Here is a 72089-nt window from a genome sequence, read left to right as displayed (position 1 = left end):
AGTTCGTGAAGGAGGCCGGTGGCCTTCAGAAAGGAAAGAAAAGCGCCAAGTGCACGGCACTGATGTCCAGGGTTACTCCATGGGCCGAGAACTTTGCAGATGTTGAATGGCCTCTGATACAGCATTTCAAGTTGACATTTAAAGGCCCGTCGCTCGCGTACGTACTGGCTGCAGTCTTCTAGAATGTGTCGAATTGTTGCCGGGAAACCACAAGTTGTACACAGCACCGTGTTGCTGCGGCCCAGACTATACCGGAGTGCAGGGGTGAATGCAACGCTAAGTCGTAAACGACGCACGAGAGACGTAAAGAGGCGAGGGAAACCGCCTGGCATTTCAAATAAAAGCGTTGGGTCAACAGCATACAGAAGCGACCACCAGGTGATGTCATGACACCATTCCTGATGGGCCCAAGGCGACGTCAACGCGGTCAAGAGGGAGCGCCTATCCCAATTCGAAAGTATGATGGGGACTGCTGAGCGGCAATGGTGAGCCGCAGCCGCCGCCCGTTCCGCTACTTCATTGCCTCTTATTCCAATGTGGCTAGGGACACATTGGAGGGTGAGCCGGTGGCCCCTGTCTTCTAAAACCTTGAGCGTCGTCAGGATGTTCACTACCACCGGAGCCAAGGAGTTACGGATGCCCATGTTGTCTATGCACTGCAGCGCTGCCCGCGAATCTGTGTAAACCACCCAGAGGCGGGGGGTGGTGATCCAAAAAAGACTTTAGGAATAGCAGGATGGCATACAACTCCGCAGAGGTGGCTGAGGTGCGGTGCGATAGGCGGAACCCACGTGAAATTGACTCCTCTGGAATTACAAATGCCGCAGATGAGCCGCCAGTAGTGGAGGAACCGTCCGTATATACGGCGGTTTGATTTCCCTATGCAGCGTCCATCCACTCCAGAGTAGCCTGCTTGAGGACTGGAGCAGGGGTTTGGCTCTTCGGCCCCTTGATCCCCGGGATGTGAGACGAGATGGATGGCTTCGGCAGTGTCCATGGCGCTACTGAAGAAGTGGTTGGGGCAACAGTGAAGGCAGGTATATGGTCCGTTAGTTCTTGCGCAAACTGCGCGATTTTGCTGCGGTTCCGCTTACGAAGCTTCTGGACCAGTGGGTGACGGCGATGGTGAGCGTGCAATCGCAAATAGTGGCGGAAAGTTTCTCTCTGGCGGAGGACGCCAATTGGGAGTTCCCTGGCTTTGGCTACCACCATCCTCGTCTCAGCACAACGCCGAACGCCAAGACAGGTCCGTAATCTGCGCGCCAAGACGCAACGGAGCTTGTGTTCGGACGTCCGTGATAGACCGCGCAACACAGGAAGGCCGTAGACTACTGATCCACGAACAAGCGCTTTGTGGAGTGCAAGAAGGTCCCGCTCAGCACATCCCCAGCGCAAGCAGGGAAAGTGACGTATCACATTTCCCCAACGTTGCGCCTTTGAAGTGAGATAGTCAATGTGTCTTGCCCACGACAAGTTGCGGTCCAACACAATACCGAGGAACCTGTGGTGCCTGACCTGCCTTAAGGGGGATCCTCCGATGTGTACTTGGAACCGGCGCATCTCTTTCCGGGTAAACGGAAGTGTAGCGCTTTTCTCAGTGGAGATGTCCATCCCTGCGTTCAGGAAGTAGGCATGTATGGCATCAAGTGAGCTCTGGAGCCGACGCTGGATTGCAGGGCGGGACTTGCCAACCGTCCAGACGCAAATATCATCAGCATAGATGGACAGTGCACCCTCCGAGGAAGGCACCCCTTGAAGCCCATCAAGACAATGTTGAATAACAGGGGGCTAAGGACACTTTCCTGAAGAACTCCCTGTGGCACAGTGATCATTTCCGTGTCCCCCTCGCCTGTAGTGACGAAAATCTTCCGTTGACGGAGGAAGTCGGAGAGCCACGTCAGCGCCTTATGAGGCACCTGGGCCTGCAACAACCCATGAATAACACAAGGATGGCTTACGGAATCGTACGCCCGTTTGATGTCTAGGAAGACAGCCATCGCTATTTGTCTTCGCGCCTTCGCTTCTTCGACCGAAGAGACTAAATCGATCACCGAATCCAAGGAGTTACAGTGCCTGCGGAAACCCGCCATTTCCTGAGGAAAAACAGACCTTCGCTCCAGCCACCACTCGAGCCTGTGCAGTATCATACGTTCAAGGACCTTGCCTAAGCAGCTGGTGAGCCTCACGCTCAGTTGAAAAGGCCTGCGCAAAAGTATAGCAAAGCAATTTTGCGCACTGGTCAGGCGGGACAGGGCCCCTGCCTTCGTGAAGTAATATCTCATTATTGTTAGCTCTGGCTGGATTTATAGTGGACCAACATTTTTGGGGGTTCTGAACAAGGAGCTTCGGAATGTTGCAGGAAAAGAACTTGCGTTTCGCATCTCTGACTGCGTGCTTGTAGGACTCGGCACATGAAATATGCCTTTCCCACAACACGGCGGAATTACTAGTTTTCGCTCTTCTGAACAAGTCTTTTTTCTTATTCAGTAATGTTTTGATGGACTTGTTGTCATGGGGCGCGGGATGAAGTTGTAACGGACATAGACGTGCACGTACCTTTCAACAAGGCTGGACAACAGTGACTTATACAAGAGTCAATTCTCTTCGACAGAGCGAGATGGCTGGCTTAAAAGAAATGGTTGACGAGATGAAGAACGAGCATCGTTTATGGCAGTGAAGTTGGCACGGTCGTATAGTCGAATCACCTTCTTGGTGGTACGACACTTTGGTGTTTCAGAACGTATATTAAAGTGAATGACATTGTGGTCGCTGACGCCGGTCATGCATGTAACGTTACATGCATGACCGGCGTCAGCGACCACAATGTCATTCACTTTAATATACGTTCTGAAACACCCAAGTGACCAAGAAGGTGATTCGACTATACGACCGTGCCAACTTCACTGCCATAAACGATGCTCGTTCTTCATCTGTCACTGTTTTTTTTGTTAGTTCCGTACGGAACTAACAATATCTGGTACTGGGGACAACACCAAATCTAAAATATTTGCACTGCTGTCTGTGACCCTGGTTGGGAACGATATGATTTGGTGAAGATGAAAATTCAAACACAAACTGAAAAAATCTCTAGCAAGGGTGGAACAACCGGGCATGACACAAGGTATATTCCAGTCGATACCAGTAATGTTAAAATCTCCAAGAAGCACGAGTTTGTGTTTAGGAAAGCGTATAGCAATATCAGATATAACAAGAGACAGTTCCCTTACAAAATCTGTGGCGTAATCCGGCGGGCGGTAACATAACCCCAATGTGCCCGCACTGTACACACACCCAGACAATCTCAAGAACAGACGAGACTGGTATTAGATATGAAGAAAAAGTGTTTCTTACGGCAATGAGCACTCCCCCACCCCTTCTCCCACCTAGCTGTCTTTACGATAGTAAGTGAAATTCGTCAAAGATGGCATTATCTCGGAGTCATTTACGTCGGAATTCAACCATGTTTCGGTGAGAACAACTATATCGGAACAAGTGGATACGACAAGATACTCAAGGTGATCTCTCTTGCCAAGAATGCTACAAATATTAGTGTACAGGATGGAGGGGGGAGAAGGTTTGGGCGTAGGAATGTTAGGCACGCCGGGCTATCTGTTGGAACGTACAGCAACAGTCCCAAGATCGACGTCGTACTCGAACATATTTCCCTCTATTAGCAGCTTGTCGAAACGAATCTTGTATGGTTTCCCTTGCGCTTTGGCGTATTGGCGCTTACGGGCAGTTCGGACAAATAGTCGCCACTCACAAAATACTGCCTATTCTTGAACAAATGACCTTGACTAAGAATTTCTTCTTTCTTTTTGAAAGATATGAATTTGACAATGATCGGTCGGTTAATACCTGGACGGTATCCACCCAAACGGTGAGCGCGCTCGATATCGGCAGGTCTAACGGTTTTCCCGAGGTTTTGCTCACATACGTTGATGATGTTTGTCTCAGACTGCGCCCAGGATTCATTTGGATCATCTTGGATCCCGTGGGAAACCAAGTTGGAGCGTCGCATTCTGTTCTCAAAGGCGTTAATTTGTCCGTTAAGAAGATCGACTCCGGCAGATACGATTTCTGTTGTTTTCTTTACATGGTTCATTGACTCGTGAAGATTTCCGAATGAAGCTATCTTGGTTTCTATTGACTGAACTCTACATGATAATGCAGCAACTTCGTTCTCGGTTGCCCTCAGATCGGCTTTAATGTCTTTCATATCTTTTAACATAGTACACTGACCCAGCTTCAAGGCGCTGAAGTGAGGACGTCAGGGAACTAATTTGTTCATCAGTGAAATGGCCTGGGTTAAGTTCGACATCCCCTGACTGAAGTAGTACAAGCATCGTAGTGTCAACAATCTCACAGCAAAGAGCGATCAACACTCTGGGGCGATTCCACGTCACGAGATCCAACGGGTCAAGAGATCCACCGATGGATCTCTTGACCCGGTTGGATCTCTTGACTCGTGTGAGGGTTCGCCGGGCTTGAATCTTTTTCGGCAGATCCTTTTGGCAGATCCTTTTGGCCTTTCGGCCGGGCAGATCTTTTGACCCCTTTGTGTTACGTCGTTAACTCTAACATCGCTAAGCAGAAATTACTCGTATTCGAATACGAGGGAATCGTTTCACGTGCGGTATAAATAGAATACAAATGCAGGTGGCAAATCAACATGTTATTTTTATTGACTTACTTAGTTGCTTAGTAACACATAGCGCAGTCCAAGAAAAGCCGACAGTTCTCTTATGTAATTTCTGTTAAAAACAGGTCGCTGCATTGTAAGATTAACCTGTTTGTAACGCGTGATTTATAGAAGTGCTGTCATCTGTTTTTTTTTTGTTTTGTTTTTTTACAGCGCTTTGTGTGAGATTATTTCTAGAGTCAGCGTGGGCTACGTACACTCAAGTTGGGTGGGCCGGCCGCTGTTTCAAACCCTTTGATTACTCAAACACTTCTCGTATCACAGCAGGCTCGTGGTCGTAGCCAAGTCGCTGTTCTGGACAGACGTTCTACATAGCGGAACCGTCTGATCCGTCAGATCATGGACTCAAAGAAAGGCAGCTTCATATGCCCGAACGTCTGTTTTTTTTTTTTTTTTTTTGTGTGTGTGCGTTTTTCTGTATCAAGTTTTCCCCGCCGTCCACAAAAGGACAAAGACAGAGCACTTTGCGGCTGGGCCCATTATTATCGGTAACAAACTTCAGTTCTGGAATAATGTGGGGACGACTGCGCCAATGGACACAAAAGTATGAAGACAACTCTGAGTCCAGCTGTATAACCTGCATTTTGGTTTTGAGGTCAATGAACGTGACAGGTCAATGTTGATTGGAAAGCACAGTCAGACAGTATTTTCCCACACGGTCAGTAAAAGAATAGAATAATGTGATAGGGGTGGGGGCCAATGAAAAGAACGCGACAAGGATAAGTTTTAAGCCCTGCGGCCTACGATGCCTTGCAAGTTGAGTTCAATATTCTTGGCAACAAGCATCCGTTCTGGCATAGCGTGTTACGGCGCTAGGGGCAATGAACATAAAAGGGCAAAGTCAAAAGGGGGACTTGCCGCCGTAACCTGCAGCACAACCTCAGGATTTTCTCGCTTACTTTTTCCTTTTGTGCGTGTGCGTGTGTGGTAAGAAGAGAGAAAACACCGAAAAGTCTTCACTGCTACCGCGCATATTGCTTCCTAACTTAATCCTACTGCGGTAAGGGATAGACTTTCTTTTTTGTCGGGAATCCTGACCAGTATGACGCTTTGACTGGTTGGATCTCTTGACTCGCCTGTCACGTGACCGATTGGATCTCCTGACTCGATGGATCTCTTGACCGGGTTGGAACTCTTGACGCTTTGGATCTCTTGACTCGCCTGTCACGTGACCGATTGGATCTCCTGACTCGATGGATCTCTTGACTCGTTGGATCTCTTGACCGGAAGCGCTCTGGGGCCAGGCAGCAACACCAAAATAGGATCATCTGATCTGTAACAATGGTCAAGGCGGCGTTTACCAACCTGTACACAGAATATCAGTGGATTAGACGACTGCATGTTGATGTCGCAGCCTGGCCCACTGGCTGATGCTTCGGGAGACAGCCATTTAAACTGATGCAGTGGCGCTGTTGACGGTGACGTTGAAGACCACGTTGGTTGTGAAAAACACGTGCGTGAAAGAGCTGGTTCAGTCCACACGTGGCACGGCACTGTCTGGTTTATCAGTGGAACAGGTATGGCCCCGAGTTTCAGAAAAAACGCTAGGTCATCTTTCACATCTGCTTGGTAGCGGCAGTGGCGGTCTCCTACGGATGACGTCATGTGAATAAACCCTGAAACAAACTCACAAAACAAAGTGTTTTCTTTTCCGATTTCTTTTTCACTGTCAATTGCTTATTTAGGGATATTTGGGCGTGAGACATTGATTGAAGCGCTTTTTATCGCGCCTTGTCAGAAGAATATAAATATATGCGGTCATAGGAACATTTTTACAATCGAACTTTGTACGGAATTCAAACCTTCTAATTCGTGTTAAAAAATATATGAAATGACGACAAATGTGCCCTATATGAAGCTCGAGATGGAGAGCTCCAGGGACTCCTGCGCGGGCAGCACGGTTCCCCCGTCCCAATTCCCCCGTGACAGTTTCCGCGTAGTCTGCCTTTCAAAAAGGAAAGGAAGACTTGGCTAGGCGTCAACTGCGACCCATTTAGGGATTGAGCCGTCGGTATCTAATAAGTGCATCGTCTCATCAAGGAATGGCCATAAATAATTTTTGAGTATTTAAATATAAATACGAAATAGTTTGTTCAAGGGGTATGTAAATACTCTTCATAAATACTTTTCAATATGAGTACTTAAATACAAAATATAACGAGAGGATAGAGAGGTAGCAAACGAGCTGGTGGTATAGATCCATAACTTAAAGGGACTATGAAATGATATTTTTCTCGTTTTCATCAGAAAGAAAACATTTTTCTCAGTCTAGAACCAAAGTTTTACCTTCATCATGCGAGGGGTATTCTTGGGAGCGAATTTAAACGGAGCGGTGAAGGGAGTACAACTGCCGCCGCGCCGTGGCGAGTTGCCACGCGGAGACGCAGCGAGCAACTTGACGGAACAACGGAACCACGACCGAGTCCGAGACACGTCGTCGTAACGTGTCGTGGTACCGCCAGGAGCATGCGCCGTAGGATGCCGCGTATGCGTTCATCGGGAGCGGAAATCTCCATGACGCCAGCTTCCGCGCGATGGTCGCAGTCCATCGCAGTCTCAACCTGTGGTCAGGGGGCTGAACGTGCAGTATAATTCTATTATTGGGAAAAACTCACGTGACCTCTATCGTCGGGCCAATTGTTGGACGACGGTTGAGTAGTTTTTGCTTTGCTTTCTTTTTTTTGTCTCCCTGGGTGACGTGTGACGCTGGCGAGGCTTCCCGTTTCTCATCTGTTCTCTCCCTCTCCCCCGCTCTGGTGGTTCTGGGCAGTTTTGGGTGGTTGTGAATTTTCGTTCACGTCGAGTGAAATCAATAACAAGACGTATGCGGAAGCGTTGGCTGTTTCTGTTACACAAAGTGCTTTATTTTTCGGGATAGGTATTTCCAAACCACAAATATGCAGCCTGCTGTAGCTGCGCCAAACACGAACATAACATCCCAGGCAGAAATCTGGAATGGGACCATTTCAAAATGGTTTAACGAACTGGTCCCACTCTGGTCCCACCCTAGTAATGGTCCCACTCTGGTCCCACTTGCCAAGTGGTCCCATGGGGGACCAGTTCGTTAAACCACTTCAGAATGGGACCACTCTGGAGTGGGACCACTTCAAAGTGGTTTATTGGACAGGTCCCACTTTGAGTGTGTCCCACTTAGTGACTGGGACCAGTTGAAGGCGGAACCAGCTTCACGATGGTCCCACTTGAACTGGAACCAGTGGAATTGATCCAGTGGTCCGGGATCCGGCCACTTAGCGGCTGGGGCCACTGAATGCATGACTGAAAATAATGCGTAGAAATGCAGATATTGCTCAAGTAAATACCGTTTATTCTGCTAAAAGCATACACTGAGCAGAAAGAAATAATCAATACATCTCTACATGTTCATACTACGTAGTATAAGTCTGATCACTCACTGTGTCTTGACAAAGCATATGCCTGACTGTGCGATGCACTCACGGAATACAGGGAGCTTTCGTTCGTTGGCCACCTCACATCTTGTATTTTCTTAGAGAAGATGACACATGACACTCCTGTTTTCCATGCGGGTCGCGACACCCCCTTCCTCTTCACCGTACGTTTGGAATCTTCTTATCCTGTTTCTCTTCAAGTTCCTCCTAAGTTTCTAAAATGAAACATCTATTTAATAGTAATCAAAACATCACGGTAATCACTCATACCTGCAAACATTCGCGACGTGCAGTCCGATTGGCGTTTCACAGTGCGTTTTGCCCCTACGCCGTTTACGTCTTCTTGGCGTCAAAACTCTTCCGGGAAATCGACAATGTGTTGCATAGGAACCATTGTCATCGCATTGTCTTACGAAGCCCACTAAAACACACGTAAATACTGCACAGGAGATACACCATCCTTGCGACGGCAACTGAAGACCAAACCAACTTGTTGCGACGTGTTCAAGCACCAACTGCCATGCCGCCATGCCACCATGCCACCTGCCACTCTCGCCTCTCTCGCCCTCTCCTCTCCCTCTCGGCTCTCGCCGTTTGAAGTTTGAATTTGTAGCCGCCGTAGCGTCTTCACATTGCATCAGCCTCTGCAGTTACCTTTTCTTTTTTTCGTTGTCTTTCTTCTAGTTATTTAGCTTAATTTTTGTTGTTGTTGAGATGCATTTTTTACCTTTCTCTGGTACTTTATGTGTTATGATATGCACCTCAGATGAGAATATGTGCTCGAATTGGAGTTACAGGGATACAGCATATATTTGATCGCAGACGCACGCACCTGGATAAACAGCAATAAAAAGAGATCATACATATGCTAAAATAGATCAGAGTAATAGATCTAACAAAACCAGAAGGATATATGGTAAGTGTGGACAAGATGAAATCTCAAAGGGGAAAGCTGGGAAGCTGCCCAACTTGGAGTCTCAAGTGACCATTCTGGGAACAAAATGGTACCTGTGAGGCTCCAGCTGGAAGTGCTGGAACCATCTGAGCCCAAAATGGAACCCGCTTAGAGCCAGAGTGGGAACCACACACCACTTTGCACCCTTCTGGGCCCAGAATGGAACCCACTTAAAGCCAGAGTGGGAACCACACACCACTTTGGCACCCATCTGGGCCCAGAATGGAACCCGCTTAAAGCCAGAGTGGGAACACTGCACCACTTTGGGACCCATCTGGGCCCAGAATGGAACCCGGTTAAAGCCAGAATGGGACCACTAACGCCACTTGGGGACCCATCTGGGACCAGAATGGAACCCGAGTGGGACCATTAATACCACTTGGGGACCCATCTGGGACCATTCAACTGCAAATGGAACCACTTGGGGACCATTCGGGAACCAGTCCTGATTTCTGCCTGGGATGAACATTGCTTCTGAAGTTCGAGTGATATGCTGAAGCAATTTCACTGATAGCTGATGTCTCACGTGGAAGATTTCACAGTAGAACAACAGTATATTGACTGCACAGGCACACACATTCACAGATCCAGCATGACAGAGAACATGTCCACATTTCTTTGCTGCTTGTGTAGGCGTCTGGTTGACCCGTCACAAAGGAACTTGTGCAGCTGGTATTCCGAAAGTTAAGATGTTCCAACCACTCAGAGTGGCTTATTCATGCAGATGCTTTTCTGAAGCAGGTATGAGTTGAGAACTTATACCTGAGCAAGAAAGATAAGATCGGAATAGGAATCAGAAACGTGAAAACCAAAATTTCTACCTGCCGAAATGCGTATATGCCACAGGTGTGGTGCTATGCTAAGCGGCAGAATGGAATAGGAACTGACTTACCTGTCATCGAGTGGTTAGCGGAAAAACGCATTATTAGTCCTTCCTGAATCGTTGTCGCAGCAGACCTGCCTTCCACTTATCTATCACTGAATTGACTTGCAGAAGTATCCAAGTGGCCCGGAGTTTTTCAGAGTCAGTATCGACAACATGTTAAGTGAAGGATTATAAAAATCATCCAAAGCAGTACCGGCATAGATGCTTTGCTTTTGTCCCTGCTGCACCCACCATGTTTCGAAACTTTACGCTGCCCCGGCAGCGAAATTCCGTAACGTAGGCTAGTTTACGCATAGGAGAATGCGCTGCATCTCTATTGGTTGGCGCTGCGGCAGCCTGAAAACCTGCGGGAGCCAGAAACGGACGCAGCCGCTACCGCTGTCAACATGGCGGCCAGCGTGTGTTTACCAACTGGAATGCGAACTGAATTATTGCGAAGGAAAGGTGCAAGGAGCAAAGAAAGTGGGAGATGAACTACAACTCGTAGTACAGTGTTGCAGTGGTGAAAGTTCTGTGGCCAGCCTTCGTTCCGTGTGGCGTTTCGTGTTGCTTTGTGTGTGTGTGTGTGTTGAGCGCGCATTGATCAAGTACGATCAGTAGATGCACCCAAGTGTCAATATACTCAACGGCCGCTCAGGACGCAAGAAATTCTGAAATTCGTTGCGGTTTCTTAATTGCACCTCTCGCTTCTTGCTTCTGTTATTGACGCAGGTAGTCGAACCACTAGGAACACTCCTTTTTGCTGTGATGGGATTCTGAATGAGGGCAAATTATTCCGTGTAGCCAAACATGAAGGGCAACTACTATTTTCATTTCGACTCTAGTACGTACATTTTGCGTGAGGATTGAAGAAGAATTTAAGTGTACTGCTATTCTTGCGTCCTCAGTCGACGATTGAAAAGATGTAGTCATATTTGTGCGGTGAAGATGAAAGTCACTGAAAAGGTTAGCCAGCTGTAGGGATCGAACCCACATCTTCTGGATTACCGGATTTGAGGCTTTGTTTGTATCTGTCCCTTCTATGTTGTTCCAGCCTCAGAACATCAGTTTATCTCATATTTGTGCGGTTTCGCGAGCAATATTCCAAGCTTCGCACCCCCCTCCAAATAAAGAGGGGGCGGAAGGGAGTAGTGATGTATGACTTCCCTGTATCTGGATGGAAGAGTCTAGTATTCTAGAAGTTTCTTTTTTGTTCTGTCGTCTGTGTGCATCCAAGAGCCGATATACGAATAATTACCATGTGTATGTCATGCTAATTCAAAGGGGATCTGCTTGCAATAATAAAATTCACAGCTGCCTTTAGCTGTGGTAACCTATGCAGCATGGTCTCTTGGGCGGTCTGTTCTTGTGTGAGCTTGTGACCTGAAACTGCAGCTCATGCATACAAAGCTGAATGTTGTGGTTTTGCATTGATAGGTGGCAATGCACAGCAAAGTTTTCACAGGGCAGATGCTGCAACGGATCTTTAATGTGGCATGCTGTGTTTTCACATAAGCCTGCCCCCTTTGGCATCTGTAATAGTAAGATTCTATTGCATTTTAATGTTTTGTCTGCTGCAGAGTGAATGTTTCAGTTTGCAGAGCTCACCACAGTATCCACCCCATCTTATTCATTTCGCATAACACTCCCGCTGCTGAAAGTACGATAAATATGTATTTGGAAAGAACACAGTGGCCTCTAGGGTGTCTTAGTGTAGCAGATTCTCTGCCATAGATTTGCATGACAGAAAATTGACAAAGTTGTTGGTGTTATGGCCTCGCATTTGGATGCTTTTCTCAATCAGCAACACCCACTGCTGTTCATTTTGCAAGAATGCGTGCACATGCACATGGCTTGGAGCTGTTACTTGGCTCTTTCCAACCTATCTGCCAAGCCATGTCGGCATCAGCAAAGTCCTTGGTGTTATGGGCTGATGGCTTCGCACACACTTACGTACATACTCCAAATACAGTATACTTTTTTTCTGTATTTTGATACTCTATGCAATAGGTTTTGTGACAAGTATTTTTAAAGCATTTAAAATACTTCTTTCACTATTTGCTACTCAGTACTCAAAACGCTCCTTCCTCGACATGCCTTGTCCCGCAAACTTCCCCACAGTGTCCAGATTTTCAGCTCACTTGAACTTCCCCCGTTTTTCATTCTTTGTTTTTGAGAATTCGCGCATCTGTCATTCATCCTCCTGTACAATAAGCTGGTCCCATGCCTGGCCTTGCTCGTCAATAGCCATAAGAAAACTGTTCCTATTCATATTCCCAGGTGAATCCTCAGGGGGTTAGGTACCAGATAACCCCGGCATTTATTTCCTTGGTCACCAAAGCAATAAACACGCCTCAGAATTTGAAAGACCCAAGCTGCCATACAGGAGGGGGTTACAAAGTTTTGGGTCAGAATATATCACCGAAGTTTACTTGAGTTCACCAAAATACATAAAACATTGCTTGACACAAAGACCTTGTAAACAAACATTGTGCTTAAGTATGATAGAGGAAGTTTATTCCTTTCAGTTGTACGGCCACATCAGCCAGAATAGGCGTTTCACTTACTACTAATACTAAAGTACTTTAATGAGTATCTTAAATACTTGGGTATTTAGTGCTTTACTCGAATTACTTTCAGTTTTAAGTATCTTGTACTCTGTTTTCAATATTTAGTATGCTGCATATTTAGCATCTTACTTTAAATACTTTTGCGTATTATTTTGTACATGTCGGGCCTCGCATTAAGATGCTTTTTCGAAAGAGCATCACCCATTGTTGTTCATTTTTGCAAGAATGCTTGCACACGTGCCCTGTAGGAGTCATGCGGCAATGCTTGGAGCTCTTCCCTTGCTTTTACCAAGCCATCTGCAGTGCATCATCACATTGTAAATGGCATTTTACGGTAACATAAAAAATACTATATGGCAAAGCAACTGTACAAGAGAATTGTACGAGTTTTTTTTTCTCTCCTTTTCTGGAAAAGCATTGCTCTACTTTGGTTACCTTTTCTTTTGCTTCTGTTGCTCTGGTGATCCACTCAAATAGCAAGTTGGACTTGTTTCTTGTACTTGTTGGACTTGAGAATTCGTTGTTGGAAAAAGAGTGCATATGCAGAAATGCACAACACACCACTCCTGCCGTGTATGCTGCCATATTGACTCCTGTTCAATTGCAATGGTGGAACGCAGAGGCATATAACATTTTCGCAGTTTCAGACAAGTGTATCGCAACAGCCTTTTTAAAACCACTCTACGATGCCAGTTTCTTCAGTCATCACTAGCAATAGCAGCCACAGCTGCGATTAGGGGACAGGCATGCACAACTGCAACTAGAAGCACTGTTGTGGGTCTGAGACTGAGCTGCGCAACCTTGACACAATTACAAAATAGGGCCGCGTAAATAGTGATTTTCAAGTTCAAACCAAATACAAATTGAATATGAATATTTTGAAATTGAATTCAATGAATAATCAAGACATACAATGAGTCACGCAGGCCCTGACTGTGCAGCATTTTTGCAGCTTCCTAAAGCTTTATGGTTTTTCTAATTGACAGACCAAAGTGGATCTTCTGGGATTGAGCAGCCATTAGCTTTGATGGTAGACCTTTGATGATAGAGGTCTTCACATCTGTATCTGAGTAGTGCAGATCGTGAATTTCAAGTTAAAACGAAACACGAAATTGAGAACAGAGGACTACCAAGTAGAAGGTGATATCTTTCCATCAGTAACTCAGACAAAATAGTAGAATAGCAAATGCCAGCATTGGAATTGGGATGCAATTTGTCCAATTTTTAATGGCTCTAGGGAGCTGTTAGCCCTGCCATAAATGTGATTTTTGTGTGCTCCCAGACATCTTTGTACAACTTTGACCAACTCAAACAACGGAAAAATAAACAGGCTCTTCATGCAGAAGCTAAGAAGACAGTGGCGTTATATATTTTCTAGTATGACCATCACTAGCTGGCAGAGGTACAAAAGTCTTAAAGGAGGCAATATTACCTTGAGTCAATGTACAGAGACGGAGGACAACAGATGCAGATGGGAGTCCTGTCCTGTATAAGTCTCTTGTTCTCCGTCTCCGCACATCCCAAACACAGGGTAATATTGCCTCCTCCAAGACTACACTGAGTCGCTTGCATTCTATCGTTATGTTCTGGGTCATTCCATGTCCCAGGTGTTGCGCTGGACTGTCCCTGACTTCTTTCAAATAAATTGTGGTTGATTGTTCCCATGCAGCCAATGCTCTCCCGCTTGCAGAAAGAAAATTGCTCCCTGGGAAGATTTGCTCTGGGACATGTGACCTACCTGTTGAAAAAAAAAATATAACGAAATAGCTTTTTTTTTTTGCAAGTTCGAACCGGATCTCTTCTGAGCGATCACAAACCGTAACACTTTCATGTCATATGCACTGAAGGTTGATCGACACTCTGTGATCGGTGGCTAATCGACAGTTTATGCCCCGAGAAAAACAAAAATTAAAAAAATTCTTTGACTTTTTATGGAACTCCACAATTTTTTCAGAGCCATTTAAACTGTTCAGCGCTCTTGCCTAGGAGGCCCAGAACATGTTAGAAATATTTTGAGGCGCGCATATTTGGAAAAGTATGTGGGGAAAAAATTGGAAATTCAGATATATTGCTTTTTGCCACATAGTCAGCCGTCAATCGCATACTGAGGTGGTTCTCATAAAAATATGAGACAATTGCATTTCATAGTACACACCTTGATTATTTTTTTCACAACGTTTCATCAAAAGACTGCTTTTGCAGAGAAAGAATTTTACAACTTGACCACCGTCACACACATCCGGTGTTGCCCCGCAAGGCTGCTTCAGCCCACAATGCATCGTCGCTGCTTCTTCCAAACACAGTGAAGCGGCACAACCCGATTTGCGTTATTCAGAAACAACTTGTAGAAATTACCCTTCACACTTCAGTTTCTCACGAGAACAGCCTACTTCTGCGGCGCTGTTCAACAGGAGCACTGGTCCTACGAATGTACTTAAATGACATTGGACACTGACGAGCCCTTGAATAACCATAATCTGTTTAAGCGATGACGGACACAATGCTTACTAACACAGACTCCATGGTGCCAGGCAATAATGGGTGTGAAATAAGCAAGGAAAGCACAACAACTTAACTCTTTCAGCTACCACAAAAGAAAACAATAACAGAAGCCTCGAACTGTCGAAGTGAAGTCATTGAGGAGGCCAGGCCCCGCCAAGCAACAGTGTCGTAGCTTTTTGCCTGTACGTACCCCCTGCTAAATACTAGTAAAAATAAAAATTATAATATGAGGAGCCAGCTCAGCAGGCTCGTGTCACCTCCAGTTGATGTTAGATGTAATGTTGCTAGATATAATAGGTGAAGTGAGTGTGGGGATGGTTAAGTTCAATGATGAAAGATGAGAACATCAGTTTCTCTCTGGTTAAGTTCAATATTTTTTTTGCTGCAGATGATGAACCTTTGTACAAGGGGCATACTTCCAAATGAAATTTATCTCATATCTTTATCAGAACTACATCAGTGTGCAATTAACGGATGAATATGCCGTAAAAAGCAACATTTCCCAAATTCATAATTTTTTGTGATAGTCTTCCAAGTCTCTGTACCTCAAAATATTTTTTACACATTCTGTGCTTCCTATCCAATACCGCTAACCATGTTATGTAGCATTATTATATACTAGGTTTAAAAATATGTTAACCACTAAAATAACGGAACATAAACTAAAATAAGTATGGCAGGGGTTACCATCTTGTCTGTACAAAGAAATCTTTTCCTTCAGCTTCTGAATGGGCTCTCTGTCATCGCCATATGCATCCTTTCGCCACTGTTCATACCAGTGGTACACTGTTCTCTGCGTTGGGTTAACAGCTAAGCAGTTCATGGGCATTGTTTTACATCTCCAGCTTAGTTTCATGTAGGCGTATGGCCTCTGACACAGCCATGCCTCCAAGGAAGCAACCTGGTTGTGACAACAAAAATGGAACAAATGAACAACAAACAGCATGTTGTAAGTCAGCTATGTAACATGAGAGTACTGTGAGAGTACTGTCTTGCAATAAGATCAAATATACCTCATGAGAACCTGAACTCCTTGTTGAGCAAGTTATATATATATTTAAGATTGCATATTGCCAATCTAGTCTTGTTCTATGATTTTTCTATCTTAATTTTTCTACCAGTGTCCAGCATATGGTCTAAGATGACTATATGCACCTCAAGACCCCTACCCTATGGTATTGCTTTCAGGAGGTGGGTAAGCAATGAGCACACTGAAACAGCAGAACTGCCTGAAGGTGCAAAGAACTCACCTTTCAGATCTCTTCACCATGCTTATAATCCACGAGGTAGATGTACATTTAGTGCAGTCATCTAGCCATCGTTGGGCGTCGTCAAAACAAGTTGGAAAGAAGGACATTCGTAATATACGAGGGTGGTTCCATAAGTTTCCGGCCCGAGGTAGAAAATGCGCGCGAATTTGAAAATGCGATTAAGGACGCGTGGCGCCATCTGTTGGAGGGCCGGAGCACCACCCTCAACCCTCTCCATGCTTTTGTCGGTTGAAGAGCGGCATTTCAAACAGCCAGGGTGCACTCTTCAGTTAAAATAGAAAAAATCGAGTACTGAGCTGTGATAAAGTTCTTGACAAAAGAGGGACTTTCGCCTAAAGAAATAAAAGCGCGACTGGACAACGTGTACAGGGAAGCCTCTCCGACGTACACAACGGTAAAAGACTGCGCTAAGCAGTTTCGACTGGGGCGAGAGTCCATTGAAGATGATCCACGCGATGGTCGTCCAGTGGAAGTGGTGACACAAGAAAATGTGTCTCTTGTCAAGGGGGAAGTGCTGGGCGACAGACGTCTGAAGGTGAAGGAAATCTCAGAAAGGCTGGGGCTTTCCAAAACAACCGTTTTTCGCATCATCGGCGAGGGCCTTCACGTGAAAAAGGTCAGTGCGAGATGGGTGTCACGACTTCTCTCGTCAGTTCAAAAGCAGCAGTGCGTCGTCTGTGTCAAAGAGTTTTTGGAGCTCTGTCAAGAGAACGAAGAAGAAATATTGAAGTCAATTGTCACAGGGGATGAGACTATGGTGCTCTGCTATGATCCCCTTTCGAAAAAGGAGTCGATGGAATGGCACAAACCAGGAGAAGCATCCTCAAGAAAAGCCAAGGTCACACAATCCACAAAGAAGACCATGGCAACAATATTTTGGGATTGTCGCTGGATCCTCCTCATCGACTTCAAAAAGAGGAACACTACAGTGAATGCGACTTATTATGCTTCACTCCTGCACCGACTGCGAGACGCCATCAAGGAAAAGAGGCGCGGCAGGTTGAGTCGAGGTGTCCGTTTGCTCCAGGACAATGCCCCTGTCCACACGGCTTCTGTTGCCAAGGCTGCACTGAAGGAGTGCGACTTCGAAGAAATCCACCACCCACCCTACAGTCCAGACTTGGCACCGAGTGACTACTTCCTCTTCTCAAACTTGAAGAGGGATCTCAGAGGACGGAGATTTCAAAACGATAGTGAGGTGCAAGAGGCAGTTTTCCGGCATTTTGCGGACAAAACTTCGGACTGTTTTTTCAAGGGTATAAGAATGCTGGCTGAAAGGTGTCAAAAGTGCATCGAAGTTAAAGGTGACTATGTCGAAAAGTGATACACTTGTTTCGTCTCTATGACTATTAAAAGTTGGTCGGGCCGGAAACTTATGGAACCACCCTCGTACGTTGAATTTGAAGATGCTTTGTCCTCAACACAAATACTGCGTTAGTGTACTGACACTGCTTCCAGTTGGAACGTGTCCCAATTACATCTACTCAGGCATATTGTCGCTTGCACCCCAGCTCACCTGTTTGAATCCGTATACCCACGTGACCTAACATTTTGTAAAGCTTTAAAAGTTTTCAACCCTTTTACGGGAGTATAAAACAATATTTTCCTGGCAATGTTTGTGTCACAAATCATTAACGTGGAAGAGTTAATCGAAGTAAATGAAACTGACCACAAGGTGTCACGAACGGAGTGTGCAGATAGTGTGGTGGGTGCGGATAGCGTTTAGGATTAGCTGGTCTAGCAACAGCTGTTATCGCAGTTCACATTATTGTTTTTGGCATTCTAGCGTGGCGGATAGCTTGGAAATATTTGTCAAGTCGACGCAATGCTGATTTGGCATGATAGCTTGATCTTGCAAGTGTCCTGCCTTAATTTTTGGCCATGTTCTACTGCAGTCAAGTGATATGTTCACTTGTTCAGTGAAGGTCTACAGTATCTGTAACCACAACCTATAACCATAGAACGATGCTGCGGTGCGCTCAATTTTCAATGCTGCTGCAGCATTTCATATTAAAACGCCAGCACTTCAGCTCTGGGCTGCAGTCCTTGGATATCTTACTATCTTACTGGGTTTCCCACATCGGTATGGGGTGGAACGGAGCTTTTGTAACTTTTCGGTATTCGTGAATACTGTAACATTCTATTACTGAAGATTTCTGCACTGATTGCACCTCACACAATGCCATCGCGTATATTCTACCCTGTATAATTCGTTTGCACTACATGGTTTTTGTGGGAGCCCGTCTCACTCCTGCAGGTTGCATCACTGACCTGCCCACAATGATGGAGTCGTGGTGATGCATGTTCCAACGCTTGAGACTACGTATAGGTGCATATAAGGAAGAAAACTGTCCTGGTACCCCTCATGTACTCGGAATGTGTATTGTGCGCAATTTGTGCTAGTGTGTACCCAACAACTAATTTATTTGGTGATTATGATTGGGGAGTTTCATCACCAGGGGTGATACTCAAACCCATTGACTGTAGTGTTGCTGCAAAATATCATAATGAGTCACCTAACAGTGAGGACTGAAGTGCTTTGAGGGCAGAACTTTGGTGTGCTGTATTTGGTCATGGACCAAGAAATGTGATGGGGTGAGGGTTCGGCTGATTAAGAGACCCTGAAAGGGTGGTTCGGGAAGGTTTTTGGTGCGGGCGCTGAAGAAGTATGTGCTAGTGTGGACCTAGTGTGCGAAGAGTAGCGACACACCATTCAGTAGCATTGCCTGGACGATACAGGAGAATGCAGGTTTTGCTCCAGCAAAGGACGTTAGCTTGTTTTTTAACAACACACAGAAACATTCGTGGTCAGAAAGGGAGAAGGGTGTATGGGGAGTCTGAGCAGGTGACGGACGGACAATCAGATCAGGCCCATTATCTCGGTTTTGATATCTTTTGACTTATCCCATTATTCCATAAGAGGTTCAATTATTCATGTTCGGTAAAATGAACGAGGTTTCAAGCTTAAATAGGAAAACGTGTGTGGGAGGAAGTGTTGTAATGTTGCTTTCATAATATCAAAACTTTCAAAAGAGGTTCAGAGAGGAAAATAATATAAAATCAAGTACTCAGGACTTCCAAGCACCAGAAATAAATCAAAATGCCTGTATTAAGTGCCAACAGAGTCTGTTACTGTTGACCGAGACTTGCCAGGCAAAGGCACACACAACATACCGAGTCTTGCCAATTTCTACAGACACGTGTCAAGGAAGTAGAAATATACGCGTAACTTCTAACACATCCAGTGGTCTACAAATTAGTCTATAGGGTGTGACCACTTTGATGTTAGGCATTAACCATGGGCATTGACGGTCCCAGGGTTTTCTCCAAGGGTAGCAAAGGGGGAGCAACCCCCCCCCCGAACCACCTCTTTTTCTGGAGACGGCTATTGGGCGTTCAGAGGTTCCTATCATGGCAGCTGCGAATAAACATTACAACCTATGATTAAGAGTGCACCATTTTCACAAGCGATCTTGGAGTTAGAGGGGGGGGGGGCACTGCCACCCTCTCGGTACGCCCATGACCTTGAGGTTCCACTTCCTTCCTGAGTAGATTGTAATTAGCTGGCACGATGGTAGCCAGAAAATATTTCGGGAGGGCAGTTTCTATGGGGACTTTACATGGGGGAGGATGATTCCCCCTTCGTTTTCCTCTCCCAAATGCACTACCAAGGGCATGATTTGAGGGGGTTGACCCCCTAAACCATCCCCTGGATAACAGTACAGGCCCGTGCCACAGCAACAACCATTTGTCATAGTATATATGTCTTTAGAGGGAGTACTGTGTTACAGAGCCTGAAGAACGGTAAGTGGATCATATGGGAAATGTGTCATTGACACGACTTCAAGACGTAACGTAAGAGCATGCCCGGGTAGAATGATTGCAGAAGGATATGTTTGAATAGTCATTTGTGTCACACATTTGTACATGTGATCTTATTTGACACTGCTTTTGTCTTCTTCAAAGTAAAAAAGGCCACTGCCTGACACTGTTGTATCTTTTATGAATCTAGGTTTTTGTAAATGCTCATTAAGCGACAAGATCATTTCAGGCGTCGGCTAAATACGCAAGAATAACAGAACACTTAAATTATCTCAGCAAATGTACGAAACACAGCTGAAATGTGGTTGTACTACCTGCGGTAATAACGGTAGCACCAAGCGAGAAGCGCAGTTAGGAAAACAAAACGAATTTGAGGCTTCTACTTCTTGCGTCTTGAGCGGGCATCGAGTTTATGTACACTTAGGTGCAGCCAAGCAATACTGAATTCTTCCACCGTACTTGTGCAGCGGCTTATGTCAAACACACACACGCCAAACAACACGGAACGCCGCTCGGAACGAGAGCTGACCACAACACTTCCACAATTGCAACACTGTACGCGATGGGGCGAAGGCAACTCCGCAACTCCGTCTGTTTCTAGCCGCCCCAGGTTTTCAGGCTGCCGCGGTGCCAACCAATAGGCGTGCGCGCATTCTCCTATGCGTATACTAGCCTGCGTTACGGAATTTCGCGCCCCGGCACCGCCGGCACGGCCTCACCCGCTTGCGCGCGCCACGGAAAGTTCATAATTTCAAACCGACCATTCAGAGCTCGCATATCGGGGGAGCGGCCACGGGAGCCAATGGGCTTGTGAGGGTTGAGAAGTCGCGCTTCGACGTAATATTTCTGACGTTTCATGACGTTTGATGACGAGAAAAGCTCGCAGCGCCTCACACTTTAGTCCGCAAAGGAACTTGCGAGTTTCATCCCCTTGCTGTGGTCTTCGCCGACCGTGTTGATGGTGCCGAGACCATGTTGGATGGTTGGTTGCCCTAATTCACATCAATATTCGCGGGGCATCCAATGTCATATACTTCCAAGAGACCAGACGGACAGCTTTTGATGGCACAAAGCAATCGAACCGCCGGAATGGAAAGACGGCGCGGTGCCATCGACTGCTCGTATTTCTAGCGAACATTTCCATGAGTGCGATTACGATTGGGACGCTGAGTCTCTTCAGCGTCCTGGATACCGAGCTCCTGTCCTGTCGTTTGAAACAAGGTGTAGTGCCATCACAATACCTGTCCACACCGGGGAAAGAACATCCACCTAAACGGCGCAAAAGTTTGAGTACCTTTCGTTATTGGCGATAACAAGGATCTCTCAGTCCGTGTGGTCCAAATGCTATAACAGATTTCAGGATTGTGTAAATGGGTTAATTTTCAACTGCGCGGCTTGGAACCTTAGGCAGCCTGCGGCACACAAGAGAGAGAGAGAGAGAAAGTAAAAAAAAACAAAAAACAAAATAGAAGTTACCGAACCTAGTCACTAAACTCAGATGATGCACTGCTGATAAAAATAGACTTCGCTTAGCATGATCTTAGAAACCATACTTTAACAGAATATTTATGTAATATATTGAACATCTCTCATCTGCTTTCATGTTTACAGGTAACTTCCTCAGCGGAGCCTGAAACCCCTGAGGTGAGACAGCATGATCACTGCAACCCACTATTCAGAGCAGACAAACGCTGTGCAGCCTCGTTCCAGATTCCTCTTTGCAGCATTGCCTTGCCTACCATTCGGGCTCTGTATATTGTTCGCAAGTTTTTTTGTTTGTTATTGCTGTTATTTGATTTCAGTTTACTCACGTGCACAAATATGATATTGAGGAGGCCATTTTCTTGTTGACACCTGAATAAGCTAGGTTGCTTTTAAGAGGTGCAGACTTTTGTTCCTGTGTTTTATAATCATTACTCAGGTGGATTACATCAATTTGCATTCACGGAAACTGGAGTTGCACACTGTGTTATTCTTTTTCTTCTCTCAAACTAGGGTGGCCCAGGTGCAGTGCCGTAGTGATGAGGGGGGAGGGTGCGAAAGGGGCAGCCGCCCGGGGAGGGCACCGAACGGCAGGCCATGGCAGGTTGTTTGCACAGTATAAAGCGGGAATAAAGACAATTTGAATTTACGACCTCGGCAGTGCCAATGAGCGTTTTCTCTTCTTTGTTTACAGAGCTTCTGACGGCAGTGAGAGAGGGGACGGGGGGTCTAAAACTAGAAATGATCGAACACATTGCTTGTAACGCCAAATGACCTGTTCCATCAAATTACGCTCTACTGATAGCAAGGAACCAACGACTGACCTCCAATCAAACCCCAAGCTGCTATTTAACAGCAGTCGTGTCAAAAGCACCCCTTCAAGCAATAAATGAGTCTGAGAAGGCGCGACCAGGTGTCGTAAAGCCTCCCACAAGCCTCATCTGTTTTTGCTGCCGAAAAGTAAGAATAAAGCTAGTTACAGGCGTTTATATCAAAAAAGGTACCAGCGCAGAGATTCAGTTCCACAACGGCGGAGAATGACCCACCACATCATCATCCCATTTATGTGTGTGTGTGTGTGTGTGTGAGTTCCACAACAAAATTCAGCATTTGTCCTACTCCTCTTGTGAAAACTGCCATGTTTGCCAAGAGATTGCGCCGCTCCTATTTGTCTGACGTTGGAAGTATTAATGTCGTAGGAAAGCATTTTTTCTATACAAATGCGCTACAGCGCCCTTTTGTTTATACATCGCTCAGCTGTTCTACTATAAAGCGAGGAACATGACCATATTCTCATTTTTCGCTCATCTTTGTCAAGGTTTTACGCGAAGAAAAAAGAAAATAGCGCTATGAAGTTTTTTGCAGCGTGGTGTCCTGGGATACACAAAGTGCGCCACAGCCCCGTATTATTGATATTTGGCGTAGGTAATTTAGAAACGCTCCTTAGAAAATCTGAAAAATTTGATTTTTCAACTTGTCATTTCGGATTGTTCTACTGTTTGTTTGAAAGCAAAATCCACTGAAGAGACTCAATTATGCACAGAACAAATCCTGAAATTTTCACTGTAATCGGAGTGTATCAAGGGGAGCCCGAATGCCTAAAAGCTACCCACTCACCGCAAGCGAAACCGAAACCGATGGGCTGTGGCAAGCAAGATTTACAGCGTAAGTTGGTAACCATGGTTTGTAAGTCCCAGCCACTGATCTCTATAGTATAGGCTGGATCGTGCATAGGGTGCTCCAAAGCGTGGTCACCGGTCGCCATATTGGTGGGCTCAACGCATTTCGTCGTCTGCATTTAGTTCAAACGGGGCTGTCCGTATTTTTTAATTTCCTTTAAATTAAAGGGCATGTCATGCCAGTTTAAACCGCAATAAATACTCCAAATCAAATCGCTTCCTGTTGTTTCCTATGGGAGCAGCCGGCGCCAGTGGGCCCTCCCACATGGCGGCCCGAATGCAACGCTCTCCCCCTCGAGCCCCTCTCCCATGCGCGATCCAGCCTTTATACATAGAGATCAGTGGTCCCAGCCTTCCCCGAGAGGTGTGGCAGGCAAATACCGAAAGAATACCGAAAGAAGACGTTTTCTGCTACAGCTGTTATGTGCACTTTTCGTTGTCTTCTTTTTCTTTTTCTGACATGAACTTTCTGTGAATTATGCCGTGCATTTTCTTCATTCTTTTTTTTTAATGTAGTGTATTGGTTTTATTGATTTGAACTCGGGAACTTGCCGTCAGTCACTTTAACCCACCGTTTGCGAACTTTTTTCCTTTTCAACCGTATTTATCTTCCTCGTGTTTTTATTATTATTATTATTATTATTTTGGAGAAAAAATGCGAATGGCAGATACAAAAGCACGTAGACTCGCGAACTGAAAGTTCGTAAGCTCAATCCACATAGCAAACAATGCGCTTTGTGCCTTTCGCTCTCTACAAAACCTGCCGTGCACGTTTGGTTTCGATAAAGGAAAGTTGGATTAGCTTGTCAATTATCAGCATATTTACTGGAATTAAGATGAATTAAATACGTAACGGCATATTGCGGCAAAGGTTCAAACCAAGAAGACTGCCGACCGCATACATTTTTCCGGATTATGTTTTGGGGTTGTAATCAGGGCGTGTTACTCGCCCAACTCAAAATCACAATATAATTGCATAATGTAAAACCCCGAGACTAGGGAACACGAAAGGACAGACACAAACACGAAGTCTCAAAATATACTTCAATTGAGACTTCGTGTTTGTGTCTGTCCTTTCGTGTTCCCTAGTCTCGGGGTTTTACATTATGCATCATCTTCACCAGCTCGCTTGCTTCCTAGCCATTTTTCATTGACAATATAATTGTTCTTATTCCTATCTTGTGTATGTATCTTGTTCGTAAAAGGTCTCTATTCGATGTCCGCACCCTCTAATCCGCGCATAGGTTGTCTAGATGCAACCAACCCGATAATGTTCCTGGGTCGAGCCGCTTAGATGGTTGTCATAATAAATTTCAGGGAGATAACATTTCATTATTAAAAATGAATGGCGAAGTTGCAAAATTTACGTGTACCTGAGAAGGCGCTTGCTTCATTTCTATTTTACTGGTCAGTCAAATCGGTTTCTAATACAAAAAAAAAATAGGAGTGTCCTTTCTTTCTTTCTTTCTTTATTTATTTATTTATTTATTATAGACACAACATGTTACATCAGTTGATTAGAGGAGGCCAAAAAGTGGCAATACTGCAGCTTGACGAGGGCACGCCCCTTTAATAACGTACAGCAGCATCACAACAATTGTGCAGCTATATAAAGCAAACTATAATAAAGCAAATCGCAAAACAAATCGCTAGCACTGCATCGATGTGAATTCACAATAACAGACATAACAAAACAAAAACTAGATAAATCTAACGAAATTAATCAGAAATAGAAGTTACAGAGATGACTCTGATGCAAGGCCTAGTAACAAAATATTAGTCGCAAGAGAAATTGCAAGTTGTCAGAATTCAAACATGGCTCTTAGAGTTGTAAATGATGTATTCGCAAGATCGATACCGTTCTTGATGTACTTATTAAGAATTGTTGCAATATTATACTGTATCAATTGAGTACCGAAATTAGTACGCAAGCGGGGTACATTCCAGTAGACTGCCTGGCGTGTCCTTTGGGTGAACTGTGACTGCAGGTTGAAAAGTGACAGTATTACTAAGTTGTTATTTTTTACGGCCGATATGTAGAACTTCAAAAGGAGGTATTCATAGTATTGATGAACTTTCATGATACGAAGTTGTGTAAATAATTCCGCAGTGTGATAGCCAGGTGGCACACCGGCAATCACCCTCACTGTGCGCTTTTGTTGAAGATACAGGTCTTTGATGTTATTTTGAGAGGTGGTGCTCCACACAAGATGGCAATAGGTTAGATGCGACCTTATCAATGAATTGTAAATAGAAATCATAACATCTTTTGGTAAATTATGGCGACGTCTACAGAGTATACCCGCTGCCTTTCCTATTTTAGATTTGATATATAACCGATATGAGCATCCCATGTGAGGTTGTCCGAAAAATGCACACCAAGTAGTTTGACAGTCTTTACGATCTCAATGAGTTGATGGTCTAAGACAATGTTTAGTGAGAGAGGTGCGGGTTTATTTTTGGGCCTATATAATATGCCTTTAGTTTTGACAACATTTATGGCAAGGCGGTTTCTCTTGCACCACGTGTTAATACTAGAAAGAGATAAGTTTGTTTTGTCAACAATTTCATCGACGTTAGTGCCGGTAAAAAATACGCTCGTATCGTCTGCGTACATGAAAAAAGTGCCATGCTGTGAGGTAGTAACAATACTGTTTATGTAGATATTGAATAACAGTGGTCCCAAGACACTGCCCTGGGGCACGCCAGCAGTCAGTGGTAGCATACCCGAAGTACAGTTATTGTTAGTGACATACTGATATCTGTTGTGAAGGTAGGATTTAAGTAATGATAGTGGTGTACCACGGATGCCATAACGTTCCAGTTTTTGCAGTAGTATTGAATGATTGAGAAAATCAAAAGCTTTTGTAAAATCAATGTATATTCCTAAGGTATATAATTTCCTTTCAAGGTTTTTTATTAAGAACTCTTTCTGGTGCAAAAGTGCTATTTCTGTCGAGTAACCTTTACGAAAATCATACTGAGAATTTGTAATCACATTATGCAGAGAAAAAAATTGTGTTAAACGAGAATGAATCAGTTTCTCAAGACCTTTCGAAAATATTGAAAGGATTGAAATGGGTCTGTAACAGCCAATGTCATTACGGTTGCCAGGTTTAGGTAAAATAATAACCCTAGCTATTTTCATTTTATCGGGATAAACACCAGTCGAGAGAGAGAGGTTATAGATATGGGTTAGAACTGGAACGATGAGGTCAATGATGAACTTAACCGGCTTAATTTGAATGTTATCACTGTCACATGCCTTGCTATTTTTGCTATTAATAAAAGACGCATACACTTCAGCATCAGTTGCAGGAGAAAGGAAAATGGAGGGGACAATTGCATTGCCGGACACTGCAGCACACACAATTTCATCATTGGAAGGCTGAGGGAACGCGCGCATTGCTATATTAGCGAAGTGTTGGTTAAATTCGTTACAGAGTTCATGTCCATGTAACATACGACCGTCGACCTTGATACTTATAATTTCGTCGCGACTTGTCTTCGTAAGGTTTCTTATCGCATTCCATGTGGTAGCGGGGGTATGTGCATTGCTAAAAATTTTCTTAAAATAAGTTGATTTAGCTCGTTTAATGGCCGCGGTTACGTGATTACGAAAAACCTTAAATTGGCGAAGTATATGATTATCTCTAGAGTCAATAAATTGCTGATACAGTCTGTTTTTCTCTGAAATAAGTCTGACCAGCTGCGGAGTAGCCCAGGGCTTACGCGTACGACGACTAACTTTGCACGTCTTAAACGGGAAGTTGCAGTCATAAATTTGTTTAAATTGATGGAGAAACTTAGAATATGCCTCGTTAGCGCACTGACAGCTCAATATGGAGCTCCAATCTGCTTCTTGTATCGCAGTTCTAAATTTCTCCAATTTAGTGTCAGTAATGGACTGGTACGTGTAATATATTGGTTCTTGCCGCAGAACGCGACGAGTGTTAATAAAGGCGTATATTGGGAGGTGGTCGCTGATATCATAGGATATAACGCCAGCAGAAACAGTACCTACGTCGGCATTTGTAATAAATATATCAATCAGTGTAGATGAATGTAATGTAATGGGCATTGGTAGCTTAATGCAATTGACAAAACCATATGTATCAAGGAGTGTCGACATTTCAACAGATGGCGTACAGTTTGAAAGTAAGTTTATATTCACGTCACCGCCCATATATAACGTGTACCTATTAACAGAGATAAAGCAGAACAGGGTTTCAATAAAGCGAAGAAAAGTACTAACATTTCCAGAAGGAGGTCGGTACACTACTACAAAGACAGTTGTGTTATTCTTTGCGCAAACCATCTCATAATCATCGGTGATGCAAGAGAAGTCACTTATCATCTCATAATCAGTACATTTTGATAACAGTAGAGATACTCCTCCCACACACTTGTCTTTTCTGTTAAGATAGAAATTACAATAACCGGGCATGGAAAATGCCTCATTATCCCGGAACCAGGTTTCTGACAACATGACAGCATCGAATGAAAAATTTACAGATTGCAACAGTAGTTGTAATTCATCAGTCTTATGTCGTAATGAACGAACGTTGACATGAAGAAACGAAAGCGAGTTGCTCGGTCTGACCAATGCATCAGGGGCGTCATACATGGTTGACAAAAACTGCATTAGATACAGTCACAGTCGTAAGGGAAGGAATGCTGCCTACCCAGCTACTTTATTTACATCGTCACTGGTGTACACGCATACGGCGGGGGCCGTTTCGGTTTTTTGAACATAAACTTTACCACTTCTAATCCAGGCAAAAGCAAGCTTTGATTCTTTCTTTTTCGCAATAGCCAGCCCGAGCACTCGCTTCAGTGCGGGACATAGGTGTTCGTTGACATAAACAGAATTTTGTCCCTGTAATCCAAGATCAAAAGTCGTCATGCGTTTCTTTCTGCACTTATTAAGTACTGTGTCACGCACTTGCCTATGTTTAAATTGTATGATAATGTTCATGGTATTAGACCTTGGCGTGGGTACAGTATGCATAATGTCCACGTGGCTCTCTAGGTCAGGCTCATTGATTAGGTTTCCAATTTTGGAAATCAGTGACCCGATATCTTTCTGGTCATTAACAAGTACACCCTTGATTTCAACATTACGGTTCCGCACGCGCTGTTCACAGTCAGTAACCCGTCTTTCAGTGGCAGTCAACATTGTTTTCATACCATCATTTTCAATTCGAAGTGCAAGATTTTCAGACTTAAGTTTAGTATGTTCTTCCAGTAAAGTGGTGAACTTTGTATTCATATCGTCAAACATATTACTCATACGCTCCATAGCTTGTTTCATTTCCCTCATTTCTCTGCGGTATTCACGTTCGAGGGAATCTTGTCCTCTTAAGCATAACCGGGTTGTGCCTAGAATTAGTAATCAATTTTGTACAGGAATCATTAATCAGTTTCGTACAGACTAGGACTCTAACTATAGGCTAAATTTTTGTCTATTTTCATCTCATTCTCATACAGATTAGCAAAGCATGCTAAGAACAGCGCAAATTCCACCGGTGGTTGAACCCCAGAAAACACAATCTGGAGTTTTCTTCAGGTCCCTGGTTGACCTTGTGCATTGTAATTGGCGGATGATCCCAAACAGGAAGGGAAGAAAAACGCGACAAGATGCGTCTTTTTGCCCCTGTGTATTGTTTGTGAATGTAACGTAGAGTAGTCATACTCAGGTTGGGGATCGTAGGCAGAGCCGTAGCGACGGGGGTGCGAGAGGGGTAGCCGCCCCGGGCGCCCTCGGGGGCGCCGAACGACAGGCCCTGGCAGGTTGGTTGGACAGGATAAAGCGGGAACGAAGGAAATTTGACTTACGATCTCGGCTGTGCAAATAAGTGTTTTCATTGCTCTGTTTACAAGGCTTCTGACGGCAGTTGGAGAATCGGAGAGGGGGGGGGGGGGGGGGCGCTTCAGATTTACCCTGACTTGGGCGCAAACTTGCCTCGCTACGGCTCTGATCGTGGGGAATTCCTCTGTGTCGTTTGCAGGGTGATTGCCATGCGGATGGTCTAAGAAACCTTTGGGTTCTGTAACCCTAAAAAGAAGGCGTGCATACCCATACGGAGAGAGAAAACAGCTCAGATTAGGTAACGTTCGTTGTGGAAGTCGTTTCCGTTGATATAGGGAAACCAATGCTTCTTGTGCATGGTTGCTACGAGTAAAAAATGGTTGGATTCCTCAGCATCAGCACACGCAAGCAAAAGCCGAGCTAAGAATATACTCATTTGTAACATCATTCCTTTATTATATTATACAGGGTGTTTCACTTAAGGTGATAAAACATTCTACTGGCTACGTACTCGCCGGAGGATTGTCAGACTTCCGCCAATTACCTTCTCGAAACTTTTGCCACCATTTGCTTTGGACAATTTTTAATTGCGGAATTTTTTTTTCAATTGAACTTTGAAAATTGCCAAGCGAACCTCACTTTTTTACAGAAATATGAAGCCCTCCACGGATAACCACAGATCCAACAAAAACTATGCACAGTACCACAACAGTAATAGTCTTAAAAAATTAGTAAAAATTCGGCTTTAGCCCCGCCTGCTTGATTGTCACAAAGAAAAGCGCACGGTATTTGAGGGGAGAGGGGGAAGTGCTCTCGCCTTTTGTTTTACCTTCCTTCGCGCAGAATGCAGACGAAGAACTTCCTCTGCTCCGCACCAACCATTGAACCTCTCTCCAGTTCGAAGATTTTCCTCTGCCAGGCACGGGTTTAAGCCTCTGCTGCGACATTTCTACCGGCCGTTCTAGACCGTTCGTCCCATCAGAGCTCCGCCGCGCAGTTTTTGCCGCCCTTCACGACCTCTCTCATCCTGGCGCCAGATCGGCTCAGAAGCTCATAGCGGAACGTTACGTCTGACCTTCAATGGACGCAGACATCCGTTTATGGGTCCGAGCCTGCCTCGCATGCCAGCGATGCAAAATACAGCGGCATACCATCACCCCGCTCAGCAAGTTTGCCCTGCCAGACGCCCGTTTGGACTCTCTCCATATGGACATCGTCGGCCCCCTGCCTCCATCCGACGGGTTCCGGTACCTGCTAACCATCGTCGATCGGTATACCCGATGGCCTGAGGCAACACCTATCAGGGACACCACAGCTGAGACCATTGCCTCCACTTTCCTTTCCACCTGGATTTCCCGTTTTGGAGTGCCGTCTCATATATCCACTGACAGGGGCCCGCAGTTCGAAAGCAGGCTATTCACGGCTTTCACGAACCTGCTTGGCACATCTCGCATCAGAACAACATCATATCATCCTGCTTCGAATGGCCTGGTCGAAAGGCTCCTCCAAAGGTAGCGGGAACTGGACTTTCGGAAGGCGCCCGCCAGCGGCTTGTGGTCCGTAAGCAACGTGAAATGTCGACCTTCCAACAGGTGGCGAAAGTGGCGCACGGACATGTAAGCTGCCAGGAGCTCTCGACCAAAGGTACTGTACTTGGTTTGGGTGTCAGTAAGCTTCTTAGAGAAAAAGGCTATTGGTTGCCAGAAGCCAGAGATGTGCTGCTGGAGAACTGATCCGACGGCCTGGTTGGAGGCGTCAACCATCAATGTTGTCGGGGCGTCATGGGCAGGGTGGGCCAGCAGGCTAGCGTTGGCGAGGTTTGACTTGGCGTGGTCGAAGGCATGCTGACGTTCCCGGGACCAGTCGAGGGCTGCGGAGGGCTGCTCAGGGTGCTTCAGCATTTCCTCGAGGGGAAGGAGGGTGGGGGCACAGTGAGGAATAAACCTCCTGTAGAAATTAATGAGTCCCAGGAATCTGCGAAGTTTACGGATGGTGTCGGGGCGAGGAAAATCTAGGATGACTTGCACCTTGCTCGGAAGGGGTCTGATGCCGCTAGTGTCGAGGTGGTGGCCGAGAAATTCAAGAGAGGTGCTGCCGAATTCGCATTTCTCTGCGTTGATGACGATACCGTGGTGAGCGAGCCTCTCGAAAAGTAGGCGAAGGTGCCGGAGGTGCTCTTCGGCGGAGGAGCTGGCCACGAGTATGTCGTCAACGTACGCGAAAACGAATGGTAATCCTCTGGTCACAGAATCAATAAACCTTTGGAAGGTCTGTGCAGCGTTGCGGAGTCCAAAGGGCATCCTGAGGAACTCGAAGAGGCCGAAGGGAGTGGTAATGGCCGTCTTTGGAACGTCCTCAGGAGCCATGGGGATCTGGTGGTACGCCTTCCGCAGGTCGATTTTTGAAAAGATGGTGGCCCCATGCAAACCAGCCGTAAAGTCATGGATGTTAGGCAGGGGGTAGCGGTCTGGAACGGTCTTTACGTTTAAAGCTCTGTAATCTCCGCATGGTCTCCAGTCCCCAGTTTTCTTGGGGACCATGTGGAGGGCCGATGACCAGCTGCTGTCAGATGAGCGAGCAGTGCCGATTTCCATCATATGCTCGAACTCCTGGCGGGCGATGACAAGTTTTTCGGGAGCGAGACGGCGAGGCTTGGCATGGGTGGGATGTCCGGTGGTAGTGATACGGTGTACCACGTCGTGTTGCACCGGGCGAGTCCAATCGGGAGGTTGGGTGGGGCTAGGAAACTCTGCAAGCAGGGCGCCGTAGTCACAACTCGGATTGGCAGGTTTCAGGCCGAAAAGACCATGGCGTGGGGAGATGCGCGTCAACGAAATGCCGGCCACAGACAGGTTGGTAGTAGAGTCGACAAGCCGACGGTGGAAGGTGTCAACGGCGAGACGGTAGTGGTTTAAGAAGTCCACGGCAAGAATGGGGTGCGTAACGGCGGCCACGAGGAAAATCCACCGGAATTGACGGCGTAAGCCCACGTCTAGTGCCAACGATCTTTCCGCGTAAACGGGGATAGAGGTGCCGTTCACAGCGGAGAGGTGGTGCATTGCAGGTCTTTGTTTGTCTGCAGCGCTAGCTGGCAACACGCTGACTTGGGCGCCGGTGTCCACCAGGAAGTGGAAGGGGTGAGATTTGCAGGCAATGAAGAAAAGGCGACCTGGGTGAGTGTTTCGGGGATCACTAGTCGCCGTTAGTGATCCTCTTTGCTGTTTCCCGGCAGGCCGCAAGGGCTGGCGCAGTTGCGAGCAGCGGCGCCGAACTTGGCGTGGTAGAAGCAAGGCGGAAGGCAACCGGCTGGAGGTCGGCTGGGAGAAGGGGTCAAGCTGCGCCGTCGGGGGGATGGGCGACGGGATGGAGGTCGGCGACGTGGGCGCCGGCTCGACAAGGTTGAAGCGACTACGTCAGATAACCGTCGAATTTCTTCAGTGAGCGTGGTCAACTGAGAGGAAGAAGGCTGAGCGGTGGCTGGGTCTTGAGGGTGCCAGAGCAGCTACCGGAGCTGTAGAAGCCGAGATGGTGGGGGAACTCACTTCAAGAACCTTGTCGGCAAGCTTGGCCAGTGATGCGATATCCAGGTCAGAGGCGGTGGCCAGAACCATCTGCACCTGGCTGGAAACGCGTTTCAGGAACAGCTCCCTCAACAGAACCCGATCGAAGGTCGCGGCGCGCGAGCCGAGGAGGTTCTCCATATGCCGAAGCATCTGGGATGGTCTTCGGTCGCCGAGCTCTTCTGCGTCGAGCAGGAGCTGTAGCCGCTTGCGCTCGGAAGCCATTGTGCGTTCAACGAGCGCTGTCTTGAAAGCGGTATAGGGCTCGGTGGGTGAAGGGTGAAGGAGCAAGTCAGAGACTTCCAGCGAGATGTCCGGAGGCAGAACGGAAATGACATGGTAATACTTCCGCGTCTCGGTAGTGATGCCTGCGAGGACAAACTGCGCTTCAGCTTGCACAAACCAAAGCTGGGGTTGCTGGCTGAGAAATGGCGAACGGCAAAATGGTCGACCTGAGACTGGGCAGCAAAGGCAGGGGCGGCCTGTTCCACGGGCGGTGCAGGGAAGCGGGGCGCGTCGCCGGTTGTAGAAGGCTGCATCGTGGTGTAGCTCGTATCGGCCACTTCGAGGCCTCGCAGCGAGAGAAGGCTCATGGTTACGTCGTCCAAGGCTGGCGTAGACACGCGGCATAGTTCAGAAATGCCGAGGGCTTCAAGCTCGATGAACGACCGCGAATCCGAGATGGCTTCGAGGCGGACTTGCACCCGTTCGCAATGGAATCTTCTGGGGTGGCGCGTGCGTGCGAAAGAGAACACGGAGAGGTCCTCCTCACCAGTGATTTGGCACCCTAGCTCCTTCAACAGATCGCGACGTATAAACGTTTGTTGACTACCCGTGTCAAGAAGCAGCCGAATTCGCTTCTTGCCTGCAGGTCCTTCTGCCCAAACCGAGACTGTCTGAAGGCGTGCCATTCCAGATTTTACATGCACGTTCGAGGGTGATGAAGACATGAGAGTCTGTGAGACGACGTCGTCCAACACTTCGCGCGGTGCCCCCATGTCTGCAGTCGCGGGGAGAGTGGTCGAACAATGCTGAGCCTCCGGACGTCTTTGAATGTCACACAATATGGAAAGGTGATGTCCGTGGCACTTCGCACAAGACAACCCAGCCGCAGATCGGCAAACCCGTGAAAAATGTCCGGATTTGCCGCACCTGAAACATCTTCCCGCTCTAGACAAACGATGGCGCATATCGGCTGCCGGTAAAACCGCCATGCAGGACTGCAGCGGATGGTCCGGAGAGTGACACAAGGGACAGGGTGATGAACGTGCGTCAGCAGTCCGCTTCGGAGGTGCGGCGTTTGCAGCGGCTAGGGCAGCGGCAGTAGGAAGCCGAACCGGCTCGTTAGGACTGTTGCTGCGAGCAGCCGACGCTGGCGAAACTGCCCTAGTGAGCAACACCTGTTCCCGAGTCTCCACCTGCACCTGAAGAAATGATATCAGCGCCTGAAGATCCTCGGCGGCCTTGTTTATCCCAGTGCTTTCATTGTTGCCTTGGGGTTGAGGTACTGCGGCTGTATCCCTTCTCCGTTGATGAAAAAGGACACAGAGGTTTTCGGGCAAGCATCGTGTGATGACGCGGTACAAGCTAACCGCATATTTGTCCTTAGTTACCCCCGAAGAATCCAAAGCTGCAATTCGAATGGTCACATCGTCATGAAAACGTCGGAGCTGGGGAATGTTCTGGGAATTCGACGATGGGACGAAGAGCAAGCAAATGGTCGATGTGCTCCGCCGTAAGGAGTTCCGGTCTACCGTACCTGTGTGTGAGCAGAGTGACCGCAGAGTCGTAGTTGTCGCCGCTGATCCTGATGCTTTCGATGGATCGCTTCGCGTCGTCAGTGAGGTAGGAGACCAAGTACTTAAACTTCTCGACCGGAGCCAGTGATTGGTTGGAGTGGATGGTGGCATCAAAATGCTGCCAGAATTGTTGCCATTCCTGTAATTTTCCCGAAAACTTGGGTATCTGAAGCTTAGGGAGAGCGACGGACTTTTGCCCCGCAGGACGCTGTTGATCCAAAGGTGCAACATTTTGCTGCTGGCGAAGCCTACGACGTGCCCTTGTGATCATTCCCTCGAGACCTTCCTCGTACTGGAGCGCACTGTCAAGTTCCGCTCCCAGCTGATCTTCGGGGGTTTCCTGAGCGATGCTGCTATCGAGGTCGTAGAGCGATTGCCGTTTTGCCACCAAATAGTCCAACGCAGCTTCAACCTCTTCGACGGACGAGTCCTGCTGCCCCAGCAGGTCGGAGAGCCGTGTTATGATGCGCGTCAAGTGTGCACGTAGTCCACCTCTTGTACGCTTCAAGCGTTCCATGGCAAGTCACGACGAGATGACCTTCGAAGGGAAAGCGAAGGAACAGGCGGCCTACGTTCCCGGGTTTCGGCATCAGAAATGTGTGAAGGAAGAACGAGGCGCCCGCTCTGCTTCTGGGACCCAGAACCAGACGGAGTCCAGCGCTGCTGGCTCCGTCGCAGCACGGCCCATTCGGCCAAATTCGCCCGAATGGGCCGAAAATCTGTCCAAAAATGTACTGGCACTTGACTGAGAGTCTTCAGCGCGGAAACGTGACGGTAGAGACGTGTAGCTAAGAGGCAGGCGAGGAGCTCGAGACGAGGCAACGACACCTGTTTTAACGGTGCCAGACGAGCCCGTGCTATGAGCAAATGGACCAGAAGAGAGCCGTTGGGAAAAAGACTCCGCAAGTGTATGGCAGTGCCATAGGCTTTCGGACTGGCATCTGCGAAACAGTGCACATCGACGGGTGAGTTATCTTCAGGGAGAGCGCAGCGCGGGAGTCTGAGCAGGTTCAATTCTCCCAGGCTGACCTTCCACTTCTCCCAGATTACGTTGTCTGATTCGTTGCATCCCACTCAAGCAGCAAGCAACTCCCAAGCAACTCCCAAGCAGCAAGCCTATTCCTGTTATTGGCACAAGCAGGGAACCCTAGTTCTGGTTTAATCATTAGCGGGACGACGTAGCGACCGTCACATTGGCGTACATGGCTTGTAAAGTAGCCGGCCGCAAAGTCATCGTCGGGATCAACACGCTTCTTACCTCCAGAACATGGAATGGTGGCTGGATTACTTCACTTAGGTTTCCCACACTGGTGACCCGGACAAGGAACTGCCGCCGTCAGCCTCAACATGCTTAGTGACGCAGGGGCCAGCACCGCACCTGGCCAGCACCCTACCACGATGAACTACGTCGCTGTCCGTTTGCCCCAGAACAGAAGAAGAACCCCAGCATATGTTTCATCCAAGCTGAGACGCAATTTCAGCTCTCCGGCATTTCCTCAGAGCTCACCCGGCACACTGTTGCAGCGCTACCGCAGGAAATTGCTATTGAGGTTGCCGACGTGCTCCAAGCCCCGCCGTACGAGAATCCGTTCACCAACCTGAAGACTGCCATCCTAGATCGTACCACTCTCACTGAGCGTAAGCGGCTACAGCAATTGCCCAACGCGGAGGAGCTCGGTGACCGCCGACCGTCCCAGCTGCTACGGTCCATGGAGTCTTTGCTCGGCGATCGTGCCCCGACATTCGACGCCCATTTGCTGCGGGAGCTGTTTTTGCAACGCCTTCCCCCGCAAGCCCAGATGATTCTGGCCGCAGCGTCAAGTCTTCCCATTCACGATCTTGCTCAGCAAGCCGACAAAATCATGGAAGTGGTCGGCCCAGGCGTCGCGTCACTCTCCCAGCCCTCATCCGACCCTTTGGAATCCCGCTGCGATGCTGACCGTTCTCGCCACGATCCCGTGCACGCGCGCCTTGAATCCTTGTCAGCCGACATTTCCCACCTCCGCGAGTGCATCGACGCTCTTTCTGCTGATCGTACAACCCGCCGTCAACATTCCCCGCACCGCCGCCGCTTCCGAGGACGGACCTCTCGCACACGCCGCCGCTCGTCTTCTCCGCGCTCCGAAGATTACTCAGTTCCTTGGTGTTGGTACCACCATCGTTTCGGAGCTTGTGCGGAGAAGTGCGCACGGCCTTGCGGCTGGTCGGGAAACCCGGCAGGGGAGCACTGACGGCGACCAGCAGTCTCCCGGCATCTTCCATCAGTCGCCTGTTCTACGTTACTGACCGTGTGACCAAGATGCGTTTCTTCGTCGATACCGGTGCCGAGGTCAGTGTGCTGCCTGCTTCCCCATCTGATAGGCGCCGCCCGGTCCTGTTTCATCTCACCGCAGTCAACAGCACCACCATTCCAGTCTTCCGACAGCAGATCCTCCGCCTCAATCTAGGACTGCGCCGAAGCTTCTCTTGGCTGTTCTTAGTTGCCGGCGTCGGTCAAGCGATTCTGGGTGCAGATTTCTTGCAACACTTCGATCTCACGGTCAACGTTCTACACAAGAGACTTCTCGACTTGACAACAAACCTTTCCGTCTTTGTCAAGAGCGCCCCGTCGTCTTCCGTCGTGGCCTCCACTTCTACCCTTCCTGCCATGACGTCGCCTTATGCCTCCATCCTGAGGGAGTTCCCTTCCCTCACTCAGCCGCCGAATTGGTCAAGGCCTGTAGCTCATGATGTGGTCCATCATATCTGCACCACTGGACCACCCGTATTCGCACGACCACGACGGCTAGCGCCCGAAAAACTCAAAATCGCACGCATCGAGTTTGAGCACATGCTCGTCATCGGTGTCGCACGGCCCTCTTCGAGTGATTGGTCATCTCCATTGCACATGGTGCCAAAGAAAACCGGATATTGGCGCCCATGTGGCGATTATCGGGCACTTAACATCGCCACAGTTCCCGACCGCTACCCTCTACCACGCTTGCAGGATTTTACGGTCAACCTGCACGGCGCCACACTGTTCAGCAAAATCAACTTAATGAAGGCCTATCATCAAATTCCCGTCGCACCCGAAGACGTCAAAAAGACAGCGATTACCACCCCATTCGGCCTTTTTGAATTCCAAAGGATGCCTTTCGTAGTGACGCCACACTGGCTCACCATTTTGAATTCCAAAGGATGCCTTTCGGATTACGCAACGCGGCGCAGACGTTTCAGCGATTTATCCATTCAGTCACAAGAGGCCTTCCTTTCGTCTTTGCTTACATTGACGACATTCTTGTCGCAAGCTCGACCCCCGAGGAGCACGCAGACCATCTCCGTCAACTCTTCACTCGCCTGGACGCCCATGGCATTGTCATAAACATTCAGAAGTGCGAGTTTGGTGTTGAGTCAACTGAATTCCTCGGCCACCTGGTCTCTTGCACCGGAATCGCCCCTCTAGCCAACAAGGTTGCCGCCATTAACAGTTATCCCCAGCCCCAATCCATCCGGCAGCTGCGCAGGTTTCTCGGCCTGGTGAACTTCTACCGGCGATTCATTCCGCATTGTGCCACCATCCTCCGTCCCCTGGAATCGGTCCTCAGCCAGCGGGAGACCCGCGCCAACCCTCTTCCTTGAAACGCAGAGGCGCAGGCTGCATTTTCCCAAATCAAGACCGCCCTTTCTGCGCAGACGCTCCTTTTCCATCCCAAACATGGCGCTCCAACTACCCTTATGGTAGACGCGTCTGTCGAAGCGGTTGGAGCAGCTCTGCAACAGGAGCTCAGCGGTGTCTGGCACCCAATCTCCTTCTTCAGCAAGGTTCTCAAGCCCACTGAGCAGAAATACAGCACATTCGGACGGGAGCTGTTAGTCGCCTATCTTGCAGTCCGGCACTTTCGACACTTCCTGGAAGGCCGCAACTTCACTATCTTGACGGATCACAAACCGCTCATCTACGCTTTCCGGTCGGCCAGTAGCCGTTATTCTCCCCGCGAGATTCGGCATCTATCTTTCCTAGCAGAGTTCTGCACAGATATACAGTACGTGCCCGGTTGCAAGAACGGCCCCGCAGATGCCCTCAGCCGCATCGCTCCCCTGTCTGCTCCGTCAACATCCATTTCTCCCGAAGCTCTAGCTGTCGCACAGAATGCAGACGAAGAACTTCCTCTGCTCCGCACCAACCATTCAACCTCTCTCCAGTTCGAAGATTTTCCTCTGCCAGGCACGGGTTTAAGCCTCTGCTGCGACGCTTCTACCGGCCGTTCTAGACCGTTCGTCCCATCAGAGCTCCGCCGCGCAGTTTTTGCCGCCCTTCACAACCTCTCTCATCCTGGCGCCAGAGCGTCTTAGAAGCTCATAGCGGAACGTTATGTCTGACCTTCAATTGACCTTCAATATATATATATATATAGATTAGAAGCTTAGGAGGGCGGTTGACCACGAGAATGAAATAAGCAGGAAAAATCAGAAGACGACAAAGAGCTTACAGGAAAACACAAAGGGGAGTTTATTAACACATATAGGGATAGGGGTCGACGTTTCGGCAGTCAGCGCTGCCTTCGACGGGACTGGGGTTTGGTGACAAGAACAAGCTTTATATATGGGAGAGGGTTATGTACAAGGGAAAGAGAGCAGCGCATGCGCTTTTGTCATGACTAACATAGGTTGGTGACTAAGTGAAAGGGGAATGACCGGGTCTGTGCAGCAGGACCTTGAGGAAATACCCGTGAGCCTGAAAAAGAGACAAAAGAGTGTATGTATTGTGCTGGATTAGGAATGCAGGTTGCGAATAGTAGAAAGGATTCCTGGATCTTCGTTTATCTGACACTGGAATTTATGAATGAGATAAGACTCGCGCTGTTCCCTGAGCCGCTGGGAAAGAAAGTCTGACTGCAGGATGAAAATAGATATATTGGTGATTGAGTGTCCTGGTTTACTGAAATGGCGCGACACTGGCAGATTAGGTTTCTTCGCGACGTCAGATTTGTGGTTATTGAATCGCGTTCTAAATGAAGTAGCTGTCTGTCCGATATATTGGGCGTTGCATTCATTACATTGAAGAAGATAGACAACATTGGAAGAATTACAGTTAAAGTCGCCATTAATGTTGACCCGATAATTAGAATTGGTACTATCTGCAGAGTTAGCGGCTTGCATTGATTTACAAATTTGGCATCTAGTTGCATTACAAGGGTGGCAACCAATGTTATTTTCTGGAAGTTTGTTAATTTTGGCATTTACTAGTCTGTCTTGGATGTTCCGCGCCCGGCGATAACTTACGCGCGGTGGCTGTGAGAATATTTCCTTCATCCGATCAGATTGTGAAAGAATTGTGTAGTGGCGGTTGAGTATCCGGCTAATGTTAGGAACGCTGCCATTGAATGTGACAGTGAGATTTACTGCAGAATTTCCATTGGCTCGAGGAGATCTTTGGAGCAATTGTTGGCGATCTGTGGATCTTGCTCTGGCTATAGCGTCTTTAACAAGTTTGTCCGGGTATTCACGATCAATGAAGGTTTGTTCTAGTCGTTGGAGATGGTTGTCTAGTTCGGCATCGTTAGTGCATATTCTGCGGTAGCGCAATGCCTGACTATAAGGTATGGCTAACTTAGTATGCCTTGGATGGCAACTGCGGAACGATAAGTATTGCTGAGCATCTGTAGGCTTCCGGTATAAGTTGGTTGAGATGCCGCCGTTTTGTAACTTGACTTCCACATCCAAGAAGGTAACAGTGGAGGCGGAGTAGTGGGAGGTAAATTGAATGTTAGGGTGAATTTGGTTGAACCGGTTGATGAACGTGAGAAGGTCACTTTCAGAATGAGGCCATATGATAAAAATATCATCTAAAAATCTCTTGTACACAAGTGGTTTCAACACGGAACATTCGAGAAATGTTTCCTCCAGGGATGCCATGAAGATATTTGCATAGTTGGGGGCCATTCTCGTGCCCATAGCTGTCCCGTTAACTTGCAGATAGTGCTTGTTATCAAATTCAAAGTTATTGGAGGTCAAAATCAGTGTTAGCAGTTCGGTGAGGACAGCAGTATCATACGGCTGGTCATGTTGATTTTTGTATGCTGAAACGGCCGCTGCTATACCATCTGCGTGGGGAATATTAGTGTAAAGGGACGTGACGTCTAACGTTGCCAAGAGACAGCTTGAGGGAACGGTTACTTGCGATACAGTTTGAAGGAAATGGTTGGTATCTTTGACGTAGGAAGGTAATTTAGGGGGGATAGATTTGAGAACGTGATCGACGAAGGACGATATATTTTCTGTAGCGGTACCGTTACTGGACACAATTGGTCTTCCGGGATTGCCTGGTTTATGTATCTTAGGGAGCATGTAAAATCGGCCTGGTTTAGGGTCTTTAGGAAGTAAGTATTCATAGAGCGCATCGCCAATTTTCTTAGTGGTCTTTAACCGTTTTAGTGTTTTACATATATCTGCGGCAATTTCATTAGTGGGGTCGGATTCGAGAGGTTTGTAAAAGTCTGCACAATTAAGTTGACGGAGTCCTTCCGCCACGTAAGCTTGCTTATCCATTACGACTATGGCACCTCCTTTATCAGCCTGTTTGATGATGATACCTTCGTTGCTTTCTAGCGCGGACAAGCTTTGCTGTTCTGCTTTCGTAAGATTGTGCCGGAATTTCCGATTGTTTGAGCTTGCATAAGTACTGAGAATATCTTTCTGAACAGCTTTGATATACATATCAAGACTTTTATCTCGGTTCGGGTTGGGAGTAAAATCGGATTTTATACGGAAAGGATTTAGGTTTGATTGCGGTTTGTCGTAGAAGTATTCCGTAAGGCGTAGTCGCCGCGCAAAGTTGTCAAGATCCAGATGTAGCTGATATTCATCGATTTTACTGTTATTGGGACAAAACGGTAATCCCTTCTCCAGTAGAGAGATTTCCGCGGGTGTAAGGTCACGGGAAGAAAGGTTAACTACGCTACATTTGGTTAGTGTGGGGATGTCGGGAGCAAACTGGCTGTTGCTGTCTAACGGGGTATCTGGACGTAGTTGTGAAGTATTGCTACGGGCTTCGGAATTAGGGGGTGCCGAATCTGTGGAAGTATTATGAGTTGGAGGGCAATCGATTTTGTCTCTAAATAATTTCTTTTGCTTTTGGAGCTTCAGGTGGATGTTTTTCTTTTGGAGGAATTTGTCTAACTCTGATCTATGAGAATGTGACAACGGGGTAGTGCTGTTAATGGCATCGGCGTCTTCGGATAGAGACTGGATAGTATCTTGGCAGTGAGAAATTAGAATTTTAGTTAGGTCTAAAGATGCTTTGTTAAGAATGGACAGCCATTGCACATTGCGTTCATGGTTCAAGGGGAAGGTTGATGTTTTGTGGATTTCTAGCCCACGCGGAATACTGTCGTTTTCATGATAAGTAGCCAAAGTATCACGATGGGAGGTGTAGCGTGCAACTTTATCCGCGATTTTTCTGAGTTTAAAGAACGTCTCAGTGCTACTGCTGACAATTTGTGGAGAGTGAATTGGTACTGACTCACCGGCTAGTCAATCCTGCTGCTTGGCTCGTGACGATTTCTCGGCACGTGTGGTTCTTTGTGTCCATGCTGCAGCCTCCTGGAGTGTCGGCCATACGGGGTCCGGCGTTCCAGTGCTTGCTGTACGTGTGGGTAGGCGACGGAGCAGCCGGGGTACCAGGGACCGCAGTCGGTGGGCGATCTGGGTGACTCCTTCGAAACTGGGGTGGAGGCCGTCAGCTGCAAGGACTCTGGTTGGGGGCTGTCGGTGGAAACCATGGTCCAGGAAATACAGGTCACGGGCACCTCGGCACAGGGTCATCAGTCGTTGGTTGAACGCAAATGCCCGGGGATTGCACTGGAATTCGCGTCGCCTGTCAAGATAAGGACGACGGCGGTTGTAGGATCTGGGTAAGATGAGGGTACATACCACAAGTTCGATGTTTCCCCGAGAGCGAATGTGGTCGATGAGTTGCACATAGCGACGGATGGCCATGTCGGGATCGGTGTCCGGCATGTCATTCGTCCCACAGTGCAACACCATGACACGAACACTTGCGGGCAGCTGGTCCACCTCTTCTTTGAAGAGGTGCACGGAAGACGCCTTTCACATCCAACCTCCTCCACAGCTGCGGAACTCTATGCCATCCTTTTCTTTCTACAACACATCGCTGATTTTCCACCCCGGGAATGGGCAGTCTTTACAGACTCCAAATCTGCACTTCAAGCAATTGAAACTTCCGGCATACGAGGCCCATCCGCACCCCTAGTCACCGACGTGTTAATGGCTTACCACACTATCCACGCCGCAGGCCACAGGCTCGTTCTCCAGTGGGTTCCAGCCCATTGTGGTGTCGTGGGGAACGAGCAGGCCGACAGCGCCGCAGAAGCAGCACTCTCGTCTCGGAACCGGACCCGTATTGTTCTGCTCAGAGGAGACCGCCGTTCAATTCTGCGACGTCTAGTGACACCCCTGGCTTCCCGCCAACGGACAACCGACATTCTTCCCCCCTCTATGTTGAACAGAGTTGATCCCATGCTCGCTTTCCGCATGCCACGAAACACATCTCGTCAGGATGCTGCATTAATCCACCGCATGCGCCTCGATGTGGCCTTTACAGCTCAGTGGCGTTACCGCTTGAGACAAATTGATTCTCCCACCTGTTGCCACTGTGGTGCTCTTGAGGATCTGGAGCACATTCTTCTTCATTGCCCTCACTACGAACCTTCCCGAATCACACTCTCCGAGTCTCTTCGTCAGCTGGACTCTCGCCCTTTCTCCCTACCGACATTGCTTGGTCCCTGGCCCAATCCAGCCCAGCAACGCTCTGCGCTCAAAGCTCTTCTGACATTTCTGGACACCATCGGACTTCGATCGTTATTGTAAAGGGGCTCGTTATTTTATTCCCCCCATTCCACCAAGCACTGGGGTAGAGTATCGCCTGTTGCGATGAAACTCCCCACTCTCCTAGGCCGAAAATAAAGTTGTTGTTGTTGTTCTTCTTTGAAGTCTGCGATTCGGCCTCCGCTCTTGGACACGAACATTGTCGGGGCAGTACGGGATCTGGGGTCGAAGTGGAAACGGAGATATTTAGTTTGTGAGTCACCAAGTACAGCTATAACAGGAGCATAAAAAGGGTACTTCCTGATGGGCATCTTCGGTCCTCCTCTGTCGGTGGTCATCGTAGAAATAGATTAGAAGCTTAGGAGGGCGGTTGACCACGAGAATGAAATAAGCAGGGAAAATCAGAAGACGACAAAGAGCTTACAGGAAAACACAAAGGGGAGTTTATTAACACATATAGGGATAGGGGTCGACGTTTCGGCAGTCAGCGCTGCCTTCGACGGGACTGGGGTTTGGTGACAAGAACAAGAACTTATGACAAGAACTTATCTCATTCATAAATTCCAGTGTCAGATAAACGAAGATCCAGGAATCCTTTCTACTATTCGCAACCTGCATTCCTAATCCAGCACAATACATACACTCTTTTGCCTCTTTTTCAGGCTCACGGGTATTTCCTCAAGGTCCTGCTGCACAGACCCGGTCATTCCCCTTTCACTTAGTCACCAACCTATGTTAGTCATGACAAAAGCGCATGCGCTGCTCTCTTTCCCTTGTACATAACCCTCTCCCATATATAAAGCTTGTTCTTGTCACCAAACCCCAGTCCCGTCGAAGGCAGCGCTGACTGCCGAAACGTCGACCCCTATCCCTATATGTGTTAATAAACTCCCCTTTGTGTTTTCCTGTAAGCTCTTTGTCGTCTTCTGATTTTTCCTGCTTATTTCATTCTCGTGGTCAACCGCCCTCCTAAGCTTCTAATCTATTTCTACGATGACCACCGACAGAGGAGGACCGAAGATGCCCATCAGGAAGTACCCTTTTTATGCTCCTGTTATAGCTGTACTTGGTGACTCACAAACTAAATATCTCCGTTTCCACTTCGACCCCAGATCCCGTACTGCCCCGACAATGTTCGTGTCCAAGAGCGGAGGCCGAATCGCAGACTTCAAAGAAGAGGTGGACCAGCTGCCCGCAAGTGTTCGTGTCGTGGTGTTGCACTGTGGGACGAATGACATGCCGGACACCGATCCCGACATGGCCATCCGTCGCTATGTGCAACTCATCGACCACATTCGCTCTCGGGGAAACATCGAACTTGTGGTATGTACCCTCATCTTACCCAGATCCTACAACCGCCGTCGTCCTTATCTTGACAGGCGACGCGAATTCCAGTGCAATCCCCGGGCATTTGCGTTCAACCAACGACTGATGACCCTGTGCCGAGGTGCCCGTGACCTGTATTTCCTGGACCATGGTTTCCACCGACAGCCCCCAACCAGAGTCCTTGCAGCTGACGGCCTCCACCCCAGTTTCGAAGGAGTCACCCAGATCGCCCACCGACTGCGGTCCCTGGTACCCCGGCTGCTCCGTCGCCTACCCACACGTACAGCAAGCACTGGAACGCCGGACCCCGTATGGCCGACACTCCAGGAGGCTGCAGCATGGACACAAAGAACCACACGTGCCGAGAAATCGTCACGAGCCAAGCAGCAGGATTGACTAGCCGGTGAGTCAGTACCAATTCACTCTCCACAAATTGTCAGCAGTAGCACTGAGACGTTCTTTAAACTCAGAAAAATCGCGGATAAAGTTGCACGCTACACCTCCCATCGTGATACTTTGGCTACTTATCATGAAAACGACAGTATTCCGCGTGGGCTAGAAATCCACAAAACATCAACCTTCCCCTTGAACCATGAACGCAATGTGCAATGGCTGTCCATTCTTAACAAAGCATCTTTAGACCTAACTAAAATTCTAATTTCTCACTGCCAAGATACTATCCAGTCTCTATCCGAAGACGCCGATGCCATTAACAGCACTACCCCGTTGTCACATTCTCATAGATCAGAGTTAGACAAATTCCTCCAAAAGAAAAACATCCACCTGAAGCTCCAAAAGCAAAAGAAATTATTTAGAGACAAAATCGATTGCCCTCCAACTCATAATACTTCCACAGATTCGGCACCCCCTAATTCCGAAGCCCGTAGCAATACTTCACAACTACGTCCAGATACCCCGTTAGACAGCAACAGCCAGTTTGCTCCCGACATCCCCACACTAACCAAATGTAGCGTAGTTAACCTTTCTTCCCGTGACCTTACACCCGCGGAAATCTCTCTACTGGAGAAGGGATTACCGTTTTGTCCCAATAACAGTAAAATCGATGAATATCAGCTACATCTGGATCTTGACAACTTTGCGCGGCGACTACGCCTTACGGAATACTTCTACGACAAACCGCAATCAAACCTAAATCCTTTCCGTATAAAATCCGATTTTACTCCCAACCCGAACCGAGATAAAAGTCTTGATATGTATATCAAAGCTGTTCAGAAAGATATTCTCAGTACTTATGCAAGCTCAAACAATCGGAAATTCCGGCACAATCTTACGAAAGCAGAACAGCAAAGCTTGTCCGCGCTAGAAAGCAACGAAGGTATCATCATCAAACAGGCTGATAAAGGAGGTGCCATAGTCGTAATGGATAAGCAAGCTTACGTGGCGGAAGGACTCCGTCAACTTAATTGTGCAGACTTTTACAAACCTCTCGAATCCGACCCCACTAATGAAATTGCCGCAGATATATGTAAAACACTAAAACGGTTAAAGACCACTAAGAAAATTGGCGATGCGCTCTATGAATACTTACTTCCTAAAGACCCTAAACCAGGCCGATTTTACATGCTCCCTAAGATACATAAACCAGGCAATCCCGGAAGACCAATTGTGTCCAGTAACGGTACCGCTACAGAAAATATATCGTCCTTCGTCGATCACGTTCTCAAATCTATCCCCCCTAAATTACCTTCCTACGTCAAAGATACCAACCATTTCCTTCAAACTGTATCGCAAGTAACCGTTCCCTCAAGCTGTCTCTTGGCAACGTTAGACGTCACGTCCCTTTACACTAATATTCCCCACGCAGATGGTATAGCAGCGGCCGTTTCAGCATACAAAAATCAACATGACCAGCCGTATGATACTGCTGTCCTCACCGAACTGCTAACACTGATTTTGACCTCCAATAACTTTGAATTTGATAACAAGCACTATCTGCAAGTTAACGGGACAGCTATGGGCACGAGAATGGCCCCCAACTATGCAAATATCTTCATGGCATCCCTGGAGGAAACATTTCTCGAATGTTCCGTGTTGAAACCACTTGTGTACAAGAGATTTTTAGATGATATTTTTATCATATGGCCTCATTCTGAAAGTGACCTTCTCACGTTCATCAACCGGTTCAACCAAATTCACCCTAACATTCAATTTACCTCCCACTACTCCGCCTCCACTGTTACCTTCTTGGATGTGGAAGTCAAGTTACAAAACGGCGGCATCTCAACCAACTTATACCGGAAGCCTACAGATGCTCAGCAATACTTATCGTTCCGCAGTTGCCATCCAAGGCATACTAAGTTAGCCATACCTTATAGTCAGGCATTGCGCTACCGCAGAATATGCACTAACGATGCCGAACTAGACAACCATCTCCAACGACTAGAACAAACCTTCATTGATCGTGAATACCCGGACAAACTTGTTAAAGACGCTATAGCCAGAGCAAGATCCACAGATCGCCAACAATTGCTCCAAAGATCTCCTCGAGCCAATGGAAATTCTGCAGTAAATCTCACTGTCACATTCAATGGCAGCGTTCCTAACATTAGCCGGATACTCAACCGCCACTACACAATTCTTTCACAATCTGATCGGATGAAGGAAATATTCTCACAGCCACCGCGCGTAAGTTATCGCCGGGCGCGGAACATCCAAGACAGACTAGTAAATGCCAAAATTAACAAACTTCCAGAAAATAACATTGGTTGCCACCCTTGTAATGCAACTAGATGCCAAATTTGTAAATCAATGCAAGCCGCTAACTCTGCAGATAGTACCAATTCTAATTATCGGGTCAACATTAATGGCGACTTTAACTGTAATTCTTCCAATGTTGTCTATCTTCTTCAATGTAATGAATGCAACGCCCAATATATCGGACAGACAGCTACTTCATTTAGAACGCGATTCAATAACCACAAATCTGACGTCGCGAAGAAACCTAATCTGCCAGTGTCGCGCCATTTCAGTAAACCAGGACACTCAATCACCAATATATCTATTTTCATCCTGCAGTCAGGCTTTCTTTCCCAGCGGCTCAGGGAACAGCGCGAGTCTTATCTCATTCATAAATTCCAGTGTCAGATAAACGAAGATCCAGGAATCCTTTCTACTATTCGCAACCTGCATTCCTAATCCAGCACAATACATACACTCTTTTGTCTCTTTTTCAGGCTCACGGGTATTTCCTCAAGGTCCTGCTGCACAGACCCGGTCATTCCCCTTTCACTTAGTCACCAACCTATGTTAGTCATGACAAAAGCGCATGCGCTGCTCTCTTTCCCTTGTACATAACCCTCTCCCATATATAAAGCTTGTTCTTGTCACCAAACCCCAGTCCCGTCGAAGGCAGCGCTGACTGCCGAAACGTCGACCCCTATCCCTATATGTGTTAATAAACTCCCCTTTGTGTTTTCCTGTAAGCTCTTTGTCGTCTTCTGATTTTTCCTGCTTATATATATATATATATATAGAGAGAGAGAGAGAGAGAGAGAAGACAAAATGCCACACTTGTATTATTAACCGAAAATGCTTGAATGGAATTGATGTTATACAAAGGGTTCCTAGAACACCATGTTAAACTCATTTTATCCACTGATTGAGCGGCCTAAGAGCGCTGCTAGCGTGACATTATACAATAACAACGAATACACTGATGATGATAAATGGGGAAATTTGCCACCTGGGTTTGTGGCCCACAACCGGCAGCCTTAATGCCGTCATTATAGATTATAAAGATTGAAGTTGAAAAGCATAATATACATGTGCCCTATGACTTGCGAAGTGCCCGCTTGGTGTGCCCTCCCCCCCCCCCCATTATTACTTGTGTCATATTACTTGTGTCATACTACCCTCACTCGTTCTGAGACCTTTGTCCTACATTTTGCAATTGATTCGTTCGCCGTATGTGCATCTGTTTGCATTTTCGTCGCTCGTAGGCGTCCTGGGGTGGCCCCGACTCTGTCGCGACTCATATTCCCGTCTTTTTCTGTTACCTCATCACCGCCATCATCAGGTTATATTAAAATGAGTGTAACATAGTTACAAATGAAACCTATTGACATTTAACACGGTTAAGGATATAATGTCATGATTGTTCAGTATATGGTCCCATGTTGAAGTGTAAATTAGGAAACCCCAACCGGAGTTTGAGACTTCATAAATGAAAATGCACTACTTGATACTGCCTTCTGCTATGAGGTACACTAGAAGTCAAGAGTCTTCTGCTTCAATACGTGATCTGTTCCTGGTGCTAACACCTTTCACTGGAAATGGGACTGCCAAGTACTTGGTTGACATTCAGATCACAAGATGGTTCTTGAGATGCGCCATATAAAATTTAAGCATGACAGACCTAAAATTCAGATATTCCACGATATTCCTTGGGCAGATCCTTGTACAAATTTTAACTGGATCTGTAGCATCTCGAGAAATGTTAACATGGCCTGGAATTTTTTCAAGGCCACTGTACACATGTCCACAAGAAAGTTCGTGTCCAAGAAGCCTTACAGGGGGAGGGGGGTAATATGTTTATTAAGAAAAAAAGAAGGAAAGGCTAGCCATACAAAGAGCCGGCTTGCTATTCCAAAAAAATGGGAAAAACGAAAAAGAGAAGGAAGGAAAGATAAAGGAAAAAACGGAGAAAACGAAAAAGACAAAGTTTACACTCAAAGACCATGGCTGACACGCGAAGCTTAGCATCTTAAACGTCGCATAAACAAAATTAGACGGCTATGGAAACTAACCCTGGTTTCAGGTTTGACGAAGGCACTGAAGGAGGAAATGAGGAAATTAAGTGAGACTAAAAAGAAATATTATAGCTACGTCTTTGTTGCGTACTCCCAGCAAATTTGGCATATGACTACTCAAAGTATCGAGCAAAAGAGGAACAAAATGACGCACAGCAGAGAACAGATTATATAGAAGATGTGGGAAACTCCTAATAGATCTATCACCGTTGTCGCACAACTTAAACTCCCGAATTATTATTAGTATGACATTACTTTAAAGCAGACATGTACACTCAAAGATACTCAAAAATGTATTTAAGATAAGATAATAAATAATAACGTTAGAATGGTAATCAAGATAGAGTATAAATACATGAAAATTAATGTAATTAAGACTGTAATTAAGATAGCGTACAAAATACTTCAAAAAGTATTTGAAATACAATTAAGATACTATTTATCCTTGAACACAAAAAGTCACCGGTCACTGGTAAATGCGGCAGGCCGCCGCTACGTGACATGAATCACCTAAAACCCACGCACTACGCTAACCGCCGCTGTGTGATAGGAGTCATCTAAACACAAGTCCCAAAAAGATGACAAAGAGATACCACATCACTGCACTAAGTATATGTGACGCAGAACAAAGCAAACTTCTAACAGGTCCCTGCTCGGCGAGGTCAGAATTCGGCATCATTATGTCAGGGCACACGTAATAGAACCCTGACTGGCCAAGGATTAGTATACACGGGGCAAGATCTCTAAATGGGAACTTCCAAGAAGGGCCAATGTCCGGGTCAAGTCCAAGGGACTCAGGAAATTTCCACTAAACAAGCAAGATAATGGAAAGACGAGACACAGAAAGTCTGAGAGGGAGATCCAAAATATGTAATTAGAGTATTGAGTAGAAAATACCATAAAATGTACTTTAAATAGAGTACAAATACACAAAACAAAAAGTATTGAGTAGAGTACCAAAATACCGCAAATTGTATTTAAAATACAGTATTTTAAATAAAATACTCCAAATACGTACAAGTCTGCTTTAAAGCAGCACTTGTATCTCTATTTCTTATTACGCCACTGTGGGAGGTAAATATGAAGAAATCTTCTGCGGGTAGATTGGCAAAGGAAAAAAGTGGATATACTTCCATAAAGTATCGGGACTGATTACTTCAGGACGCGATATTGTGGTCTTCTGGGCAAGACAATATTCCGAATGATTTTCTTAGAAGGTACGCCGAGTAAGCTGCGCAATTCCTCAAAATTATTTTCCAGATATCGCTGGACGAAGGGACTGTCCCGAACGAATGGAAATGCGCTCGTATAAAACCGATACGAAAGGCAGGAGTCCCGACTTTGGTTTCGAATTTTCTCTTCTTTCCAGCATTCGTGAATTGCCAAAGCACATCTTTTCCAAACAATTAACATCATGACCAAGTACCAGCATTCCTTGTAGCATATCTTTCGTGGGGGCTACTCCGCTGTCATGGCCCCGTTTGATTTGATCCACGACTTTGCATTTGCTTTATATAATAACCTACAAATTGAAATATTGGTTCTGCATCTCTCCAAGGCATTTGACCGTGTACGTACCCTATAGAAAGCTGACACATAATACCAAGATCATGGATTGGCTTCGGGACTGATTCCTTGTCTGATCGAACCCCATACACCTGGGGTATACGACAGGAGTCAGTCTTGAGACTTTTGCTGTTTCTTGTCTATATGCACGATATGTTACGTAACATTAATTGTAAAGCATGTTTATTCGCTGATGACTGCGTAACATATCGCGCGATATATTCCGAAAAACATAGGGATGTCTGAACGTGCGTCCTCAATATGCCGATCGTTCGGGTGGCAATCATAAGGCCGAAACTCATAAGGCGGAATTATCAGAAGGCCGAAAATCAAAAGGCCGAAAAATCAAAACACCGAACAATCACAAGGCCGAAAACCAGAAGACCGAAAAATCAAAACACCGAACAATCAGTAGGCCGAAAATAGGCCCCTTGATGGACCAATAAATAAGAATAATAATAATTCAGAAAACCGAACTATCAGAAGGCCGAAAAGTCAGAAAACCGAATTATCGAAAGGCCGAAATATAAGGAACCCAGGATACGAAAACTTTTATTCCAGCTGCGATAAAAAATTAGCTCTACAAATTAAGTAGGATAGACTTGCTGTGAATTAATACAGCAAAGAAATTATTTCACCGAACTTCGCGTTAATAACGTACTTTCGATCACTTAGGGGAAAACAAAAAAAGGAAAAGTAGGCATATGAAGCATTGTGTTATTGTATGTGTTTATTTTACACAATGGCAATAAGTTAAAATGAAAAATTACGAGCTATGCGATGATATTTCCCATTCTCATCCCATTTTCAACAACGGCTTCAACCTCAGTCATTCCTAAAACCACTTCCCTATCATCAGCTCTGACTCAAACCCGCACCTAATTGTTCGGCCTTTCGATAAGTAGGGTGAGTAGTCGAGTGAATGACCTGGGACAACTGATGACTATTCTGGAACAAATCATATACTGTGCTCCTGTGTCAGGGGACAAGCGTGGTCATTATACAGTTCTTGAAATAGAACGGTACAGAAAGTTGCAGGCGAAGCAAAAATAAAAAATTCCTACAGATCTTGTCATAGATATCCTATGTAGGGGTAAATTCACGATGGTCATTAACTGGGTTTAAGTTATTTCTGCATAGCAAACGATTCAGACGGTTGCTTGTTCAGATCACGTTCAGGTCATCAAATGTAGAGAAACACCATCTCCTCTACAATCCATTCAGTGGGTGATACAAATCATTCACTGGTATTTACCCACGAGTCACTTTCTTTTTGTAGTAAACATGCTGTAATTTTTTTTTTTCTCCAGCCAGTCTATTTCTGAGCACCAAATGCTACGCATTTCAATTATTCGATTTCTGATACAAGAGCCAGGAAACTTTTTTAGAATCTTATGACAAGAACAGTCCCATTCAGGGTCTTCTGTCTCTTTGGCCTTTCCATTTTCGGCCTTCTGACAGTTCGGCGTTATGATTTTCGGCCTCTTGGCTTTCGGCCTTTGATAGTTCGGCGTTATGATTTTTCGGCCTTTTGGCATTCGGCCTTCTGATAGTTCGGCGTTATGATTTTCGGCCTTCTGATAGGCTTCCCGGTCGTTCTCTCTCTCTTTTTCTTTCTTTTTGTTCTGTGTGCTTTGCTTATGGCTCACCTTGCTCGCCTTATATTACGCACCTTTGCAAAGCAGTTTAGAACACATCAACGAGTGGTGTTACAAATTGCAAATCAATTTGAACACCGACAAAACTGTGTCTATGCTGTTATATGTAGAACAATGGCTTTGCCAACATCATAGTATACTTGCACGGGAGCTTAGTACAAATATCTTGGGGTCGCCGTCCCGTCCGATTTTAGATGGAATTTTCGCGTGCGCTTAATAGGCATCACAGTCAAGAGAAAGCCTCTTCTATCTCCGAAGAACACTTCATTATGCTACTGCTTAGGTCAGACTACCGGTATATAGAACACTCGTGTTACCGATCGTCACGTTCGCGAAGGTAACTTTGCTGCGTCTCTTTTGCGGGCTTATTTCGAATTGTCGCCACTATACGAGTGTATTATGTGTATATATTATATAATTAATGTACGTTCCCTACTCCTTCCCAGGTTCCTTCTGGGACCAGTATTCTGAAATAAATGTATAAATCGTTATATTTTCGTGTCGTCCCCTTTGTCTTCCGGATTCCTTCCCTCTACTGACTGCTCATATGCAGACTGTAATCAGCAATTCTATCGCTTCCGTTGGTTAGCTGCAGTTAACGTATATCTCACCCTTATAGCCCACCACCGACTTAAACATTTCTATCACAATCCCCCGTCACCGGACCTCGCAACCTGGAAGGTAAAGGTCGCTCAGATGAAGGGAACGATGAGCACATATCACGAATATCACTACCCAAAGGCAGAACCGGCTGCTCGAACACGTCTTTATCGTTATCAAAGTACACGTGTCCCAGACCCGAGGGCTGATAGGGACGCGCCGACGAATGTCAGCACTGATATCTGGGTGTGCCATTCGTTTGCTCCTGCAGGTGACACTCAAGGGGCATTTTGCATGCAGAGCAAAGAAAAGCCACGCTTATGGGTTAACGGCAGGTGTGTAATCACGTGACGAGTAGCACTGAAATGAGCCGCGAGAGGCGATTAGATCGCATAGCGCCGAGATACGCTTGGCGCCATCTCTCGGCAGGAACATCGGCGGGTACATATGACAACCGCCGAACGGCTCACCAGTCCTTCTAGCCCACCATAGCTTATGTCTCGCTCCGAAAGGGCCCGTATGGTCATGTGGTACTTCGTCGATTCGGAGCGAATACCTTTGAGTGCAAACCCTGACTCGGCTTGCGCAAACCAAAGGCGGACATTATTGGGCCAGAAGTCCGGTAGTCTGCCGGGCGCGGAGATGGCGCTATGGCAGAAGCGGAGGCGTCGCCGTGATCCGAGGCAGGCGTTGTGACGTAGCACTCGGGTCCATGTCCGGTGCTGTAGAGCTAGGAGTAGTGGCATTCTGTTCGGGTCACCAACTTGAAGGGACGAGCCAGTAAGGGGGAGAGAACGTCTTTACTGGTCCTTCCTTCCTTGCTCTGCCTGAGTGACCTTTCCTTTTTACCTGCCTCTTTTATTTAGCAATAAACATATCCCCCCCTTCCTTTGCACCGCGTTGACCTTGATGCTGGTGACAACCGTCTTATCACAAATAAACAAAACAACTGTCTTTATCACAAAGGCCAAAACAAATGAAAGCGGGGAGGGGACACTTTCTCGTATAGACTTAGATTTCGCGCGCACTTCTCTGCGAAAATCAAGCGGGCGGGACTAAAGCGTAATTTTTACTAATTTTTTTCGTCTGTTTCTCTTGCGATACTGTGCAGAGTCTTTGTTGGGTCTGCGGTGATGGAGGACATCATATTTCTGTAAAAAAAGTCAGGTTCGCTTGGCAATTTTCAAAGTTCAATTGAAAAAAATAAATTTCCCGTAATTAAGAATTGTCCAAAGCCTTCTGTATTCTGGTCTTTAGCATTGCACGATCTCGAAAACCTTCAGTAAAACGTTCCTTCCATCTGCCAACGTCCTTGACTCTTGCGAGTGAACATGTACGCGTCCTTACATATGTGGCTTCCCAGCTAATAGTTCGTATGAACCCACAAAAACATGGTAGTTAGTTAATAACTTAGTAAAATAAAAATAAAAACATGGTATTTCTGTAACCATGTCAATTGTTTTAGGAAAACCGTGCTAGGGAACCTGTGTGACTAACGCCATTTATCCGTAGGAGAGCTTGGAATGCATTTTCGTTCCTTGATTTCTTGAATGGCACTCCAAAATTCGCCAAGTCCGCATAACGTTTTGTGCCATATTGCATTTACGATCTATTAGAAAATCCAATCATTCCTCGCTAAACGGTATTAGATTAAAGATAAGAATAATAATAATCAACAAGAAGCAAGAAGAGAAACGAGAACCCCGGATTCGCGATGCTTCTGGTGATAAAACAGCAAGGTTATACAACATAACGGAATCAGGAAGGGGCCGGGTGGCTGTTTTCAAAATTACGGTTGTTACGTGCCGAAATATCATGAAGCCGAACTATCACAAGGCCGAAAGAAAAGCATTATCGTAAACTCAAAAAGGTCGAAACCGGAGAGAGAGTTCTGGGGCCGGATTCATAAACAGTTCGCACGACAAAAATTGTCGCAAGTCCGTCGTAAGACAACGTTGCGATAAAGTGCGGATTCACGAAGCGCGGGCGTCGTAAGATCGTCATAAGTTACGGCGAAATCCTAAGATAGCCCCCGAGCTGTCGTAAGTCAATCAACAGCAAACATGGCTGCCTACTTTGGCCGGTGTGGATTTCGAACAGTTGGAACCGCGACGAGGTTTGCGACGTGAGAGGGCTTGTTGGAAACGTGTGACCTTGTTTGACGTCTCCGAGAGCCACTTGCTACGCTACCATAGGATGTCAAGTGCTGGGATTCGTATAGCCTGTGCGACGTACATGTTGGCTCCCTCCTTGAGGTGACCAACTGATCGGTGCCACTCTATTCGCGGGGACGTGCAGGTGATGGTTGCGTTTCGTTTTTATTCAAGTGGAAGCTTGCAGTTGGTGATTGGAGATTTGGCGGCCCTGAAACAAAGCAGTTGTTCCCGCATCGTCGTTGGTGTAACAAGTGCAGTGTGGACGCTCAAATGAAGTTCATTCGCACACCGAGTGAACTTCTAAAAAACACCCTGGGTAAATTATGTTTGGTCATGTCCAGGCAGTTGTCATGCAATGTAGCGTAAGCAAGGTCCTTCTCTATGAACATTCCGTATACGTGTGCATATTCTGAAATTGTGCAGGAGGAGTGCCCGGGGGATGGAAAGTTTGGTGGTTTTAGAAAACACGTTTATGTCTGAATACGCTCCTAAATAATTTTGTAACTGAAGTCGACTAAATAAATGAAGATTCCACGTACTTATGTACGCAGTCTATTCACTGTTGCCATGGTTTAAGCTGCCACCTGGTAATGTGTTCACCCCATACTTATGCTGCTCTATATGGCAAGCATTCGCATCGCAGAACAAGCAGGCCTGCTAAATGTTTCTCAGTTTTCTTGTGAGTCTCCAAACCTTCTTCTGCCCCAGTGCGGCTGTCATCTTGACGCCTTCATGAAATGCCATGCACACACTAATCTGAGAAAACAGGCATATAATTATTGACTCAATTGACTGTACACTGTGAATGCACGTGACGAAGCATGAGGAGGTACAGTATGCTTGTGGTTCTGTGCATGGTTCTACTCTGAATGCCCCTGCTCAAACATGAGTCCTTGCTTGACCATGAGGCGGATGCCTGAGGCTGCTGAGCAGGCTCTACATAGATATCATTCGCAGTCGCTTTTTCTGAAGGTAAGTACACATGGGAGAAAACGTAGCCCCTGAAAGAGGCGTCGTTGGACATGGTCGATGGGATGGGCCTGGATTGGTGAGTTCTTGTGCTGAGTCAGAGCTGAGCACAGCATTCTCAGCGAATTAATTAACACAAGTTTGTGGTGAGGGTGTTTGGTGCACTCATCCCCCCTCACACACATACCAATATCGAAACTGCCAGGAATATCATGGACAGCAGTTCGGTCAATGGCCCCAACCACTCTTTCCTCCAGTATCGTCACCGGTACTAGCCGCGCTGCGGTCTACACTTGCTCCTGACGTTTGAAATTAATATAGTTGTGAATGTTATGAAATTTCATAACCGTCCTTTCCTTTCCTCTCTGTAATATCCACCCTAACTCCCAATGAACCCTCCCATTGTGCTGTTCCTGCGAACCTCCACATCGTATACCTCTCTTTTGCTCGAACTTTTAAAGTCTGTCCACTTCTACTTCTGCAAAGTTCCGTGTAATTCCCGAAACCGCGAAGAGGGCTGCGGTGATGTGCTTAGGGACCTTTTGCTTGTCTTTAGCTCCTGCTGCTCCATCTCCACTGGCGTCGATAGCGTTTTTGTTTGTTTTGTACCCTTCCACGAGGGTCTCTATCTCGCTCTCCGTAAAATTCAGCCGGTGGACACGCTTTGAGGCCCGATGAGTGACTTCTATATCAACTTCAGAACACACTTCTGAAAATACCGAGCGATTTTGTTGACAAACACCGTGGCATGTGGCATAGGATACAACGGGCCCCATTGGTTGAGCTGACGTCGTTGGTATAACAATAACATAACCTCGGGCCCAATCGCTCATTAATCCCACGGTCACATTTCAGGAAGCACGTCAGCTGCTCTTTCTTGCTCGTTCTGCCCATCGTGAAACTCCCTCTCCTTTACGATCCTTTCGTGAATACTGAACGCCGCGATTTGCGACGATGTCTTACGACGGTTGTAGACTACGACATCGTAGCGAATCTTACGAACTTGTTTGTGAATCCGACCCCTGATAATTTGTAAAAAGAAATGAAAAAAGCAAAAAAGCGTGGCGCGAATGCCACCGCCGTGGTGAATCTCGCCAAAATCTGATTGCGCGCTCCCAACACACACCTTAGCGACACAGGGGGAACTGACATGGCGTATTGTATCAACAAAAATGCAACACTGCAATTCACCTTCCTGAACTTGTACAAGTTGACGCATAACTTTCACAAGACATTTGGAGGGGGTGGCAATTTTAGTTCGTAAAGTATGGAGTTCGGGGTCAACCCCGAGATGCTATGGGGTTGACCAAATAGACTGCGACACATTTTAGTCTGTGTGTGTGCGTGGGGGGGGGGGGTATGTTTATTGAAGAAGAAGAAAAAAAAAAGGAAATGTAAGGAGGAAAGGTCAGACAGGTTTGGTGGTGGGAGGTAGTATCCCTTCCTCCCTCCATCTCTCTCAAGTTTGTTTCTTTGTCGTTTTCGTCGAAAACAACTACGTTGCCGCTCAACGTGTCTAATGCCGCCCATAAAATGTACGTGATAATGTGGAAAATAGGCGACATAAGACGGACGAAAAAGTCCTTCCAGGTAGACCAGTCGCCAGGCCATGAATAACGAATATGCAGCCTACTGTCCAATTGTTATTATTATAATTATTACAATTGGGGGTTTACGTCGCGAGACAACTGAGATCATGAGCGACGCCACAGCGACCGGTCTATTCAATTGTTTTACGCATTGTGCACCACTCACACAGAGTGTTTCAGTAACAATGTCAAAAGCATAAAAGAAGGAAAGCGCGTCACGGGAAATGTGTGATCAACGACATTTGTTTGTAGGTAATATAATAGGGAAACACGCCGAGTCAAAATGTTATCCTCTCGTTTTTCACTTTCATGCGGCTTCATTTCACCACACGCATACTGACGCAGAACTTCGCGTTACACTAATATAACCGTCCTCTATTTTTTTTCACAAGTAGAAAGCGCACGTAAGGTATACCACACTTTATTACAAAGTAGATTCCCCGCTTAGCAGGTTATAGCTAAAAGGTGACACAGAAACAGGCGTGCAAACTGTCATCCGCCTTCAAAATATATCAAGCTACGAATCAAGGAAGACACGCTATCTCCTCAATACTTCAGATGATGAAGACAGCAACGTAACAAACAAAACAACAGGTACCCCAACCAACAGTGAGAGAAAACACCACAAGGACGGGTAATCGTTTTCGAGCTACGACGTGCTACACATTTTTCTGAGTGATAAAGCAGGGATGGCAATCATAAGGCCGAAACTCACAAGGCCGGATTATCAAAAGACCGAAACTCAAAAGGCCGAAAAGTCACAAAACCGAATTATCGAAACGCCGACAAATGAGGAACCCAGGATACGAGCACTGGTATTCCAACTGCGATAAAAAAAAAATTAGCTCTACAGATTCATTCCCCCCCCCTGTCCCCCACTCCTTCCTGCTATCCTCTCTCCGTCTGTCCACATCTATACGTCGCTCATAGCCACAGTTGCTTCGCGGCGCTAACACCCAATAAAAAAAAAAAAAAAAAAACAGATTCATTCCCAGAAATTCGGGACACGGTTTCTTAAAGTTGGCTTGACCGGCGTACTCGCTGCCCTCCATTGAAGCAATGCATTCCACCTGGTTTTGTTAGAATATCTGTTGACGCTGAGCTTTAGAAAGAAAAGCCCACACATGGGTGTTGATGTGAGAGGCCCATCGATAGTATACTAGTGGAATGGAAGCGCAAGAGCGTCACAGTTTTGTTCCTGAAGGGCTTATTTTCGCCGTGTTGGCTTCATGGCAGAATGCATTGGTGTGCTATTTTTGTTGTACTTGGCTAAAACAATGGGTTCTCCGGAAAATGCGTATGTAGGACATGAAAGTTGAATTTGTCTTGTACGCTTTGCAACTTTGTGCGCTGTTGTGGGACGCTCCTATTTTGTTCCCACGACAAAAGAAGTATTGACAAGCTCGGTGTGGCTTGCGAAGCGTCTGTACCTTCATTCCTGGAGGGTTCGCGTGTGGCATCGTTGGCTCAGTGGTAAAAATGGTGGCCAGTGCTTTCGGGGTCCGTGGTTCGATCCACTGTCTGTTCGGCTTCTTTTTTTTTTCCTTTCTTCTTTTTTTTTTTTTTTGTTGAGGTAATTTAACAGAGGTAGGTATGAGAGTAACGGCTGGGCGAAAGCGTCAGAGTTTTGGCTTAATAATGCTGTACTGGATCTATATCACACTGCATGGCGTTCAGTTTGATTTAGTTGCCCTATTGCTGTGCGACAGCCTGTGCAGTTAATACGTGAATAGCAGATGACTTCTCCTTGCACTCCCACTTACTTCACCGCTACAGGAATCCCCGTTTTGCACAATACCACTGGCGTTTGTTGTAATGTAGATCGTCAATCATTTAAAATAAATTTGGGTCTTGTGGCATAAACGCCCTTTCTGACTGTGAACTCTAGGTCGATGTGACAACGGAGTCAATTATGTGGGTCAACTTTGATGCGCTCTAATGGTAAGGGTATTTAAGATGAACGAATTACCACGCGTGTTTGTTGTAGCGCTGATACATGATACATTTACCATAAATTTCGGACCTGTAACGAATGCAAACATCTCAGGAAAAAGAGCTGTAGCTTAAACGTCCTTGTCCCTGTCAAGGTGGAACTCATCAAATTTCCATTGATAGAGGTCGACATGACACGGAATCGACACGCGGATACACTTTAACGCGCTATAATGGCGAAACTAATTGAAACGCACAAAATGCCACGCGTGTTTGTTGTTGTGTAGATGCCTGTCCATCATTTACCATCAATTCCAAACATGTGGCTTAAACGTCCTTTGTTCCCTGTCAAGGTGGAACTCATCAAATTTCTATTGATAGAGGTCGACCTGACAGGAAATCGCCAGGCGGGTACACTTTAACGCTCTGTAATGGCGAAAGTAATTGAAATGCACAAAGTGTCACGCGTGTTTGTTGCAGTGTAGACGCTCATTTACCATAAATTTGAAAGATGTGGCTTAAACGTCCTTTGTTCCCTGTCAAGGCGGAGCTCATCAAATTTTCATGGATAGAGGTCGACATGACAGGGAATCGTCACGCGGGTACACTTTAACGCTCTGTAACGCTCTGTAATGGCGAAACTAATTGAAATGCACAGAGTGCCACGCGTGCTTGTTGTAGTGTAGACGCTTGTCCATCATTTACCATCAATTCCAAACATGTGGCTTAAACGTCCTTTGTTCCCTGTCAAGGCGGAACTCATCAAATTTTCATGGATAGAGGTCGACATGACAGGGAATCGTCACGCCGGTACATTTTAACAAGCTATATTGGCGAAACTAATTGAAATGCACAAAGTGCCAGGCGTGTTTGTTGTTGTGTAGATGCCTGTCAATCATTTACCATCAATTTCAAACATGTGGCTTAAACGTCCTTTGTTCCCTGTCAAGGCGGAACTCATCAAATTTTCATTCATCGAGATCGATATGACGACGGAGTCCTGGTGAAAGCCAACCTGGACGCGCTCTGTAATGGTGAAACTAAATAGGATGCACAAAGTTACAAGCATGTTTTTTTGTAATGTAGATTTTTTATGCACTGTAGATCGAACGGCTTAAACGTCCGTTGTTCCCTGTAAAGACACAACTCACCAAATTTTCATTTGAGGTCAATATGACGACGGAACCAATTATGCGGGTCAGCTTTGACTCGCTCTAATGGTAATTGGAAATAAAGTGAAGAAATTCCTACGCATGCTTTTCGCAGTGTAGATATATTTCAATGATTTAACATAAATTCCGGACATGTGGCTTAAACTTCCTTTATTCTGTACCTTGCCAATTTTTTCGTTCTCATGCAGCACCGTGCACGGCCGTAACCTCCTTATGGGTTAACTCGTTCTTATAGCAAAATAATGAATATGTTAAAAATATCATGCGTGTTTATTGTCATATACATGGTGTCCCAGCTAAATGTTACCATATTTTTTAAAAGTATATCTATAACTTTTTCCGAGATGAAATCAACTGCAATATATCATATGCTGAAGGGCGCTCTCTAGGAAGGCATTAGGAGACTTCTAAGGCAATGTCTTAACTAACTTTCAAAAATCAACTTTTTCATTATGAATGCTACGAAGTTGTTCCAATGAGAACATCTGACTTCTTCGGCCACCAAATACCAAAGCCGTTTTCAGAACAAAAATCCGTTCGATAGATCGTTCGCAGAAGAAAATATCGTGAAGGAACACCAATTCTTTATTTTATTTATTACGCATCTCTAGAGTGGCGTCTTTCCTTCGCCCCCAACACGAGAGAATGAAAGAGCACACTGTCGCCTCTTGCGTCCGTGCAAAAGATTTAAAAAAAAGACGGAAAATGCAGCTCAAGATAAGCGCAGCTCTGATAGAGTCACCCCGATACATTTTTTTCTTTTTTCTTTTCCGCAAGTTAACCAATCTTCCACGCATGAGTCGGCACTGTGCTCTTTCACTCTCTCGCATCGGGGTCAACGAAAAACGCTTTTTCGAAGATGCACAATGAACAAAATAAAGAAAAAAAGGTGTTTTTCACGAATTTTTTTAATGTGATATATCGAACAGACTTTTGTTCTGAAAACGGCTTTGATATGTGGTGACCGAAGAGATAAGATTTTCTCATTGGAACAACTTCGTAGCTTTTCTAATGAAAAAGTTGATTATTGAAAGAATTAAGGCATTGCCTTAGGAGTCTGCTAATGCCCTCCTAGGGAATGCCCTTCAGCATACGCTATATCTCAAATTGATTTCATCTCAGAAGAAGTGATAGATATATCTTTTAAAAAATGTGATCACATTTAGCTGGGATACCCTGCATACAGGGTAGGTGAAGTAAGACTGAATGAATTTGATAAAATCCGCGAATGACTTTCAAAATGACTTTCTCGCAAAAGTCGTTGAATATATCTATTCCGTACGCGACCAATTCTAAGGTGGTGGCATATAAACAAATAGCGCAGCCGTTAACTAACATTCGCGATAAATCATTATAATTAGTGAAAATACGTCGACTGCGCAATTGCAAAGGTGTAGAGCATAACCCTGAGGGGCCTACGCCGCAAGAACCGAAATCACAGAAACTTTTTGCGCTGTAGTGAAAAAATGTGCTAACATACAAAATAATTAAACACTGTTCGGGTTTTGCGGCAATTTCTCCTCTCCCTGACTCGGTGTCACCACTTCTCAACTGACAACAGGTGGTTCCTGAAATCATGGAACAGCCCGCTTTGTCCCTGGAGCGAGGGAAATAGCGATGTTGTTTCTCAGTCTCGATTATCAAATTTACCATAAAACGTGCCGTACTTGATTTTCTTTCCGCGTTATCTCGTTTGATCTGCACAACACAGTTCGCGATGTGATGCGATAAACGTCACGCAATAAAACTACAAATGCATTACTGTAAAAACCTGGCAGATAACAGAAAGGCAATCACCGATTCCGCTGCTTAATAAATGTCTGCGTTGTATCATATTTTAACGAGAGAAAAACAACGAGGACGCTAGGAAGCCGAGGGCCCCATGTTTTGAGGAACAGCGTGATGTCAGTATCGTCAAACGGTGACAGTGAAGGTGATAGGAAAGAGCGGCGGCCGAACTCGCGGCAACTCTCAACGATAGTGCATCTTCGCTCATTTTTTAAGGGCACAGAGAAGTGTTACTGTTTCGATTCCTGCTGACTAGACTTCTCAGGGTTGTGTTCTCCCAATTTCGAATTGCGCGCTCAGTTTGTTTTCAGGAATTATGAAGATTCATTACAAAAATAATTAACGGCCGCACTAATTACATTGATAATACACATACCGTCCACAACTATTGCACTCGAGACATTGTGCTGCTTGGGCATCTCTCTTCCTTTTGTCTTTGATTCGAGCGCCTATTTGAGCAACACCTACAGGATATGGAGAAGGCCTGTCCCTCGCGTCGCATTGGAAGGCCTGCTGTTACTATTGTGGATGCTACCATGAAGTAAATGAAAGAACGAACGAGAAGAAAGCTCGAAGCACGTCGTAGGCCTCCATATAGGCGACGTAAGCGTGCATGCCCGACATTATTTAGGAAGTGTTGGTTTCGGCACTTTCTTGTGCCGAACGAGACTCTGCTTTCACCTCTAGATGTTCTGAAAATAAGCAGACTTCCGCTTGTTTATTTTCTTATTTTTATTTCTCTAAGGGAGGGAGTTGATAACCGACAAGCATTCTTGATGGTGCCGGGAAGAGACTAAGACGCAAAATTTGGAATTAAGCATTGAAGTGTCCTCATGATAAGGCCAAGAACAAACTGAAGCGTACGGTACAGTGATCACTGAGTAACAAGGTGCAAGTACAAAGTGAGGTGCGGTTACTGAATTCGCTTTCTTAGCTTATAGAGCATAATTTCTTTTCAGCATAATGTAGGATAATTTCTGGGCTTTTCCTCAGACGCTGTCACAGATACGTCGGCACATTTCCCTCAGAAGTCGCCCCAGGACACACATTGGTCATCGTCGACGGCATCCCCATTCCCCACAGAGAGAACAAAAAATGGACCAGGGCTAGCCTTACAAGTGGCAATCACCCCGTTCCACACGCTACGAGCAGCACCCCGGAACTCTGAGCAGCAGCACAGCGAAGAAAAGTTTGGCAAAGCTTATCAAAGCTTATTCATCACGTTTTCATTCCGCGCTGGGCAATTGCTGCTGATAGCCGGGCTCCGCGCGCGATATCTGATGTACAAATTCCCTTTCTCGTCTGCCCACGTCTCATTCCATCTTCCTTCCTCCTCGCCGCATACTTTTCTTTCAAGTTGGCTTTCTTACACGTTCTTCTGCTATCAGGCAGAACCTGCATCAGAGGAGGTGTCCCTGAATTCTGGTCATGAAATAGAATAAACTTGTTGGGAATTAATACGGCAAATAAATCGTTTCATCGAACATCGCATTAATAAAGATGAGTAGAAATCCAGCGAACCGGTAGAGATGTAGGAAGGGAGTTGCCTCAGGACAGAAGCCGCCGATATTTCGAACAGAGACTGTTCTTCTTCTGGGCCCAGAAGAAGAACAGTCTCTGTTCGAAATATCGGCGGCTTCTGTCCTGAGGCAACTCCCATCGCATTAATAAAGTACTTTCGATAACTTAGGGGAAAACAAAAAGGAAAAGTAGAGATATGAACCACTGTGTTATTGTGTGTTTATGGTACACGGTGGCAATCAGGTTCGAGTTACCAAATGTAGAGAAACACCATCTCCTCTACAATTCATTCAGTGGGTGATAAAAGTCATTCACTGGCATTCACCTACCACACACTTTCTCTTTGTAGTAAACATGTTATAGATTATTGCTAGATTAGGTTGGCAATACGAGGTTATAGTTTATTGCTTTTTTTTTTTTTTTAATGAAAAGAGCAATTCCCTTTCAGTGGTCATTCACAGGGATGCTTACACTAGGTCTTCTGCTTCTTTGGCCGTTTTATTTCGGTGTTCGGTTCGGTGTTCTGATTTGCGGCCTTTTGGCTTTCGGCCTTCTGACACTTCGGCGTTATGATTTTTCGGCCTTACGATAGTTCGGCGTTCTCATTTTTCGGCCTTTTTACTTTCGGCCTTATGATAGTTCGGCGTTATGATTTTCGGCCTTTTGATAGGCTTCCATAAAGCAGACGTATGTATGTACGAAGTACGTATAATTTGACACTTAGTGTGGCATTTTCTCATTGAATAGAGTAGCGAAATTGAGTATTGAGTATGTCCCTTGTTTCATGTGTCGGGCAAGTCGTTTTTTAGGGCAAGAAGAAAAAGAAACAAAACAAAAGAGATGGAGATCGTGATCAAATTTACTTTTTTAGATCTCGATAACGTTACATGTGGCACGTGCTGTGATACTGACTCTGTGTAAAGTACTCCGATCATCGCGTTGCACGATCTCGGAAAGCTTCTTGCTTGCTTCTTAGGAGATAAGACTAGATACGACCTTCCGGTAAACGTTCCACTCACCCCCCAACTATTGACTTTGGCATTTGTGAAGGGATAATAGGCTTGCGGGATAACCCAAGTCCGAAGGGCTATATTGGGAGTACGGACTTTGTAGAGAACCTGTTTAGGGAGAGAACTCGCAGCTTTCTCGACGCGATGGGGAAGGAGGAAAGTGGGACCGTAGCCTAAAAAGTGTTTAGCGTCCCAAGCCATTCTTCTGTTGTAACCTTTGCGGGTCACTGCACTAAATGAGGAGGGGACACGACGGATGAATTGGGGGTGGTGGAGATTAGACGGTTGTTTCGTGCCGGGGGAATCAGGACGGGGGAGTTTAATTCGGGGGGAATCGTGCACCACCCCTTGCGCGCGCTTTCGTATGAGTCGGGTTCGGGAGCCCCCGAACTGTTTCTTCTTGGTCAAGAAACCAAGATATTTTTAGTATTATAGACAAGGGTATGTACTTTGCGACAGGTCATTACCACATGGCTGGCGCGCGTTTTCCGGGAAATTTTGAAGTGTGCACACAAGAAGAAAAAAAACACACACATACAAAACAATGCAAAGTGTAATACAGCGTAGCTGAGTAACTTTTCGTCCCAGAACAATGAGGTCGCTATCGTTCGATAGTACGAAAAAAGGCCTTTCATGTGGCATAAAGCGACCCAATATTGGAGATGCGCCTCGTTTCTTTCTAAGCGTTAGATCGTGCAGGGTAAACACAATGTGTTTACCCTGGGCTAAGGCAGTGTTCACGCATAAGAGTGGAGCGAGGGGTGGTGCACGATTCCCCCGATTTAAAATCGCCCGCCCCTATTCCCCCGTTTCCCCCGCCTTAGTGCAGTGACCGGCAAAGGTTACAACAGAAGAATGGCTTGGGAGGCTAAACACTTGGCGAGGCTAAAATGCTGAATTTTGTTATTGAACTGAATCTCGGCGCTATCCAAGCACCACAATGTACTGAAAGTCGACCGCAATGGGGGTGGACGGTATGTGTCTTATCAATGTTCTTTAGTTTCACGGGTCTGTTCAAGGTCATCCACCTACCCGTCCACCCCCATTGCACTCGACTTTCAGTACGTTGTGCTGCTTTCCATACAGTACATGTGTTTTCAAAGCAGGTTTTTATCACATCTTCCCATGACTTATGTAGCGAGTACAAAATCTGTCCATCGTTTCAATGTAGAACAATTGTCTCTTCTGTTTTTAAGTGCGCGTCTACACTTAATTAAAAGCATATATATGCTCATATTATTGATTAAAAGTTTTCAGAATGTTATTAATATCCACATGCCATGAGAATTAATGAAATTGATTTACAAAAAGATGTGATGAGTAAGAAAAAATGTGCGCTTTCAACGATTCTATGTACAAGGCCATACTAGAGCCCGTTCCTCCCTAACTTGATGTTGGTGTTGGGGGTCGTCGGGTTTCATCACACTTTATCGCTTGAATCCACTGGTTGATCATGTTTATTCATTGAAAATGACAAGTTTCTGTACAGATTCTACGGTGTCACGGACCGCTGTCATCCGTCACTTCGCTGGGATGAGGTGGGGACGCGATGAGAAGGACCTCCTGATGCTGCATAACGCCTTGATTCGTGCCACAGTCGCCTACAGTCTGCCTGTGCTTCACGATCTCCCCAGCACCTTAGCACAGAGGATCCGCGCTATGCTGGCACGGAGCCTACGGGTGTGCCTCGGTGTCCCCCGCGGGGCCGAGACAAGGCTAGTGGTTGCGGAAGCCCGCGACATCCCTTTTGAAGTTCTCCGAAACACAGAAACTGTGCGCCAGTATCTCCGCCTGATTGCACACCATCGCCACCACCCGCTCATCCGGAAACTTCGGGCAAGGCGCAGCACGCTGATCCACGGATGTATAATGTCATTCAAATCCCGCGTTCCGAAATTCGTGATCAGCCCCGCCGCTGAAAGCACGGCCCCGTGGACACTGCCGTCGCCAAGCGTCACCGCCTCTGTCCCAGGGATCACGGACAACAAAAGGAGCTACCCCGACCTCGTACTACAGCAACTGACTATGATTTCATCGGCACCGCATATGACGGGTTCTGCACGGTCTTCACGGATGGTACGGATGGCTCCTCAACGAAAACTTCGTCATCCTCATCTTTTGTGGTACCCTCGATACCGCTCACCCGGGGTTGCCGGTTGTCCCATCGCACCCCTTCGACCTCAGCCGAGCTGTACGGAATCCTACTGTTCTTACAATATGCGGCCACCTGCGATCCACGGCGATGGGTAGTCTGTAGGGACTCCAAGTCAGCTCTTCGATGCCTGAAAACCTCAGGTCTCCGCGGATCACTGGCCACACTTGTGATAAACATTCTACGCCTACTGAAGTTCATAACTGCCCACGGTCACACCATCGCTTTTCAATGGATTCCGGGTCATTGCGGAATCTCTGGCAACCACGTTGCCGACGCTGCGGCAGCGGCCGCTCACCACCAGGGCAAGTGTGTCCAGATTGTTCTCCCAAGGGGGGACAGACGGTCCCTTCTTCGTGACTGGGCTGCCTCCTCATCCGTCGAACAATGGCGTCGGGATGTCCCGGCCAGTACCATACTGGGAATTGTAGACCCAAAATTCTCGTGTCGCTTACCGACATCTTTACCGCGCGTCATTAAGTCCCTCCTACATCGCTTACGGCTGAATGTTGCCTTTACGCCGTACTACCGTTACCAGATAGGGTGTGCCAGTAGTCCCTTGTGCCCGTAGTGTGGTGTGCCAGCGACCGCGGACCATGTGATCATCGCATGTGCCACTTATAGGAGGGAGCGTCACTTGTTGGCAAACGACTTTACGCGGATTGACAGCCGACCCCTTGACCTCAGACTCATTTTGGAACCATGGGACACACGAAAGCAGATGTCCATCTTGCGACCCTTCATCAAATTCCTGCAAACTACCGGCCTGATCGACTCTCTCTAAAACCCTGTCAGCGTCGTCAGCATCATGCTCATCACCATCCTCTCATTTTTCCCCAATAGCAATGGGGTAGCATTCAGCTCAATGAGCGGAAGTCATCCCCATATCATCGTCATCACGTATTTCTCTCTCTCTCTCTCTCTCTCTACGGTGTATTCACGCTGCTTGCTTAGAAATGATTTGTCTGAATTAATTATTGTTTTGTTTCAGGTTCGACTGATATTTTATAAGTTGGACATTATGTATGCATGATGTATTAATTGTATCGTATTTTTTTCAATTGTTCACTCGATTGAGATAAGTAAAAATAATCTCTGAGTTGGGAATGCCTCATATTTCTGAGTTGTGTTTCACATTTGATTTTTCTGTGTGGTTCATCTATATAGAACTTTCTGCTGCAAGATATTACAAAACTTGATGTAATTAAATTTGTTTCTCGTTTTTGATTGATTGATTGATTGATTGATTGCTACCATTTAATAATTTGGACTTTCTCTACATGTTCAATAACAATATCGCATCTGTACAAACTTATTCGACTTGTGAACCACTTTGACGAAAGATTTCCGTTTCAAGGAAAGGATGGGAAAAGATAGTGATCCCCGCGAATAATATCGACATCTATTTGCACTGCACAATAAAATATATCGCCTTTGAACTATCTTATCTGACCTCGAGAGCGCCCTGTTTGCTGGACGAAGGAGTATAGCCCCCAACCCTTTGAGTGATAAAGCATGGGAGCTTGGTCATATAGATAGAGACATAAAGCCTCCCGGCTTTTGAGGAAAAGAGTGAAAACCGAGATGAAAACAGTGCATATTTTCTATGTGTTGGATACCTCCATCAAGGTTCGTAGTGTTTGTTAGAATGAAAATTGTATGTTGGTCGATTTTATGATGGTTCAATGATAGATTATTTTCCTCTGTTGTTGTTTAGATGTCGCCGCTTAGAGTGTTCCCCTATTCTTCAGCGTTAAGTGTGTGCTATATTGTAATATTTCTAATTTTGATAGATTGATTAGCTATCATTTCTCTATGTGTTGGATGGTGCGCAGATTTGGCTCTCTATTAATTGTAGCGGTTGATTGTGTTGTTTCTCGTTATTTCCTTACCTCTATGCTGTTCAATTAATAAGAAATTGATTAATTAAAAGTTGTGTGATTTTGGATTATGAAACTTAGATTCCCTATTGCGCTCGAAATGTCACACTATTGCAATGATGGTTCTCAGGTATAGGAATATTAGACTTTTTATAATACAACTTGTAATTTGATTGTGATCATATTGATTAGGAATATCTTCTTTGTAGTAGTATAGATTTTATTTCCTCTTGTGTTCGGGTCGTTCGGGTTCCGTGGTCTTCCATACATCTATCGGCACCAGTCTTCAATAAATCATAGCAGATATCATCAGAGCTGGTTGTTGGCTAGGAGCGTGCTATGTGGTGAAGTTCATTTTAACATATCTATTTTCTGTGTTGGATTCATAAAACAAAGTAATGTTTGTAGCGTCTCATAGAATGAAAAGTGTATAGTGTTCGATTAGATTATGTCACGAGGATGATTTTATGATAGTTAAAATGATAGATTGTTATCCTCTGTTGTTCTGTTTAAGAATAACTTGTTTGTAGTGGTATATATTTCATTTCCTCTTGTGTTCGTGTCGTTCTTGTCGTTTGTGTTCTGTGGTCTTCCAGGGTCTCTGCTGTTCACAATTAACTACATACAGCTATCGGCACCAGTCTTCAACAAATCAGGGCAGATATCATCAGATCTGGTTGTTGGCTAGGAGCGTGCTATGTGGTGAAGTTCATTTTTAACATATCTATTGTCTGTGTTGGATTCATAAAACAAAGTAAGGTTTGTAGTGTCTCTTATGAAAATTGTATAGTGTTCGATTAGATTATGTCACGAGGATGATTTTATGATAGTTAAAATGATAGATTATTCTCTTCTGTTGTTTTGATTAAGAATAACTTCTTTGTAGTGGTATAGATTTTATTTGCTCTTGTGTTCGTGTCCCATGGTCTTCCAGGGTCTCTGCTGTTCGCAGATAATTACATACAACTACCAGAACTTCCTGCTATTGCACTGATGGTTCTCACGTGTAGGAATATTAGAGTTTTTATAATACAACTTGTAATTTTGTTTATAATCATATTGATTAAGAATATCATCTTTGATTAAATGTGGTGTCCGTTTCTCGTTTTGATATGGTATTGTGTAGCTATTATTTTCCTACATGTTGGATGATTGGTTCTGTATTAATGCTATGTGTTGATCGTGTTGATTCGAATTATTTCCTTATGTCTGCGCTATTCACTTCATAAGAAACTGATTATTTGTGTCATGTTGGAATATTAAACTTAGCTTCCATATTGTGTTCGAAATTACTTATATCTATCAGAACTTGTAATTAAAGCTGTAATTCAAACTCCTGTGATGCAACGATAGTTCTCCCATCACATAATAATTTTTCTTCTCATAAGACTTTTTATAATAAAATTTGTAGTTTTCATTGTGATCATATTGATTAGGAATATCTTCTTTGATTAAATGTGCTACCCCTTCAATGCTATTGCATCAAATTTTGGTTAAGTTTTTCCCGTTCACGCAGAGTCATAACATAATTCCTGACACTAATGACTTTAATAAATATATTTTCACTTGTACTTTTGTGTATGGCTATCCTTTGCATGTAAACCGCCCACCACACACTTCTTGTAGCGGAAAAAAATTGTGATGGAAGTCGGCCCAGGTGGAAAACTGGCGAAAGAAGTCAGCCCAGGCTGCTAAATACGCTACGATAAGCGCACGCGCAGCCCTCCCCCGCCGATAAGCGCGCGGACAACCCTCCGCGTGGGGAAAAATACGGGCAGGATAAAACTTGTAATTTTGTCTGTAATCGTATTGATCAAGAACATCTTCTTTGATTAAATGTGCTATCCCTTCTGATTCATTGAAAACTTGTGTGTATGATTACAGTTAATAAAAATATTGTGTTTGATCTGTGATACCTATTTAATGCTATCGTATCATGCCTGTAATAAGTATATTCTTTGTTATGTGTATTGTGTTTCTTCTGCATCAGGTTTTTTGGCTGGGTTTTTCTCCTTCATACAGAGTCATAACATAATTCCTAATGACTTTAATAAATATATTTTCACTTGCACTTTTGTGTATGGCTATCCTTTGCATGTAAACAGCCTACTGCACACCTGTTGTAGCTGAAAAAAAAATTACGATTGAAGTCGGCCCAGACTGAAAAATGTGAGAGTGTAAGCGCGCACGCCGCCCTCCCCCGCCGATAAGCGCGCGGACAACCCTCCGCACACGCGCCGCGCGGGAAAAAATACGCGCAGGGCTCAGGGCAGGGCCCAGGGGTCCAGGTTGTAGTTTCGCCCCCATGCTTATAGGACACCCCCTATTACTACTAGCGTGCTTCTGAGAACTATAGCGGCACATAGGGAAACCGACGTTGCATTTGCACCGACCTTCTATTTCCAATAATTAAACGAGACCTAATTAGTACATCCACTTCGGATGTAGAACATGTTGTCATCCCTTATAACTGCAAAAATATGATTTCTCCAAGAATAAAAATATCAGTCCATGGACACGCTATATGCACCGCACCTACTAGAAATTATCCAGTGGTTGCTGAAAATGTACTGGTATTTGTGTTTTATGTGATGTATGACCCACATTTTCTTTTTGACCAGCTATGCCAGTGTGAGAGCTCCTACCCCAGACTAGCTAATTCCTCCTCTTTGTCCTCCAAGCGATCACATACATGTTACACTACAAGGAAGCTAGCTGGTACTATAAAATCCAAACAGTTGACTTAACA

General features: G+C 45.9%; 2 protein-coding genes and 1 long non-coding RNA gene across 4 annotated transcripts; 2 read left to right on the top strand and 1 right to left on the bottom strand.

The window, feature by feature from the left end:
• Positions 1 to 36725: 36725 nt before the first annotated feature.
• Positions 36726 to 37787, top strand: LOC135395737 (uncharacterized). Its single transcript, XM_064626831.1, has one exon. It carries the CDS (start codon positions 36726 to 36728, stop codon positions 37785 to 37787), a length of 1062 nt encoding a protein of 353 aa, XP_064482901.1.
• A 1110-nt stretch (positions 37788 to 38897) lies between these two features.
• Positions 38898 to 42428, bottom strand: LOC135395539 (uncharacterized). The gene is made up of 3 exons (XR_010423153.1): positions 42338 to 42428; positions 41932 to 42265; positions 38898 to 39140 (listed from the first exon to the last, which is right to left on the bottom strand). It is a non-coding gene; the product is annotated as an uncharacterized LOC135395539 (long non-coding RNA).
• Positions 42429 to 44007: 1579 nt separating this feature from the next.
• Positions 44008 to 48015, top strand: LOC135395538 (uncharacterized). 2 transcript variants are annotated; one of them, XR_010423152.1, is made up of 3 exons: positions 44008 to 44575; positions 44632 to 44981; positions 47773 to 48015. XR_010423152.1 is itself a non-coding variant. In XM_064626691.1 (3 exons), exons 1-2 carry the CDS (start codon positions 44246 to 44248, stop codon positions 44972 to 44974), a joined length of 657 nt encoding a protein of 218 aa, XP_064482761.1. In that variant the 5' UTR covers positions 44008 to 44245; the 3' UTR covers positions 44975 to 44981; positions 47773 to 48015. The 2 variants fall into 2 exon arrangements, 1 of the variants encoding a protein (XP_064482761.1); XM_064626691.1 differs by having other exon boundaries at positions 44648 to 44981.
• The last annotated feature ends 24074 nt before the right edge of the window (positions 48016 to 72089 follow it).

Source organism: Ornithodoros turicata, chromosome 5 (assembly GCF_037126465.1).
Source record: "Ornithodoros turicata isolate Travis chromosome 5, ASM3712646v1, whole genome shotgun sequence".
Lineage (NCBI taxonomy): Eukaryota > Metazoa > Arthropoda > Arachnida > Ixodida > Argasidae > Ornithodoros > Ornithodoros turicata.
The sequence above is the reverse complement of the archived record's forward strand: the minus strand, read 5'-3'. Positions and strand labels throughout refer to the sequence as shown.

Bases quoted from the DNA above. Each gene is read 5' to 3' on its own strand.
- LOC135395737 (XM_064626831.1), top strand. From the start codon at position 36,726: ATGCGTTTCTTCGTCGATACCGGTGCCGAGGTCAGTGTGCTGCCTGCT.
- LOC135395538 (XM_064626691.1), top strand. From the start codon at position 44,246: ATGACCACCGACAGAGGAGGACCGAAGATGCCCATCAGGAAGTACCCT. The intron at 44,576-44,647 runs GTATGTACCCTC...CGCGAATTCCAG, and splicing joins GGGGAAACATCGAACTTGTG to TGCAATCCCCGGGCATTTGC.